General features: G+C 46.5%; 1 protein-coding gene across 3 annotated transcripts; it reads right to left on the bottom strand.

The window, feature by feature from the left end:
• Positions 1 to 12,331: 12,331 nt before the first annotated feature.
• Positions 12,332 to 51,566, bottom strand: LOC136580755 (salivary glue protein Sgs-3-like). 3 transcript variants are annotated; one of them, XM_066581582.1, is made up of 8 exons: positions 51,337 to 51,564; positions 29,416 to 29,511; positions 28,389 to 28,433; positions 28,195 to 28,290; positions 27,187 to 27,231; positions 17,080 to 17,112; positions 16,885 to 16,981; positions 12,332 to 13,003 (listed from the first exon to the last, which is right to left on the bottom strand). In XM_066581582.1, the coding sequence occupies exons 1-8, from the start codon at positions 51,395 to 51,397 to the stop codon at positions 12,988 to 12,990; spliced, it is 489 nt and encodes a 162-aa protein (XP_066437679.1). In that variant the 5' UTR covers positions 51,398 to 51,564; the 3' UTR covers positions 12,332 to 12,987. The 3 variants fall into 3 exon arrangements, with proteins under 3 accessions (XP_066437679.1, XP_066437681.1, XP_066437680.1); XM_066581584.1 differs by lacking the exon at positions 16,885 to 16,981 and having other exon boundaries at positions 51,337 to 51,566; XM_066581583.1 differs by lacking the exons at positions 29,416 to 29,511; positions 51,337 to 51,564 and adding an exon at positions 29,610 to 30,223.
• Positions 51,567 to 72,089: the final 20,523 nt, after the last annotated feature.

Genomic DNA, 72,089 nt, shown 5'->3' with positions numbered 1-72,089 from the left:
AACTAGAACTACAACACAAAAAAACAATTACACGTCTTATGGGAAAAGACTAGAGATGAGCGAGCGTACTCGTCCGAGCTTGATACTCGTTCGAGTATTAGGGTGTTCGAGATGCTCGTTACTCGAGACGAGCGCCACGCGGTGCTCGACTCCATTACATTTTCTTCCCTGAGAAATTTGTGCGCTTTTCTGGCCAATAGAAAGCCAGGGAAGGCATTACAACTTCCTCCTGTGACATTCCAGCCCTATCCCACCCCCCTGCAGTGAGTGGCTGGGGAGATCAGATGACACCTGAGTATTTAAATTTGCCCCGCCCGCGGCTCGCCACAGATGCACACTGAGAGAGATCAGGGAAAGTGCTGTCTTGCTGTAGCTGCTATAGGGAGAGTGTTAGGTGTTATTTTAGTCTTCAAGGACCCCAAGGGTCCTTCTTAGGGCCACATCTGACCATGTGCAGTACTGTTGAGGCTGCTTTTAGCAGTGTTGCACAATTTATTTTTTTTTGTATATCGGGCGTGCAGACCATAGCGTCCTCAGTCTGCAGTCATTTTACAGAGTATAGGGGCAGTACTGGTGAGACAGGGACAGTGGTACAGGGAAAGAGGTATACTGGCTATATAGGCAGTGGGCTTTTTCCCAAAAAGTGCAAAAAAATACTATATTTGGCCTGCCTGTGACCATCTTCAGTTTACTGCGTGTCTGCTGGGGGTAGTAGTCGCTGATTAATACCCAGCCTTGCGCATAATTGTTTCCTGGCTGCACTGGGCTTTCAGTAACCACAGTCATCCTCCAACAGGGAAATCCAAATACAGGGTATATCAGAGGCAGTGGGCTTTTTCCCAAAAAGTGGAAAAAATACTATATTTAGCCTGCCTGTGACCGTCTTCAATTTACGGCGTGTGTGCTGGGGGTAGTAGTCGCTGATTAATACCCAGCCTTGCTTATAATTGTTTCCTGGCTGCACTGGGCTTTCAGTAACCACAGTCATCCTCCAACAGGGAAATCCAAATACAGGGTATATCAGAGGCAGTGGGCTTTTTCCCAAAAAGTGGAAAAAAATACTATATTTGGCCTGCCTGTGACCGTCTTCAGTTTACTGCGTGTCTGCTGGGGATAGTAGTCGCTGATTAATACCCAGCCTTGCACATAATTGTTTCCTGGCTCTGCTGTGTCTGTTAAATGATCGCCGTCATCCCGCCAGAGGGAAAGAGTATACATATATACGCTGCATACGGTGTCTGTCTGGTTTTTCACCTCACCATTTTAAAAAATTGAAGCAAAATACTTAAGGCCTACCACTGGCCTTTGGCCACTTGACTGGTTGTGCCCTGTGAATTCCAGTAGCTCAGTCATACGCACCTAGGTCTGACTAAAGGCTTGCGCATAATTGTTTCCTGGCTCTGCTGTGCGTTCCATAAGCGAAGTCAGCCTCCAACCACAGGCCAATAAGCGGCACATTTAATTATAGCATTCTGTTTCTGCTCTACTCATAATACACCATGCTGAGGGGAAGGGGTAGGCCTAGAGGACGTGGACGGGGGCGACGCGGAGGCCCAAGTCAGGGTGTGGGCACAGGCCGAGCTCCTGGTCCAGGTATATCGCAGCTGACTGCTGCGGGATTAGGAAAGAGGCAAGTTTCTGGGGTCCCCAGATTCATCTCACAATTAAGGGGTCCACGCGGTAGACCTTTATTAAAAACTGAGCAGTGTGAGCAGGTCCTGTCGTGGATGGCAGAAAGTGCATCCAGCAATCTATCGACCACCCAGTCTTCTACGCCGTCCACAGCTGCAACTCTGAATCTTCTGGCTGCTGCTCCCCCTTCCTCCCAGCCTCCTCACTCCATGAAAATGACACATTCTGAGGAGCAGGCAGACTCCCAGGAACTGTTCTCGGGCCCCTGCCGAGATTGGGCAGCAATGGTTCCTCTCCCACCGTAGGAGTTTGTCGTGACCAATGGCCAACCTTTGGAAAGTTCCCGGGGTCCGGGGGATGAGGCTGGGGACTTCCGGCAACTGTCTCAAGAGCTTTCAGTGGGTGAGGAGGACGATGACGATGAGACACAGTTGTCTATCAGTGAGGTAGTAGTAATTTCAGTAAGTCCGAGGGAGGAGCGCACAGAGAATTCGGAGGAAGAGCAGCTGGACGATGAGGTGACTGACCCCACCTGGTTTGCTAAGCCTACTGAGGACAGGTCTTCAGAGGGGGAGGCAAGTGCAGCAGCAGGGCAGGTTGGAAGAGGCAGCGCGGTGGCCAGGGGTAGAGGCAGGGCCAGACCGAATAATCCACCAACTGTTTCCCAAAGCGCCCCCTCGCGCCATGCCACCCTGCAGAGGCCGAGGTGCTCAAACGTCTGGCAGTTTTTCACTGAGAGTGCAGACGACCGACGAACTGTGGTGTGCAAGGTTTGTCGCACCAAGATCAGCCGGGGAGCCACCACCACCAGCATGCGCAGGCATATGATGGCCAAGCACCCCACAAGGTGGGACGAAGGCCGTTCACCGCCTCCGGGTTTGCACCACTGCCTCTCCCCCTGTGCCCCAACCTGCCACTGAGATCTAACCCCCCTCTCAGGACACAGGCACGACCGTCTCCTGGCCTGCACCCACACGCTCACCTCCGCTGTCCTCGGCCCCATCCAGCAATGTCTCTCAGCGCAGCGTCCAGCCGTCGCTAGCGCAACTGTGTGAGCGCAAGTACGCCGCCACGCACATGCACGTTCAAGCGTTAAACGTGCACAGAGCCAAATTGATCAGCCTGGAGATGCTGCCGTATAGGCTTGTGGAAACGGAGGCTTTCAAAAACATGATGGCGGCAGCCGCGCTACTCGGTTCCCAGTCGCCACTACTTTTCCCGATGTGCCGTCCCAGCCCTGCACGACCACGTCTCCCGCAACATTGTACGCGCCCTGACCAACGCGGTTACTGCCAAGGTCCACTTAACAACGGACACGTGGACAAGCACAGGCGGGCAGGGCCACTATATCTCCCTGATGGCACATTGGGTGAATTTAGTGGAGCCTGGGACTGCTCACGTCCTACCCACCCCCAGAATTGCGGGCCCCAGCTCGGTGCTGGTATCTGCGGCGGTGTATGCTTCCTACACTAAACCACCCTCCTCCTCCTCCTACGCAACCTCTGTCTCGCAATCAAGATGTGTCAGCAGCAGCACGTCGCCAGCAGTCGGTGTCGCGCGGCGTGGCAGCACAGCGGTGGCCAAGTGTCAGCAGGCCGTGCTGAAACTACTCAGCTTAGGAGAGAAGAGGCACATGGCCCACGAACTGCTGCAGGGTCTGACAGAGCAGACCGACCGCTGGCTTTTGCCGCTGAGCCTACAACCGGGCATGGTCGTGTGTGACAACGGCCGTAACCTGGTGGCGGCTCTGCAGCTCGGCAGCCTCACACACGTGCCATGCCTGGCCCACGTCTTTGGTGGTTCAGCGGTTTCTGAAAAGCTACCCATGCTTGTCAGACCTGCTCGGAAAGGTGTGCTGGCTCAGCGCACATTTCCGCAAGTCCAACACGGACGCTGCCACCCTGCGGACCCTGCAACATTGGTTTAATCTGCCAGTGCACCGACTGCTGTGCGACGTGCCCACACGGTGGAACTCTACGCTCCACATGTTGGCCAGGCTCTATGAGCAGCGTAAAGCTACAGTGGAATACCAACTCCAACATGGGCGGCGTAGTGGGAGTCAGCCTCCTCAATTCTTTACAGAAGAGTGGGCCTGGTTGGCAGACATCTGCCAGGTCCTTGGAAACTTTGAGGAGTCTACCCAGATGGTGAGCGGCGATGCTGCAATCATTAGTGTCACTATTCTTCTTCTATGCCTCTTGAGAAATTCCCTGCAAAGCATAAAGGCAGACGCTTTGCGCTCGGAAATGGAGGCGGGGGAAGACAGTATGTCGCTGGATAGTCAGATCAACCGTATGTCTATATCTCAGCGCGTACAGGAGGAGGAGGAGGAGGGGGAGGAGCATGAGGAGGAGGGGGAAGAAACAGCTGGGCCCACTGCTGAGGGTACCCATGCTGCTTGCCTGTCATCCTTTCAGCATGTATGGCCTGAGGAGGAGGAGGAGGATCATGGCAGTGATCTTTCTAGTGAGGACAGCCATGTGTTGCGTACAGGTACCCTGGCACACATGGCGGACTTCATGTTAGGATGCCTTTCTTGTGACCCTCGCGTTACATGCATTCTGGCCACTACGGATTACTGGGTGTACACACTGCTCGACTCACGGTATAATGAGAACCTTTCCACTCTCATACCCGAAGAGGAAAGGGGTTCGAGAGTGATGCTATACCACAGGACCCTGGCGGACAAACTGATGGTAAAATTCCCATCCGACAGCGCTAGTGGCCAAAGGCGCAGTTCCGAGGGCCAGGTAGCAGGGGAGGCGCGGAGATCAGGCAGCATGTACAGCCCAGGCAGGGGAACACTCTCTAAGGCCCTTGACAGCTTTATGGCTCCCCAGCAAGACTGTGTCACCGCTCCCCAGTCAAGGCTGAGTCGGCGGGAGCACTGTAAAAGGATGGTGAGGGAGTACGTAGCCCATCGCACGACCGTCCTCCGTGACGCCTCTGCCCCCTACAACTACTGGGTGTCGAAGCTGGACACGTGGCCTGAACTCGCGCTGTATGCCCTGGAGGTGCTTGCTTGTCCTGCAGCTAGCGTCTTGTCAGAGAGGGTGTTTAGTGAGGCTGGGGGAATCATCACAGATAAGCGTACCCGCCTGTCAACCGACAGTGCCGACAGGCTTATACTCATCAAGATGAACAAAGCCTGGATTTCCCCAGACTTCTCTTCTCCACCAGCGGACAGCAGCGATACCTAAGCAATACGTAGGCTGCACCCGCGGATTGAAGCATGGTTCTCTATCCCCATCAAAAACGGGGACCTTTTTGCTTCATCAATCTGTGTATAATATTCCTCCTCCTCCTCCTGCTCCTCCTCCTGAAACCTCACATAATCACGCCGAACGGACAATTTTTCTTAGGCCCACAAGGCTCAGTCATATAATTTTTCTAAACAATTTTTATACGTTTCAATGCTCATTAAAGCGTTGAAACTTTCACCTCAACCAATTTTTATTTTAACTGGGCTGCCTCCAGGCCTAGTTACCAATTAAGCCACATTAACCAAAGCGATTAATGGGTTTCACCTGCCCTCTTGGTTGGGCATGGGCAATTTTTTTGACGGACATTAGTACTGTTGGTACACCAATTTTTGGGGGCCCTCGCCTACAGTGTAATCCAATTAATTTTTAGCCCACCAGCATTACAGCTGACGTTACATCAGCTGTGTTGGGCACTACAATGGGATATATTTATGTACCGCCGGTGGGTTCCAGGGAGCCACCCATGCTGTGGGTCCACAGGGAGTTGTAACTGCATGTGTCCACTTCTAAAGAACCACAGTCTGACTGCGGCATGCAGTGTGGGCCGAAGCCCACCTGCATTAAACATGACATTACCTGAGCTGTGATGGGCAATGCAATGGGATATATTTATGTACCGCCGGTGGCTTCCTGGCACCCACCCATGCTGTGGGTCCACAGGGAGTTGTAACTGCATGTGTCCACTTCTAAAGAACCCCAGTCTGAGTGGGGCATGCAGTGTGGGCCGAAGCCCACCTGCATTAAACATGACATTACCTCAGCTGTGATGGGCAATGCAATGGGATATATTTATGTACCGCCGGTGGCTTCCTGGCACCCACCCATGCTGTGGGTCCACAGGGAGTTGTAACTGCATGTGTCCACTTCTAAAGAACCCCAGTCTGAGTGGGGCATGCAGTGTGGGCCGAAGCCCACCTGCATTAAACATGACATTACCTCAGCTGTGATGGGCAATGCAATGGGATATATTTATGTACCGCCGGTGGCTTCCTGGCACCCACCCATGCTGTGGGTCCACAGGGAGTTGTAACTGCATGTGTCCACTTCTAAAGAACCCCAGTCTGAGTGGGGCATGCAGTGTGGGCCGAAGCCCACCTGCATTAAACATGACATTACCTCAGCTGTGATGGGCAATGCAATGGGATATATTTATGTACCGCCAGTGGCTTCCTGGCACCCACCCATGCTGTCGGTCCACAGGGACTTCACAATAGGGAGTTGCACCTGCCTGTGTCTATGAATTAAAAAGCCTGGTCAGGTTGGGGCATGCAGTTTGGGCCGAAGCCCACCTGCATTTAATCTGACGTTAGCTCTGCTGTCCAGGGCACTGCAATGGGATACATTTATGTACAGCCGGTGGGTTCCAGGGAGCCACCCATGCTGTGGGTGCACACGGAATTCCCATTGCGGAGTTGTACCTGCCTGTGACTATTTATAAAAAAACGCGGTCTGACTGGGGCATGCAGACACCTTGACAGAATGAATAGTGTGTGGCACATAGGTTCCCCATTGCTATGCCCACGTGTGCAGCTCCAGATGGAGGCGGCACAGGATTGGATTTCTCATTGCTTCTGTACAGCATTGTGGACTATCGCCCCGCCCCTTTTATGGGGGGGTCGCTGCCTAGCCATGCCAACCCTCTGCAGTGTGTGCCTGCAGTTCCTCCTCATGGCAGACGCACTTATAAATAGACATGAGGGTGGCGTGGCATGAGGGCAGCTGAAGGCTGCGCAGGGACAGTTTGGTGTGCGCTGTGGACACTGGGTCGTGGGGGGAGGGGGGTTGGGCAGCATGTAACCCAGGAGAAGTGGTAGCGGAGTGTCATGCAGGCAGTGATTGTGCTTTGTTGGAGGTAGTGTGGTGCTTAGCTAAGGTATGCATTGCTAATGAGGGCTTTTCAGAAGTAAAAGTTGTTGGGAGGGGGGGCACTCTTGCCGCTATTGTGGCTTAATAGTGGGACCTGGGAACTTGAGATGCAGCCCAACATGTAGCCCCTCGCCTGCCCTATCTGTTGCTGTGTCGTTCCCATCACTTTCTTGAATTGCCCAGATTTTCACAAACGAAAACCTTAGCGAGCATCGGCGATATACAAAAATGCTCGGGTCGCCCATTGACTTCAATGGGGTTCGTTATTCGAAACGAACCCTCGAGCATCGCGAAAAGTTCATCTCGAGTAACGAGCACCCGAGCATTTTGGTGCTCGCTCATCTCTATTATCTATTTCATATCTATCTATCTATCTATCTATCTATCTATCTATCTATCTATCTATCTATCTATCTATACACTATCTATCTATATACCATCAATCTATCTATATACTATATCTTTACACTATCTAGCTATACATTATCTATCTCATATCTATCTATACACTATCTATCTCATATTTATCTATATACTATCTATCTATCTGCTATCTATATGCCATCTATCTATCCACCCATCTATCTATACACTATTTATCTATCTATATACTATCTATCTCATATGAGATAGATAGTATATAGATAGCAAGATAGATAGTATATAAATAGATAGACGAATAGATAGACAGTATATAGATAGATATGGGATAGATAGTAGATAGATAGTACATAGATATGGGATAGATAGATAGATAGATAGCAGATAGATAGATAGTAGGTAGATAGATAGTATATAGATAGCAGATAGATAGATAGTATATAGATAGCTAGATAGATAGTATATAGATAGCAGATGGATAGTATATAGATAGCAGATAGATAGATAGTATATAGATAGATAGATAGTATATAGATAGGTAGCAGATAGATAGATAGGTAGTAGATAGATAGCAGATAGATAGTATATAGATAGATAGCAGATAGATAGAGAGATAGTATATAGATAGATAGTATATAGATAAAGGAGGGAGACAGACAGTCAGACACACACATATGCACTTACCCCAGGGCGCGGTCCACTTCTCCTTCATATGACAGCAGCAGCAAGTCAGCAACTCAGAAGCTTCCCGTTCAGCAGGAAGCAGGGGGTAGCACATGATCACTGTGCTCTGCCGCCCCATGTGACTTCTTCCCTCCTCCCCTGCCATCCCATGTGACTTCCTCCATCCTCCCCTGCCGGCCCATGTGAGTTGCTACCTCCTCCTCCCTGCTCTGCCGAGCATTCCTCTGACGCTGGCCGTTCCGGCTGCCGCATGATGAGAATTTTGCTGCAGTCAGAATGGCCAGCGATTAATGTACTAAATGTGCATGTTGGTATTGCAGAGGGCGGCCTCGGGGCCGGGTCGCAATGGCGACCCCAGCACCCCCTGACGCTACGCCTATGGCCACAGCAGTACCCCTGCCCAGTATGAAGTACCAGTACAGAGACCCCCAGGCCAGACAGTGTCCTTGATTACAATAGGTACATGGGAGGGGTCGACCTGTCTGATAAAGTACTGGGGCCGTACAATGCCATGAGGAAAACAAAGGTGTGGTATAAATAGCTGGCCGTGCACATCGTACAGGTGTCACTGTAGAATGCCTACCTGTTATATTGATGTGCTGGCCAGAAGGACATCTTTCTTGAATTCCAGGAGGAGGTCATCAAGGCCCTAATATTTGGGGACCAGAAACTGGGGGTGGGGTGGGGGTGCAGTACTTCTGGAAGTAAAGGCCACACGTATTGTACCAGGGCAACACTTTTCTAGTTAAATTCGCTCCACTGGAAAGGAGGGAGGAACACAAAAAAGATGCTGAGTCTGTTACAAACAAGGGAGAAAGAGGGATACAATGCAACAATGTGAAACGTGCCCCACACAACCCGCCCATGTATAAAGGATTGCTTCAAAATATATCACACGTTCCTGGAATTTTAATGTTATTATTGCGCTGAGGCACTGTTTTATGTTTTGCGCTGATGTACTCTGCACAACTTACATAAAGCCACATGCCAAGTCCTTCCCTTCTGAGCCCTGCCCTTTGTCCTAACAGCAGTTTACATCCACATATGGATCCGTACTTAGGAGAGATTGGGTAACACATCGAGGGGTCCTTTTTTTCATTTGCTAAATAGAGGAGCTTACCATCTGTTAGGCCTCATGTCCACTAGGAAATTTGGGCCCGCGCGGATTCTCCATGCAGAATCCCTCCTTTCCCGCGGACATGAAGCCTGAAAATTGATTTAACTCACCTGTCCAGACTCTGCGGGTTCCCGTCCATCGCGGCCGGATCTTCTTTCCTTCTTCCCGGCAGATGTGTTCGGCACGCTGGCAGCGTGCTGTGCACTCTTTTTTTTTTAAAGTCCTGCTCTCCCGCTGCAGAGCAGAAATTCACCTGCGGGCGTACCGCGGAAATGGACGGCTTCCATGGGCTTCAATGGAAGCCTGCGGGAGCCATCCGTGTGAAGCATGTTGCGGGAAAAATGACATCCGCAGGTATTTACTTACCTGCGGGTGTCCAATGCATCCCTATGGGCGCGAATCACACATGTGGGACACCCGCGAGGATTTACTAACTAGAATTGTCAAGTGGACATGAGGCCTTAGTAATGCCATGTCTCAGTTCAGTGGGCTGCCCCGCACCCCATAGGTAAGTTCAACTGTTATTATTCACATTAACTAGCAAATTTCAAAAGCTGATTTTATTAAGGAGCATTTTCGGTTCTGACATGGATTTTCAGAAAACCCCACTTTAAAAGTTGCACCCACCCTCAAAGTATTCAAAATGGCCATTAGAACATTTATTAACCCTTTAGATGTTTTACAGGAATTAAAGAGAAGTGCATTAGTAATAAGAACAGTTCCATTCTGTTTTGGTGATTTTAAATTTAAAACCATTTTTTCTGTAAAACAGCAATAGTTAGCAAAGAAATGAAACTCTGAATTTGTTACCCGGATTACAAATTTTCAGTACATTAAAAAAAAAATAAAGACACTTCATTGATGAAAAATTACTACTAACATAACCTACAATATGTCACAAAAAAACAATCTCAAAATCTCAAGTAAAAGTATTCAAAAGTTATTGCCACATAAAGTGACAGATGTTAGATTTGAAAAATAAGGCTTGGTCCCTAAGGACAGTTTCACACGGCTGAGATTCTCACACGAGCATGAACCCCAGGTCCATAGGTACATGCTAGTGAGATGTTTCCCATTGAAAACAATGGGAAACACTTCGCGATTCTCTGCAGTGGTGGAGGATCTCTACCACCCCAAGGTGATGCAAGGTAGTTTTGATACAAAAGCGCCTTGCATCCATAGCAAAATCGCATGGTGGCGAGTGTGATATTGGGCTGAGGATTACGACCCGGTATTGTACTCATCCGTGTGAAATTAGCCCAAGGCCAAAATAGGCCAAGTCCTTAAGGAGTTAATAATCTGGACTTTTACAGTTGCAGTGATACCAAATTTTTATTTTTACACTTTTTTAGTCCCTATAGGAGACTTGAACTTGCTGCAGTTTGATTGCTCATAGTGTATAATGCAATACCATAGTACTGCATTCTTCTGTTTTCTGACAGGTAGTCTATTGAGACATGCCACAGGCCAGTCTTGATTAATCATGGCAGCCCTGGGCATTTTCAGAAGGTCCCAGGCTGCCATAACAACTGAACGGCATCCCCTGATTGCACTGCAGGAGGGCAGTACGGGACTCCCAAATGCCAATTGAAGCATTAAAATGCTGCTGTCAAAAGGAAGTTGTCCAAATCCACCTTAACCTAATTGCTTCCTTTATCCACTTACTTATAATTTATATCCCAAGATTTGGAGCCTCACGAGTTCGTGAAAACCCACTCTACTTGGGCTTTTGCCAGGGGTGCTCCTAGGCTTTCTGCTTCACTGACGACAAAGTAAAAAAATGGATATACAATATTCCTTTAAAATCCAATAAAAAATTAAAATACTCCAAATATGTAGCATTGTAGTCATTAATACTATGTCAGTCCCTGCTATTTAAGTTTGTATTTCCTAATACGGCCTGAACAGTGATAAAGTATGATGGGAGTTGTCAGTTCACAAACAGGAATGCTACTATCCATCACCATTTTACACACCATACAGTGACTATAGGACTAATTAGAGGTAGTCAGTGGTAGAATAAACAAAGACATTGTGACTCACACATCATGTCATCTATAATTAGCATTGTTGTTTTCTTCTCCATCCAGTCCATACGGACATGACAACTTCTCCTTGAAACAACTTGCTTCTTCAGAGGTTGCCACACAGATGTCTTTGGTTGTTTGCTTTCTCATATCTGTAATCCTTATATTAAGATACTTTTAATAGTGCCACACATGGCTTCCCCTAAACACTGTGTAACAGTGCAAGCCACACTTTCCCCCTGTCATAATAATCCATACAGCTCCCCTGTAGTAATAAATAATCATAATGTTACCATATAGTAATTTATAGCCAGACTGTTCCCCTGTAGGAATAATAGTCACAATGTTCCCTGTCTTCATAATTAGCCATACTGTCCCTGTGTAGTAATATAGCCACAATATCCCCTGGTAGTAATAAATAGCTGCACTATTCCACTATAGTAATAACAGGCATAATGCCCCCGTGTCATAATAATAACCACTATGTTCTCCTGTAGTAATAAATAGCAGTACTGTGCCCCTATAGCAGTAATAGCCACAATGTCCCCCTGCAGTAGTAATTACATAGCCACAATGTCCCCATGTAGTAGTAATAGTAGCTATAATGTCCCACATAGTTAAAAAAATAAAGTCACTCACCTCTTCCATGGTACATTCCTTTCACCACTGGGCCTCTTATCCTGTGACATAATGCGAATGATGTGATGATATCATCACATAGAAGACACCAGGCACATCTATCCACTAGTATTTGGTTCAATTGGGATTATACATAAAGTGTAATAATGTCAGGGCTCAAACCTGCAACCTCTTGCATGTTAGTCCATAGCTCTCTCTGCTAGGCTATCATGACCTGGACAGTTCCCTTGCTGAAACCTAGCCTTGTTCTGTATTTTCCCAGTTATCTAGTTCCTGCCTCCTGGTCCCATCACCTTTGTCCCTGATTGCACTTCCTTTATATGCCTAGCCCTGCCACTTCTTCAGTGCGTGATTATTCAGCTCCCAGCCTGTAATCAGCTCCACTGCTACCTCATCCTCTGTACTGCAACTGAGACCACCTGATAACGACCCGGTTTCCACTTGACTACGATTCCTGCCTCATCCTCTGTACTGCAACTGAGACCACCTGATAATGACCCGGCTTCCACTTGACTACGATTCCTGCCTCATCCTCTGTACTGCAACTCAGACCACCTGATAACGACCCGGCTTCCACTTGACTACTCTCCAGTCTGTCTTGGCTATTACACCTGGGCTCTAATCCAGCATCGGTAAGACCTTACAGTAGCCTTATCTATCAGGTATGTCTATCTGTACAGTCCCCAGGAGAAGAATTTGGACACAACACATAAGTAGTTGAGTTGCAGCTCAGAGCTCTTCTGAGCTAAAGCTTCACTGTTTATTTTTAAAGGTAAATGAGCAATAACAATAACCAATCAGTATCTAACAACACCCGACCGCTATCTTACCACTGATTGACAATATGTATAACATTTCTGTCAGCGAATCATCATAAAGGATAATATATGATGCTTTGTTTTTGTTAATCTCATGAGCAGGCGAATATCCATAACCATATATAGTAATGCCTTTAACTCTGAAGATTTTTTTGCTCAGCAACTGGCCTTTAGGTAGGTCAAATATAGTTGTGTCTAGAGGCTGTCCCTCTTTTTTCAACTGATTTCACAAGTCTAAGCAAAATTGCAATAACCCAGAGAAATAATCTATAAAATAATTTAGATAGATTACTCTTACATTTTACCTTTTGTTTAAATACATTATTAATGAACCAGGTATATCTTTTAGGCTAATCCCAAGAGGAGTTTTTTTTTTCTTTACCACTCAGAGCTATTCCCAATGTGGACTTGTCTTCCCTCTACACCGAGAATTGTCCATCTCAGACTCTGGAGCCAAAACATTTTTACAATGGCAGGCATGTATCCAGGTTCCTTGCAATTTGACTGAAGTGGCAGCTAGATTTGGTATGGACCATCAAATCTTGGTGCCGAACTCTTTCTCAGCTCAGTCTGGATCTGAAATCAATGAAAACACAAGTTTATGAGCAGCAATCAATTTTTGGTGTAAAGCACTCATATAGGAGGTGAGGTTGCTATGCTGGGCCTGGAGCTATTGGGAAAAATATAGGCCTATTACAGGGGCCATACCAACCAAAACGTCATACAGGGATAGCTTGGCCTTCCTAGGTATGGTTATTACTGAATAGAGAGCTGAAGAAAGCTACAGCAGAAGATATGGATGAACTATTTCTACATCAGAAATCCAAGCTCTCAGAAAAGCATGACATAGTGATCATGGGAGATTTTAACTATCCAGACATTTGTTGGGAATCTCTCTCAGATAAAAGTAGATAAAAAGGGAAAAAAAACCTCAGCGCTCACACCATAGAATATGGAAAGTGTACATTTGAAAATTTAGCTTATGTCACTTACTTCAAGGAGGCGCCTTTGGCATAGGCGCCTCCTGATCCAAGTTGGCGTATCAGGGATGGCACAAACCAACAATGATGAACAGGTTCCACGGTTTAATGTATAAAATACTATGCAATACACAACGCGTTTCGGCCGCACGGCCTTTTTCAAGTGTATACAATACAGACACATCGGACGCTGGGCAGATGTGACACCTGCATACACCTTGTCAACTCCATCTGCTACAGATTAACAATTATAAGGTATTTTTTACTATAAATGTTTGACTGCATGTCTGTATTGTATACACTTGAAAAAGGCCGTGCGGCCGAAACGCGTTGTGTATTGCATAGTATTTTAGTAGTTTATACATTAAACCGTGGAACCTGTTCATCATTGTTGGTTTGTGCCATCCCTGATACGCCAACTTGGATCAGGAGGCGCCTATGCCAAAGGCGCCTCCTTGAAGTAAGTGACATAACCTAAATTTTCAAATGTACACTTTCCATATTCTATGGTGTGAGCGCTGAGGTTTTTTTCCCTTTTTATCTATTTTCTCCTCCTTCATGTTATGATCGGAGTATTCCTCTAGCCGCTCTCTCATATTCATATGAGATTGCTCACAGCACCTACGAACTCCCGTCTCCCTTCAGAAATTGGGATCATCTATCAACTATATTTCCCAGTAGCCTTCTAGTGAGCGCTTTTTCCTCATTTTTCTCAGATAAAAGTAATGGATCCAACAAATTCTTATCCGTTCTTGCTGATAACTTTATCTTCCAAAAGGTAGAAGAGAAAACAAGGGGACCTCATATCTTGGACTGTATTCTTACCAACAGGGAGGGAATGGTTGAGGAAGGGTGGCCAGGACCTTAGGATGCAGTGATCATGCTATCCTTGAATTTTGGATAGCAAGGGGATGAAGACCAGAGAAGACTCAGACCTCAAGGTTGTTTTTCAGAAAGGCAGATTTTCATGGACTCAGAAAGAGGGTAGGAAGAATCCAATGGCTGGATGTTTTTAAGGACAGAAATGTCCAATGGGGTTGGGAAATCTTGCGAAAAGAGATTCTCAAAGCAAAATCGTTAACAATCCCTAAAAGAAGGAAGACTGGGAAGCATTTATAGAAACCAGGATGGATGAACACGGAACTTACATACATGCTAAAAAGGAAGAAAAATATGTTTATCAAATGGAAAGAGGGGGCATATCAAAAGAAGAAACTGTAGGGCAAGTGTCAGAAAAGCTAATAATGAATTGAGGCTTGCAACTGAGGCCAAAAGCAATAAAAAAGGATTTTGGGGGTATGTCAAAAGTAGAGATGAGCGAGCACGTTCGGTTAAGGCAGTTACTCGAGCAAGCATCCCTGATGCACCCCCGCAGTTGCAGCGGGAGGCCAGCTATGACTGACAGCTGGCTCCCGCCGCGGGATAGCGCAAGATCATAAGTGATCTCGCGCTATCCCCAGGACGTAAGTTTACATCCTGTTGCGGGAAGTACCCCACTGCCAGGACGTAAACTTACGCCCTGGAGCGGGAAGGGGTTTAATAGCTATTGTAGGTTGTTGTAAGAGTCTACTTATAGTATTTCCGATAGATTTGAGAAGTCAAATCGACGAAAAAACGTGACCATGATAAGCATTGGTTTTCAATGGGTTCAGATGAACGATTTTCTTGCTGAGTGAAATACTCCAGTCGGGAAATCTAGCAAATACGCAATTGTTTTCAGTTGCCAGTTTTATACGCCACGTGAAAAGATACTGTAGGTCTTGCCCTATCTTTTGCCAAAATACACAGCAAGCTCCCATAGACTTCAATGGAAGCTGAAAAAGGGGAGTGGGAGGGAGTTACCCTGTGTATAACGCCGGGAAAAGAATACAGCTTGCCCTAATTAAGCATTATTAGTCATTCCGAGGATTTCTGCCGATCGCTGCTTTACAAAGCTTCAGTGTAATTTTTTGCCTATACGCAGCAACTCCCCGTGTGAATGCCATGAAATACACACATAAAGATTGGGACTCGGCAAATCTTCATTCATGTGATTATACGGCCCGCACGGGCTAATATGAAAACATATACGGATGTGGCCTTAGGATTCATTCACACGGGTGTATTGTCACCGTGTATTACGTACATGTATTTCCCATGAGTAACACATTAGGTAAATGGAGGCAATGAAAGGCAATGGACTTTCATTCTTCTATTCACAGCTGCGTTTCAACTGCAAGTGGACACTGCGTATGATACGTCAGAGAAATAAAACACAGTATGCTCTATTTCTCCGCATATAATATGCAACCCTTAAAGGGCTGCATATGAAACGCTGTCCATTCGCAGGCATTGCAAAGAGGCAGCGTTTCAATGCGTAGCCTCGCTCTGCACAGAGTAGGGAATTTGAACATAAAGTCACACTGTGTATGTCCGTGATGTCAGAATCCTGGATTGCACAGTGCCAATTGCAACCCGTACTTGATCTCTACCGGCAGAGCGAATGGGCTGCAATGCGTACAATGCTGCGTTGTAACATACACCCATGTGAATGAGCCCTTATAGTGTTGCTATTGGTAATGTTGGTCTTGGTATAGTGGGTTCTGTTCAGGGACAGGATGGAAGTAATACGGGCCATGATGATTGCAGTGATACTGTGTATGGGGTTTATTTTTCTGCAATTCTATGCAATAAAATACTTTCTTTTCTAACTGTGTAAAAAAAAAAAACTTTATTAACATTTATTCTGATATTTATTTAGACCCGCAATGTGATCTTTGGAATACTCTATATAGCAAATGATTATTCTATGTGTATCTAAACTGAGCATTTGTACTTGCAATTTCCACGTGCGTTTATAGTCAGTGCAAAAAATTGTGAGGGCTTACAATACTTTCAATAGTAAAAATCGTATAGCAGTCGCATGCCAATCTTATGGCATATGAGTTAGAGATGAGCGAGCATACTCGCTAAGGCTAACTACTTGAGTGAGTAGTGCCTTATTCGAGTACCTGCCCACTCGTCTCTAAAGATTCGGCTGCCAATGCGGGTGAGAGGTGAGTTGCGGCGGTGAGCATGGAGGAGCGGGGGGAAAAAGAGGGAGAGAGAGATCTCCCCTCCGTTGCTCCCCGCTCTCCCCCGCCGGCAGCCGAATCTTTAGAGACAAGCGGGCAGGTACTCGCATAAGGCACTACTCGCTTGAGTAGTTAGCCTTAGCGAGTATGCTCGCTCATCTCTAATATGAGTGCAACAAGATTTTTTTAAAGGATCTCATAGGAAGTTATGGGCCATTCCTTGCGAGGAATCACCCAAAAACAGGTTATGCGGAAATTTTTAAATCTTGCAACATTGTTGTGAGCAAAAAACACTCCTGTGAATAAACACATTAAAATCCATGTGTTATTTCATGTTCGAGTTCTGCCCATATCGCTATCGGACGAAACTCTTGCGAGAAACAAGATGCGTAGTTCTGTGTTGTATTAACTGGCCTTTACTTACAGGGGACAGGGGCATGGTCGGGAACCAAGAATACTGCAGAGGTTTAGAAACATAAGAGATTGGGGGCATTCTTCAGTACACAGGCACGGGGCGCCTTCTGTTTAATGGAGAGATTTTTAATTAGAAAATATTAATCAGATTCTTATAAAACAAAACTTAGAATCTCATTTTTAGTACATAGTAAAAGTAACTTACGTGTGGTCCGGCGTGTCGGAGATGTTGTAGTAGCTGCACAAAAAACAATTAGGCACAGTTATTTTTCAAGATATTAATAAGAGATAATAAATAGAAATGAGCGAGCACCAAAATGCTCGGGTGCTCGTTGCTCGAGTCGAACTTTCCGCGATGCTCGAGGGTTCGTTTCGAGTAACGAACCCCATTGAAGTCAATGGGCGACTCGAGCATTTTTGTATATCGCCGATGCTCGCTAAGGTTTTCATTTGTGAAAATCTGGGAAATTCAAGAAAGTGATGGGAACGACACAGAAACGGATAGGGCAGGCGAGGGGCAACATGCTGGGCTGCATCTCAAGTTCCCAGGTCCCACTATTAAGCCACAATAGCAGCAAAAGTGCCCCCTCCCCCAACAATTTTTACTTCTGAAAAGCCCTCATTAGCAATGCATACCTTAGCTAAGCACCACACTACCTCCAACAAAGCACAATCACTGCCTGCATGACACTCCGCTGCCACTTCTCCTGGGTTACATGCTGCCCAACCCCCCCACACGACCCAGTGTCCACAGCGCTCACCAAAGTGTCCCTGCGCAGCCTTCAGCTGCCCTCATGCCACACGCTGGCCTCATAGCCACACCACCCTCATGTCTATTTATAAGTGCGTCTGCCATGAGGAGGAACCGTAGGCACACACTGCAGAGGGTTGGCGCGGCCAGGCAGCGACCCTCTTTAAAAGGGGCGGGGCGATAGCCCATAATGCTGTACAGAAGCAATGAGAAATCCAATCCTGTGCCACCTCCATCAGGAGATGCACACGTGGGCATAGCAATGGGGAACCCATGTGCCACACACTATTCATTCTGTCAAGGTGTCTGCATGCCCCAGTCAGACCGGGGTTTTTTATAAATAGTCACAGGCAGGTACAACTCCGCAATGCGAATTCCGTGTGCACCCACAGCATGGGTGGCTCCCTGGAACCCACCCGCGGTACATAAACAAATCCCATTGCAGTGCCCTGGACAGCAGAGCTAACGTCAGATTAAATACAGGTGGGCTTCGGCCTTCACTGCATGCCCTAGTCAGACTGGGGTTCTTTATAATAAGACACAGGCAGGTACAACTCTGTGTGGACCGACAGCATGGGTGGGTCCCAGGAAGCCACCGGCGTTCCATAAATAAATCCCATTGCATTGCACAGCACAGCTGAGGTAACGTCAGATTAAATGCAGGTGGGCTTCAGCCCACACTGCATGCCCCAGTCTGACCGGGGTTTTTAATACATAGACACTGGCAGGTACAAATCACTAATGTGAAGTCCCTGTGGACCCACAGCATGGGTGGCTCCCTGGAACCCATTGGCGGTACATAAATGTATCCCATTGCAGTTCCCTGCTCAGCAGAGCTAACGTCACATACAATACAGGTGGGCTTCGGCCCACAGTGCATGCCCCAGTCAGACTGGTAATATGTACCTTAACAGTAACCGCGTTGGTGGGAAATGGCCTCGCCACCATCATGTCTTTGGGAAGCCTCCATTTCCACACCACAGTGACATAGCATTAGCAGCGGTATAGTCAGAGTCCAGAATTAGTAACATTTCAGCGGTAGCATTAGGGACAGGCCCCAGTAACATATCACTAGCAGCAGTACAGGGGGAGCACAGTCTTAGTTCCATTTCAGTTGTAGTAGCAGTCAAGACAGGCCACAGTAACATTCCCGTTGCAGCAGTTTAGGGAGATAACAGTCTCTTTCACATTTCAGTAGTTGCAGTATAGACAAGGCCCCAGTTACACTTATGTAGCAAAAGTGTAGGCCAACCCCACACAACTTGCTGTACCATGAGTGCAGGCGAAGCCCATAAAAATTACTAGGATTACACTGTAGGCGAGGGCCCCAAAAAATTGGTGTACCAACAGTACTAATGTACCTCAGAAAAATTGCCCATGCCCAACCAAGAGGGCAGGTGAAACCCATTAATCGCTTTGGTTACTGTGGCTTAATTTGTAACTAGGCCTGGAGGCAGCCCAGTTAAAATAAAAATTGGTTCAGGTGCAAGTTTCAACGCTTTAATGAGAATTGAAACGTATAAACATTGTTTACAAAAGTCATATGACTGAGCCTTGTGGGCCTAAGAAAAATTGCCCGTTCGGCGTGATTACGTGAGGTTTCAGGAGGAGGAGCAGGAGGAGGAGGATGAATATAATACACAGATTGATGAAGCTAAAAAGGTCCCCGTTTTTTATGGTGATAGAGAACGATGCTTCCATCCGCGGGTGCAGCCTACGTATTGTTTAGGTACCGCTGCTGTCCGCTGGTGGAGAAGAGAAGTCTGGGGAAATCCAGGCTTTGTTCATCTTGATGAGTGTAAGCCTGTCGGCACTGTCGGTTGACAATCGGCTACGCTTATCCGTGATGATTCCCCCAGCCACACTAAACACCCTCTCTGACAAGACTCTAGCCGCAGGGCAAGCAAGCACCTCCAGGGCATACAGCGCGAGTTCAGGCCACGTGTCCAGCTTCGACACCCAGTAGTTGTAGTGAGCAGAGGCGTCACGGAGGATGGTTGTGCGATCAGCTACGTATTCCCTCACCATCCTTTTACAGTGCTCTCGCCGATTCAGCCTTGACTGGGGAGCGGTGACACAGACTTGCTGGGGAGCCATGAAGCTATCAAAGGCCTTGGAGAGTGTTCCCCTGCCTGCGCTGTACATGCTGCCTGATCTCCACGCCTCCCCTGCTACCTGGCTCTCGGAACTGCGCCTTCTGCCACTAGCGCTGTCGGATGGGAATTTTACCATCAGTTTGTCCACCAGGGTCCTGTGGTATAGCATCACTTTCGAACCCCTTTCCTCTTCGGGTATGAGAGTGGAAAGGTTCTCCTTATACCATGGGTTGAGCAGTGTGTACACCCAGTAATCCGTAGTGGCCAGAATGCGTGTAACGCGAGGGTCACGAGAAAGGCATCCTAACATGAAGTCCGCCATGTGTGCCAGGGTACCTGTACGCAACACATGGCTGTCCTCACTAGGAAGATCACTTTCAGGATCCTCCTCCTCCTCCTCAGGCCATACACGCTGAAAGGATGACAGGCAAGCAGCATGGGTACCCTCAGCAGTGGGCCAAGCTCTCTTCCCCCTCCTCCTCCTCAACGTGCTAGACATGAGGGTGCTCTGACTATCCAGCGACATACTGTCTTTCCCCGCCTCCGTTTCCGAGCGCAAAGCATCTGCCTTTATGCTTTGCAGGGAACTTCTCAAGAGGCATAGCAGAGGAATGGTGACGCTAATGATTGCAGCATCGCCGCTCACCATCTGGGTAGACTCCTCAAAGTTTCCAAGGACCTGGCAGATGTCTGCCAACCAGGCCCACTCTTCTGTAAAGAATTGAGGAGGCTGACTCCCACTATGCCGCCCATGTTGGAGTTGGTATTCCACTATAGCTCTACGCTGCTCATAGAGCCTAGCCAACATGTGGAGCGCAGAGTTCCACCGTGTGGGCACGTCGCACAGCAGTCGGTGCACTGGCAGATTAAACCGATGTTGCAGGGTCCACAGGGTGGCAGCGTTCGTGTTAGACTTGCGGAAATGTGCGCTGACCCGGCGCACCTTTCCGAGCAAGTCTGACAAGCGTGGCTAGCTTTTCAGAAACCGCTGAACCACCAAATTAAAGACATGGGCCAGGCATGGCACGTGCGTGAGGCTGCAGAGCTGCAGAGCCACCACCAGGTTACGGCTATTGTCACACGGTCGTTGTGCTCTGTCAGACCCTGCAGCAGTTCGTGGGCCATGTGCCTCTTCTCTCCTAAGCTGAGTAGTTTCAGCACGGCCTGCTGACGCTTGCCCACCGCTGTGCTGCCACGCTGCGCGACACCGACTGGTGGCGACGTGCTGCTGCTGACACATCTTGATTGCGAGACAGAGGTTGCGTTGGAGGAGGAGGGTGGTTTAGTGGAGGAAGCATACACCGCCGCAAATACTAGCACCGAGCTGGGGCCCGCAATTCTGGGGGTGGGTAGGACGTTAGTGGTCCCAGGCTCTGACTCGGTCCCAGCCTCCACTAAATTCACCCAATGTGGCCTTGCCCGGCTGTGCTTGTCCACGTGTCCGTTGTTAAGTGGACCTTGGCAGTAACCGCGTTGGTGAGGGTGCGTACAATGTTGCGGGAGACGTGGTCGTGCAGGGCTGGGACGGCACATCGGGAAAAGTAGTGGCGACTGGGAACCGAGTAGCGAGGGGCCGCCGCCGCCATCGTGTTTTTGAAAGCCTCCGTTTCCACAAGCCTATACGGCAGCATCTCCAGGCTGATCAATTTGGCTATGTGCACGTTTAACGCTTGAGCGTGCGGGTGCGTGGCGGCGTACTTGCGCTTGCGCTCAAACAGTTGCGCTAGCGATGGCTGGACGCTGCGCTGAGAGACTTTGGTGGATGGGACCGAGGACAGCGGAGGTGAGCGTGTGTGCCGGCCGGGAGACGGTCGTGCCTGTGTCCTGAGAGGGGGGTTGGATCTCAGTGGCAGGTTGGGGCACAGGGGGAAAGGCAGTGGTGCAAACCGGAGGCGGTGAGCGGCCTTCGTCCCACCTTGTGGGGTGCTTGGCCATCATATGCCTGCGCATGCTGGTGGTGGTGAGGCTGGTGGTGGTGGCTCCCCGGCTGATCTTGGTGCGACAAACCTTGCACACCACAGTTCGTCGGTCGTCTGCACTCTCAGTGAAAAACTGCCAGACCTTTGAGCACCTCGGCCTCTGCAGGGTGGCATGGCGCGAGGGGGCGCTTTGGGAAACAGTTGGTGGGTTATTCGGTCTGGCCCTGCCTCTACCCCTGGCCAACGCACTGCCTCTTCCAACCTGCCCTGCTGCTGCACTTGCCTCCCCCTCTGAAGACCTGTCCTCAGTAGGCTTAGCAAACCAGGTGGGGTCAGTCACCTCATCGTCCAGCTGCTCTTCCTCCGAATCCTCTGTGCGCTCCTCCCTCGGACTTACTGAAATTACTACTACCTCACTGATAGACAACTGTGTTTCATCGTCATCGTCCTCCTCACCCACTGACAGTTGCTGGAAGTCCCCAGTCTCATCCCCCGGACCCCGGGAACTTTCCAAAGGTTGGGCATTGGTCACGACAAACTCCTCCGGTGGGAGAGGAACCATTGCTGCCCAATCTCGGCAGGGGTCCGAGAACAGTTCCTGGGAGTCTGCCTGCTCCTCAGAATGTGTCATTTTCATGGAGTGAGGAGGCTGGGAGGAAGGGGGAGCAGCAGCCAGAGGATTCAGAGTTGCAGCTGTGGACGGCGTAGAAGACTGGGTGGTCGATAGATTGCTGGATGCACTTTCTGCCATCCACGACAGGACCTGCTCACACTGCTCAGTTTCTAATAAAGGTCTCCCGCGTGGACCCATTAATTGTGCGATGAATTTAGGGACCCCAGAAACTTGCCTCTCTCCTAATCCCGCAGCAGTCAGCTGCGATACACCTGGACCAGGAGCTCGGCCTGTGCCCACACCCTCACTTGGGCCTCCGCGTCCTCGCCTGCGTCCACGTCCACGTCCTCTAGGCCTACCCCTACCCCTCAGCATGGTGTACTACGAGTAGAGCAGAAACAGAACGCTGTAATTAAATGTGCCGCTTATTGGCCTGTGGTTGGAGGCTGACTTCGCTTACGAAACGCACAGCAGAGCCAGGAAACAATTATGCGCAAGCCTGTAGTGAGACCTAGGTGCGTATGACTGAGCTGCTACAATGCACAGCGCAGAACCAGTGAAGTGGACAAAGCCCAGTGGTAGGCCTTAAGTATTTTGCCTCAATTTCTTTAAATGGTGAGGTGAAAAACCAGAGACACCGCATGCAGCGGATATAATGTGTACTGTTTCCCTGTGGCGGGATAGACGGCGGTCATGTAACGGGCGCAGCAGAGCCAGGAAACAATTATGCGCAAGCCTGCTGTAACGCTTAGTTGGTTATTAATTAGCGACAACTACCCCCAGCAGACACGCAGTAAACTAAAGACAGTCACAGGCAGCCCAAATATAGTATTTTTCCCCAATTTTTTTGAAAAAGCCCACTGCCTATATAGCCAGTATACCTCTTTTCCTGTACCACTGTCCCTGCCTCACCAGTACTGCCCCTATACTGAGTAAAATGACTGCAGACTGAGGACACTATGGTCTGCACGCCCGATATACAAAAAAAAAAGTGCAACACTGCTAAAAGCAGCCTCAACAGTAGTGCACACGGTCAGATGTGGCCCTAAGAAGGACCGTTGGGGTTCTTGAAGATGAATATAACACCTAACACTCTCCCTATAGCAGCTACAGCAAGACAGCACTTTCCCTGATCTCTGTCACCATGCATCTGTGGCGAGCCGTGGGCGGGGCAGATTTAAATACTCGGGTGTCATCTGATCTCCCCAGCCACTCACTGCAGGGGGGGTGGGATAGGGCTGGAACGTCACAGGAGGAAGTTGTAATGCCTTCCCTGTGCTTCTATTGGCCAGAAAAGCGCGTTAATTTCTCAGGGAATAAATGTAATGGAGTCGAGCACCGCGTGGTGCTCGTCTCGAGTAACGAGCATCTCGAACACCCTAATACTCGAAGGAGTATCAAGCTCGGATGAGTACGCTCGCTCATCTCTAATAATAAACATTACTAGATGTCCCATTTTTACAGTTATCCATCCTCAACAGTAATGTGCAATTTGTCACTTTAGATAGTACTGCCTGTCTCTTCCTGTAAATAATGTAGGTACAGAGAGTGCTGCCCCCCCTGTCTCTCCCTGTAAATGATTTAGTTTTCAATAGTACTGCCTCCCCTTCTCTCCCCGTAAATGACATAGGTATGGATAGTTCTTCCTCTCTGTCTCTCCCTGTAAATGATGAAGGTACTGACCACTGGCATACTGCTAGGGTTTGCAGGAGTTGCAATTGCGACCCAACCACTTAACTAGGAGGCCATATACTGTTGTAGTGCCAGCTATGGAAAACATTCAGAGAGAGGAGGACTGTTACTTGGAGGAGCCGAAATCCAATTCCACGCTGCAGACTCTCCCCGAGGGTTGGTGCTCCCCCCTACCACTACAAGACGGCAACTGCAGTCTATTGGTGCACTGCCGGCTGTGTGTTTGGTCCAACCAGCTGTGGCTGATATTGAAAGAGGGGAGATGACTATCTGGTGTAACCAAGGTATTTTCTCGATATCAATATATATATAAAGGTGGAAGCCCTCACTCACTGATTGACTGACTTGCCACAAATTCTCTAACTTCCAGATGTCATACAAACATGCAATTTGGCAGGAGCATTCTTTAGGTCCTAAATAGGAAAAGTAAAGGGATCACAACTCGAAAATTGTATGCTAAGCACAATATTATTGGCACCCCTGTGTAATGTACAAAATCTGATTCTCTAACTTCCCGATGTCGTACAAAAATGAAATTTGGCACAACCATTCTTTAGGTCCTAAATAGGAAAAATAAAGGGGTCACAGCTTAAATATTCAATGCTAAGTACAAATGTATTGGAACCCCTATGTAATGTAACTTCCCGGTGTCATACAAAAATGAAATTTGGCACAACCATTCTTTAGTTCCTAAAAAGGAAAGAAAAGGGGTCACAACTTGAATATTCAATGCTAAGTACAAACGTATTGGAACCCCTATGTAATGTAACTTCCCGGTGTTGTACAAAAATGAAATTTGGCACAACCATTCTTTAGTTCCCAAAAAGGAAAGAAAAGGGGTCACAACTAGAGATGAGCGAACGTACTCGGATAAGCACTACTCGTCCGAGTAATGTGCCTTATCCGAGTACCGCTGTACTCGTGCTGAAAGATTCGGGGCGCTCCGCTGCTGACAGGTGAGTCGCAGCGGGGAGCGGGGCAGAGCGGGCGGGAGAGAAGGAGAGAAAGATCTCCCCTCCGTTCCTCCCCGCTCTCCCCTGCAGCTCCCCGCTCCGCAGCGCGTCCCGAATCTTTCAGCACGAGTACAGCGGTACTCGGATAAGGCACATTACTCGGACGAGTAGTGCTTATCCGAGTACGTTCGCTCATCTCTAGTCACAACTTGATTATTCAATGCTAAATGCAAAAGTATTGGCACCCCTATGTAATGTAACTTCCCGGTGTCGTACAAACATGAAATGGGGCACAACCATTCTTTAGGTCCTAAATAGGAGAAGTAAAGAGGTTACAACTTGAAAATTAAATGCTAAGAGCAAAAGTATTGGCACCCCTGTGTAATGTACCTAATTTAATTCTTTAACTTCCCGGTGCCGTGCAAACATGAAATTTGGCACAACCATTCTTTAGGTGCTAATGAGGAAAAGTGAAGGGAAACTGATGTCGTAATTGGATTTTTACTGATGTCATAATTGGAGCACCGATAACATAAACAGTAAGATGTCAGCAGCACATTATTCATCCAAGCAGGGCTGGACAGGTATCATGCAAAGCCAGCAAAAGGTCTGGATCCAAAGCAGACCAAAATAACAGCAGATCCAAAAATGGTAAAGATGGCAGCAGTATAGGTGTAGATAAATAGCCTTTATTCCTCCCAGCGCAAAAAGTGACGTTTCGACTCTATGGAGTCTTTGGCGATTGGAGCGCCCGTAATAGCCCACAGCGTTCATTAAGATGGAGATATATAAGTGAGCACTATGTAAGATATTATTAGGCTTTATAAATGGGTAGTGTGGCCCGAAACGCGTTGTCCTGATTGTATTTTATTATGTTTGAATAAACAAAATAAAACGAAATACTACCATTGATTGCATTCTTTGAAGGCACACTTGGATGGGGGTGGGGGGGGGGGGGAGTGGGGGGGATGGCTGTTTCCAGATTACCCAGTGAAGTGATACTATTTCTGACCTTTTGCACTCCTCTATAGGTGTATGTGTAGTGCTAAGGAACTAAGATACCTTTTTCTACTTCATTGTAAAGGATATTGGAACAGATTGTACTGCTTTCACAGTTGGAAGGGACCTCCCAGGGTCATCAGGTCCAGCCCCCTGCTCAGTGCAGATTCACTAAATCATCCCAGACAGATATATGTCCAGCCTTTGTTTGAACACTTCCATTGAAGGAGAACTCGTCACCTCCCGTGGTAACCTGTTCTACTCATTGATCACCCATTCATGTCTTTCCTTGTAAGTGATGTAGGCACAGAAAGCACTATACAGTTCGTACATAAAGTAGGTACAAATAGAATTGTCTTTTTTTCTCTTCCTGTATATAACATAGGTATAGACAGTTCTGCCTCCCTGTCTCTTCCCGTATTTGATGTAGGTACACATAGTACTGACTATCTATCTATTCCTGTATATGATGTAGGTACAGATAGTACTACCTCCCTGTCTCTCTGTATATGATGTACGTACAGATAGTACTACCTCCCTGTCTCTCTTTATAGATGATGTAGGTACAGATTGTACTGCCTCCCTTTCTCTCTCTATATAATGTAGGTACAGATAGCACTGTCTCTCCATCTCTCTCAGTATATGATGTAGGTACAGATATGACTGTCGGATTTCCTAATGCTACAAGATTTGCATGTTGTGGAAACATAATTTTTTACAAGCCAAGCTGGAGGGAAAGTTTCTTTGACTCTTTGAAGTCTATGGACATTTATATGTGTAATAATTTTGTCGTCACTCTCAGCATCACAACCGGCTTCTCTTTTAGACGTGTAATAAGATGCGTAGTCCTGTGTTGTATTAACTGTAAATAATGTGGGTACAGATAGTACTGCCTCTCTGTCTCTCTGTATATGATGTAGGTTCAGATAGTACTGCCTCCCTGTCTCTCTGTATATGATGTAGGTTCAGATAGTACTCCCTCTCTATCTCTCCATGTATATGATGTAGATACAGAAATTACTGTCGGATGTCCTAATGCTACAAGACAAGCTGGAGGGAAAGTTTCTTTGACTTTTTGAATTTTTCGGACATTTATAAGTTTAGTAATTTTGTGGTCCCTCTGAGCATCACAACCGGCTTTTCTTTTAGACGTGTAATAAGATGCGTAGTTCTGTGCTGTATTAACTTGGCTTTACTTATGGAGAGATTTTTCATTAGAAAATATTAATCAGATTCTTATAAAACAAAATTTAGAATCTCATTTTTAGTACATAGTAAAAGTAACTTACGTGTGGTCCGGCGTGTACTAGTTGTGGTCGGAGGTGTTGTACTAGCTGCACAAAAAACAATTAGGCACAGTTATTTATTGAGCTATAACCAATAGAAAATAAACACTACTAGACATAGCCCAGATCTAAAAGGCTCTTTTACAATTTTTACAGTTGCACATCCTCCAGAGTAATGTGGAATTTGGCACTAAGCACTGCCTTTCGCTTAATGTAAATTATATACATACAGATAGTACTGCCTCCCTGTCTCTTTCTATAAATGATGCAGTTTTAGATAGAACTGCCTTGCCTTCTCACCTTGTAAATGATATACATACAGATAGTACTGCCTCCCTGTCTCTCCCTGTAAGTGATGTAGTTAGAAACCTTAATGGTTTCACCCTCCACTACTGTAAATGATACAGAAACAAATAGTACTGCTTCCCGGTTCCCCCTCAAAGTAATGTAGGCACAGATATCACTGCCTCCCTGTCCCTGCTTGTAAATAATATAGTGCAGATAGTGCTGCTTCCCTGTATCTCTATATATGATGTAGCTTCAGATAGTATTGCCTCCCTGACCCTCTCTGTATATGATGTAGGTACAGATAGTTATCCCTCTCTATCTCTTCCTGTATATGATGTAGGTAAAGATAGTACTGTCTCCCTGTCTCTCTCTATATGTGATGTAGGTACATATAGCGTCTCCCTGTCTCTTTCTGTATATGATGTAGGTTCAGACAGTACTGCCTCCCTGTATATGATGTAGGTACAAATAGTACTGCTTCCCTGTCTCTCTCTGTATATGATGCAGGTACAGATATGACTGTTGGATGTCCTAATGCTACAAGATTTGCCTGTTATAGAAACGTAATGTTTTACAAGCCAAGCTGGAGGGAAAGTTTCTTTGAAGTCTACGGACATTTATAAGTATGGTAATTGTGGTCAATCTCAGCATCACAACCGGCCTCTCTGTTAGATGTGTAATAAGGTGCGTAGTTTTGTGCTGTATTAACTGGACGTTACTTACGGGGACAGGGGCATGATCGGGAACCAAGAATACTGCAGAGGCCTAGAAACTGTAGAGATTGGGGGCATTCTTCAGTACACGGGCACGGGGCGCCTTCTGTTTAATGGAGAGATTTTTCATTAGAAAATATTAATCAGATTCTTAAAAAACAAAACTTAGAATCTCATTTTTAGTACATAGTAAAAGTAACTCACGTGTGGTCCGGCGTGTAGTAGTTGTGGTCGGAGGTGTTGTAGTAGCTGCACAAAAAACAATTAGGCACAGTTATTTATTGATATATAACCAATAGATAATAGACACTACGAGATATAACCCAGATCCAAAAGGCTCTTTTACCATTTTTTACATTAGCTGCCTCTAGAGATGAGCGAGCGTACTCGGATAAGCACTACTCGCTCGAGTAATTGGCTTTATCCGAGTATCGCTGTGCTCGGGGCTAAAGATTCGGGTGCCGGCACGGAGCGGGGAGCTGCAGGGGAGAGCGGGGAGGAACGGAGGTAAGATCTTTCTCTCCTTCTCTCCCGCCCGCTCTCCCCTGCTCCCCGCTGCGACTCACCTGTCAGCCGCAGCGGCACCCGAATCTTCAGACCCGAGCACAGCGATACTGGGATAAAGCCAATTACTCGAGCGAGTAGTGCTTATCCGAGTACGCTCGCTCATCTCTAGCTGCCTCCCTGTCTCTTCCTATAAATGATATAGTTTTACATAGAACTGCCTTGCCTTCTCACCTTGTAAGTGATATACATTCAGATAGTACTGCCTCCCTGTCTTTCCCTATAAGTGATGTAGGTAGATACCATAATGGTACCAACAAGGTACAGTGCTTCCATGTTTTCCCCTGTAAATGATGTAGACACAGATAGTACTGCCTCCCTGTCTCTGCTTGTAAATAATGTGGGTACAGATAGTGCTGACTCCCTGTCTCTCTGTATATGATGTAGGTTCAGATAGTACTGCCTCCCTGTCTCTCTGTATATGATGTAGGTTCAGATAGTACTCCCTCTCTATCTCTCCATGTATATGATTTAGGTACAGAAATTACTGGCGGATGTCCTAATGCTACAAGCCAAGCTGGAGGGAAAGTTTCTTTGACTTTTTGAATTTTACAGACATTTATAATTGTAGTAATTTTGAGGTCGCTCTGAGCATCACAACCGGCTTTTCTTTTAGACATGTAATAAGGTGCGTAGTTCTGTGCTGTATTAACTGGACGTTACTTACGGGGACAGGGGCATGATGGGGAACCAGGACTAATGCAGAGGCCTAGAAACAGTAGATGTTGGGGGCATTCTTCAGTACACGGGCACGGGGCGCCTTCTGTTTAATGGAGAGATTTTTCATTAGAAAATACTAATCAGATTCTTATAAAACAAAATGTATAATCTCATTCTTAGTACATAGTAAAAGTAACTCACGTGTGGTCTGGCGTGTAGTAGTTGTGGTCGGAGGTGTTGTAGTAGCTGCACCAAAAACAATTAGGCCCGTGGCCATGGTGAGAGAAAATATATTTTCTTACCCTCTCTGACCGCTGCGGAGCTCTCCTCTCTGCAGGCCGGATCTTCCTTCTTCTGGCAGGCGGATGTGCTCCGCAAGCCAGTAGTGTGCCGCGTGAATGCGCTGTGCAGACCTTTTTTTCTTTTAAATCTCCTGCTTTCCTGCGTATCCACAACACAGCACAAAAACAGCTGTGTCTGTGACACGGGATCTGGACAGCTTCCATTGGTTTCAGTGAAAGCCACGGGAGCCGCCCATGCAGCACATCCGCAGGAAAATGGAGCATGCTGCGATTGCTTCCCGTGCGTGCGACCCACACACCAAAATCCCATCTGCATGCTTTTAGCTGCCCTACTGATGCTAATGCATCCCTATGGGCAGCAAGACGCACGGATCTCCCGTGCGGGGACCACGCACAGATTTTATGAATAAAACCCGCACGTGGACATTGGGCCGTAGGCATAATTATTTATTGAGCTATAAGCAATAGATAATAAACACTAGTAGAAGTAACCCAGATCCAAAAGAGTCTTTTAACATCTTTACAGTAGCCCTTCCTCCACAGCAATGTGGAATTAGGCGGTTTAGATAGTGCTGCCTGTCTCTTCATGTGAATTATGTTGGAACAGACAGCACTGCTTCAATGTCTCTCAGTATATGATGTAGGTACAGATAGTGCTGTTGCTCTGTCTCTCAATGTATATTATGTAGGCACAGATAGTACTGCCTGTGTGTCCCTCCCTGAAAATTATGTACCTACAGAAAGTGCTGCCCCCCTATTCCTCCCTGTCTATGATGTAGGTACATATAATACTGCCTCTGTCTCTGTAAATGATTCAGTTACCGATAGTACTACATCCCTGCTCTACCCTGTAAATGATATAGGTATAGCTAGTACTTCCTCTCCTTATTACTCTGTAAATGATGTAGGAACAGATAGTACCGTCTGCCTGCCCCCCTGTAAATGATGTAGTTACAGATAATGCTGCCTCTGTCTCTCCCAGTAGATGATGTTGTTGTTTATTCATTCAGTTGCTTCCGACTCTTCTTGATCTCATGGACCAGCCCATGCCATAGCTTCTTGTCGGCTGTCACCACCCCCATCTCCACCAAGGTCCAGTCCGCCACCTGAAGGTTATCATCCATCCATCTTGCCCTTTGTTCGGCCCCTCTTCTTTTAGTCTTCCACTTTCCTCAATATCAGCATCTTCTCCAAGGTATCCTGTCTTCTCATTTTGTGGCCAAAGTACTTCAGTTTTGCCTTTAATATCATTCCCTCGAGTGAGCAGTCTGGCTTTTTTTTTCTGGAGTATGGACTGGTTTCATCTTCTTCGGTCCAAGGCACTTTCAGCATTTTCCTCCAACACAGCACAGTTATGGTCCAGCACTCACATCCATGGTTTACTATGGGGAAAACCATTGCTTTAACTATGCGGACCTTCGTTGTCAGTGTGATGTCTTTGAGCCTAGAAATATGAGCCTGTCACTGCCTTCACGTTTTCTTCCTCTTCTTGCGATTTGTCAATCAATCTGGTTGCCATCATCTTGGTTTTTTTGATGTTTAACTGCAACCCAGCTTTTGCACTTTCTTCTTTCACCTTGGTAATAAGGCTCCTCAGTTCCTCCTCGCTTTCAGCCATCAAAGTTGTATCATCTGCATATCTAAGATTGTTAATGATTCTTCCAGTGATTTTTAACTCCAGCCTTGGAATCATCAAGTCCGGCTCGTCACATGATGTGTTCTGCATACAAGTTGAATAGGTAGGGTGAGAGTATACACCCCTGCTGTGCTCCTTTCCCAATCTTAAACCAATCTGTTGTTCCATCGTCTGTTCTTACTGTTGCTACTTGGACGTTATACAGATTCCTCAGGAGGCATACAAGGTGACTTACTATCCCCATACCACCAAGAGCTTGCCACAATTTATTATGATCCACACAGTCAAAGGCTTTAGAATAATCAATAAAATAGAAATAGATTTTCAAAGAGAAAAAAGTTTTCTTTCCGCGCTCCTGCTGTGGATCTTCTTGTTTGGAACAAAAACAAACTGTCGTGGCAGACAGTTTTTTTTAGTAATAATAAATTTATTCCAAAACAAATGAAAAAGATTGCATGCAAGAAAAATCCTTGCTGCGGTAATTGTACAACGCGTTTCAGCGTTCTTAGACGCCTTTCTCAAGTATAACAATAGATTGAAAATACATCTTTTAAATAGTGTGTCCTACCTTATGGAGGTGGCAGTTACAGGTGCTCGGCGCGCGCCTTCGTATCATGTCGCTCTGGCGCGGTGTTTGGGCGTCATAGCTCTGTATCGGAGAGGGTGTTCCAGCACAAATGTGCGCTTATCCCGAACGTAAGCTCCGTAGTGTAGAGGAGAGGAATGCTAAATACGTAGCTCCCGGTATAGCGCTTTACTGAGAATAACTCCGACCTCCAGAGGAATCCATACAATATTGTTTCTTCAAATTATTTATACAAAATAACAATCTCAATCGATTAATTAAAATTATGAACTATGCTAGTAAAAAGACTATAAACCTCCTAATGGGATTCTATTACTCGTGTCTAAAAAATAAATACATGCATGTTAAATATATTGTAGGTACTGTGAGGGATATGTGGATATAAACCAAATATAAATATGCATAATGAAAAATACATCTTAAATCGACCCAATATATTATATTGAACCTATGTTGGTTAACCCTTATGTTTAAAGTATTCGTGGTGCGTCCTATGTATAGGACGCACCACGACTACTTTAAACATAAGGGTTAACCAACATAGGTGTCACAGAGAGCAGAAAGTCCACAAGAGATTTAGAATAAAGCCCTTCACAGTTGGGACTAAAATTAAAACTTCCAATTTTTATTAGAAATGACTTAAAAACACATAGCGTGGGGGCACAAACAAATAACACAGTAATCCCTAATGAATAGGGCACTGAAAAGACAGACAATAATATCTGGAGGTATCAAATAGACATCTAATCCAGGTAAGTACAAGGCTATGGATACTCAGCCCTTGATAGTAAGATAACTATTAGGGTGCCTACCCACTTGCGTTGCTGATTTTCGAGCGTGAAAAGCGCGGCGTTTTCGTGCGTTTTTTGCGCGTTTTCCGCGGTGCTTTTTGCGCGTTTTTTGCAGCCCTCCATTGACAATCATGGGTGCATTAAGAGAAAAATAAGGAGACATATGCAACTGACAGTTCCTATGTGAAAAAACCCCACGAAACGGAAAAAAAAACCAGATGGACAAGAACACATTCTATACTAATTGCTCTTGAGAAAAAACGCAAAACATCACAGGAAAAAAAATCGCAAGTGGGTAGGCACCCTTATAGTGCATAGATGTACTGCTGAACTGTTTGTATATATCGACAAACAGACTGTCCAGAGTTTAATTCATAGATGTAACTACTATACTTTTACTGGGCAGTAGAAAAATGACGTGCTCGTATTGGTTATGGAGAACCAGGAGGTATTTGCTGTCAATACTGTCCAAGCAACATGATTATTTTACATATCTTAATATAAAAAATGCACTATAATAATAAAAAAAATTTCTCTGAAGTTACAATCAAATTAGATGTCAATGAATTGAAACAATGGCCTGGAAGATCTTATATGATTGGTTGTATGAAATGTTTCCATTCATATTACACACTTCCTTTATTTGTTATTTCTGAACTATTCATATTCCCCATGTCATTTATTTGTTACTCGACGCGTTTCTCCGCTGATGCATAGCGGTTCATCAGGAGTATATAGGGTTTACAACGTATTTATTAGACAGTAGGTATGGTCATGTTCCATGAGGTTGGGCCAGATGTTGTGAACATTGTATGTGTGTCCAGGGCAGACGAAAAAAGTTTAGCTATTGATAGTAGATGAACTCGTAAACTTTACAGGTCAATGGCAAGAAAAAACAATAAGCGAGGGGCTGATGATGACCGCTCTATTATATCATAATATCAGTAATGGTTGCCATTGTAACCTGAAAGTGCATGTTATTATGTCATTAATACACTTAATCGGTGCTCAGTGATAGGTGTTAGCAAATACACTGAGTAATTTTCAATGACATAATTGCCGTGATGAGGCAATAGTTGTAGTATAAATTAATAGAAAAAAAGGCGTGCTTAAAGGGGTTGTCTCGCGAAAGCAAGTGGGGTTAAGCACTTCTGTATGGCCATATTAATGCACTTTGTAATGTACATCGTGCATTAAATATCAGCCATACAGAAGTTATTCACTTACCTGCTCCGTTGCTGGCGTCCCCGTTGCCATGGCTCCGTCTAACTTCGGTGTCTTCTTGCTTTTTTAGATGAGCTTGCGCAGATCTATCTTCTCCATTCGGCTCGGCTCGGCATCACCGGCATTTGGCTCCGCCCCCTTGTACGCATCATCGCGAAGCTCCGCCCCCATCACATGTGCCGATTCCAGCCTCTGATTTTAAAGCCCCGCCGGCTGAATAGTGCCGAGAAGCAGTTCAGGAGAACTGACAGCGGCCGCGGCTGGACTACGGCTGCAGCGGAAAGGTGAGTATACAATTTTTTTTTATTTTAACACATTTTAGCATGAATTGCAGGGAAGGGTTTATATATTTAACCCCTTCCCGACAATTCACCCCGCGCACGCCGGCAGCCCATTGCTTTCAATGGAGCGGCTGTATTGATGCTCCATTGAATTCAATGGGCAAACATCGTTCTTCTCTGCCACAGCTGTTACAGCTGTGGCAGAGAAGAATGATTTGTCTTCTATATGTTCTCAATGGGGTCGGCGCTGCTGCCGCCGGCCCCATTGAGCGCATATACAGAAGCGAACAGGAATCGCAGATCGCTGCGATCTGCGATTTTTTGTCCTATAATTTTTCGGACGAGCGCATAAAAAGCGCTCATGTGTCCGATACCATTGCAAAGCAATGGTTTTATAAATTCGCCGGACACATGCGCATGCGCAAATCGCGGCAAAAAACGCCCGTCTGACTAAGCCCTAATAGTTATCTTACTATCAAGGGCTGAGTATCCATAGCCTTGTACTTACCTGGATTAGGTGTCTATTTGATACCTCCAGATATTATTGTCTGTCTTTTCAGTGCCCTATTCATTAGGGATTACTGTGTTATTTGTTTGTGCCCCCACGCAATGTGTTTTTAAGTAATTTCTAATAAAAATTGGAAGTTTTAATTTTAGTTCCAACTGTGAAGGGCTTTAACCAACATAGGTTCAATATAACAACAGGCTATTCTAAACATAGTGTTTCACGCCATTTTTTGGAGAAACACAATAAAAATCCAAAAGATTTGAAAATAACTCCATTACAACAAATTCATACTCTCTCTTTTGCAAAATTAAGAACACGAGAGATGCTTTGGATTTTTAGAATGAATACTTTAACTCCATTTGGTCTTAATGAGGTTTTAGAAAAATTTTGATACTAATTTTAAAATAATATTATTTATTGAATATGTAGTTTATAGTTTTAAATTGAGAATATATTACCCTTTTATATATTAATTCTTGTATTCATTTATATTGGGTCGATTTAAGGTGTATTTTTCATTATGCATATTTATATTTGGTTTATATCCACATATCCCTCACAGTACCTACAATATATTTAACATGCATGTATTTATTTTTTAGACACGAGTAATAGAATCCCATTAGGAGGTTTCTAGTCTTTTTACTAGCATAGTTCATAATTTTAATTAATCGATTGAGATTGTTATTTTGTATAAATAATTTGAAGAAACAATATTGTATGGATTCCTCTGGAGGTCGGAGTTATTCTCAGTAAAGCGCTATACCGGGAGCTACGTATTTAGCGTTCCTCCCCTTCACATTACGGAACTCATGTGCACTGGAACACCTTCTCCGTAGTGTTCCTCTCCTCTACACTATGGAGTTTACGTTCGGGATAAGCGCACATTTGTGCTGGAACACCCTCTCCGTTACAGAGCTATGACGCCCAAACACCGCGCCAGAGCGACATGATACGAAGGCGCGCACCGAGCACCTGTAACTCCCACCTCCATAAGGTAGGACACACTATTTAAAAGATGTATTTTCAATCTATTGTTATACTTGAGAAAGGCGTCTAAGAACGCCGAAACGCGTTGTATAATTACCGCAGCAAGAACCTTTCTTGCATGCAATCTTTTTCATTTGTTTTGGAATAAATTTATTATTACTAAAAAAAACTGTCTGCCACGACAGTTTGTTTTTGTTCCAAACAAGAAAATCTACAGCAGGAGCGCGGAAAGAAAACTTTTTTCTCTTTGAAAATTTGTTCATTTAACCCATTGAAGGAAGTTTCTTTCTCTGGGATTTTTCTTTCCGGCGGCTCTCCTTCTCCATTGAAGAATATCTGGAGTTTCTTCATATACATACTACAAGCACACTTGGACCACAGGTGCAGGCGGGGTGTCCCTAACGCTTCACGGGAACCCCGCTGTGCACCAGGTGAGTTATTTCCATTATTTGTTACATGGTGGCGCGGATCGTTACTTTAATCTAAAATAGAAATAGATGATTTTCTGAAATTCCCTGCCTGCCCCAATTTTCCATCAGATATTGGCAATTTGGTCTCTAGTTCCTCTGCCTTTTCTGAACGTGGCTTGTACATGTGGCAACTCTCGCTCCATGAATTGCTGGAGTCTACCTTGACGGGTTTTGAGCACTACTTTACTGGCATGTGAGATAAGGGCCACTGTGCGATAGTTGGAGCAATCTTTAGTGTTTACCTCTTTTGGTATGGGGATATAAGTTGATTTTTTTCTAATCTGATGGCCATTCTGGTGTTTTCCATATTTGCTGGCATATGGCATGCATTACCCTGACAGCATCATCCTTCAAGATTTTAAACTGTTCAGCTGAGATACAGTTGTCTCCTGCTGCCTTGGTATTAGTAATGCTTCTTAAGGCCTATTCATCCTCACTCCTCAGGAAGTCTGGTTCTAATTCACTCACCACATCTTCATAGCTATCCTTGATATTATTATCCTTCCTATACAGATCTTCCGTATATTCTCGCCACCTTCTCTTGATCTCTTCCCCTTCTGTTAGATTCTTGCCATCTTTGTTTTTGATCATGCCCATTTTTGCCTCAAATTTACCTCCTATGTTTCTAATTTTCTGGAAGAGGTCTTTTGTCCTTCCTATTCTATTGTTTTCTTCCACTTCCATGCATTGCTTGTTTAGAAATACTTCCTTATTAGAGATGAGCGAGCACCAAAATGCTCGGGTGCTCGTTACTCGGGACGAAATTATTGCGATGCTCGAGGGTTCGTTTCGAGTAACGAACCCCATTGAAGTCAATGGGCGACCCGAGCATTTTTGTATATCGCCGATGCTCGCTAAGGTTTTCATTTGTGAAAACCGGGGCAATTCAAGAAAGTGATGGGAACGACACAGGAACGGATAGGGCAGGCGAGGGGCTACATGTTGGGCTGCATCTCAAGTTCACAGGTCCCACTATTAAGCCACAATAGCGGCAAGAGTGGGCCCCCCCCCCCGCACTGTCAGCATAAAGATCGTTCTCCTCTGCCACAGCTGTAGCAGCTGTGGAAGAGAAGAATGATGTTAGCTCATTCAATTCAATGGAGCTGGCAATACAGCAGGTTCCACTGAAAGCAATGGGCTGCCGGCGTGCGCGGGATGAATTGTCGGGATGGGCTTAAATATAGAAGCCCTTCCCTGCAATTCATCCAGAAATGTGTTAAAATAAAAATATACATATATATATATATATACTATTACTTACCTTGTCCCGGCAGACGGAGGTCAGCCGCGGCGGCCGGCAGTGGGTGTGAAGGGGGTGTGAGTCAGACTCAGCGCTGAGCCAATCAGGGGGCAGGTCTGACTCACACCCCCTTCACACCCACTGTAGGCCGGCCGCGCTGAACTCCGTCTGCCGGGACAAGGTAAGTATATACCGTATATACTGGCATATAAGATGACTTTTGAACCCCGAAAAATCTGCTCTGAAGTCGGGGGTCATCTTATACGCCGGTAATACAAAAAAAAAAGAAAGTGTCAAAAAAAAAATTCAATGGGCAAACATCGTTCTTCTCTGCCACAGCTGTTACAGCTGTTACAGCTGTGGCAGAGAAGAATGATTTGTCTTCTATATGTTCTCAATGGGGTCGGCGCTGCTGCCGCCAGCCCCATTGAGCGCATATAGAGAAGAGAACAGGAATCGCAGATTGCAGATAAGTGCGATCTGTGATTTCTATGGCCTAAGAAGGACCGTTGGGGTTCTTGAAGTCTAAAATCACTCCTAACGCTCTCCCTATAGCAGCTCCGGCACCAACAGCACTTTCCCTGAACTATGTCAGAATGCATCTGTGGCGAGCCGCGGGCGGGCAGATTTTAATACTCGGGTGACACCTGATCTCGCCAGCCACTCACTGCAGGGGGGTGGTATAGGGCTTGAACGTCGCAGGGGGAAGTTGTAATGCCTTCCCTGTCTTTCTATTGGCCAGAAAAGCGCGCTAACGTCTCAGAGATGAAAGTGAAAGTAACTCGAACATCGCATGGTACTCGTCTCGAGTAACGAGCATCTCGAACACCCTAATACTCGAACGAGTATCAAGCTCATCTCTATTCCTTATCCCTTCTGGCTAACCTAAGGTATTGTGCATTTAATTGGGCATATCTCCGCCTATCACTGTTTCCTTTTGCTTTCCTTCTTTCTTGGGTTACTTCCAGTGCCTCAGCAGACAACCATCTTGCCTTATTAGGCTTTTTCTTTGGGACGTTCTTTGTTGCCACCTCCTGAACAATGTTGCAAACTTCAGTCCAAAGTTCTTCTGGGACCCTATCTGTTAAATCTAGTCCCCTAAATCTATGCCTCACCTCCACTGCATATTTATTAGGAATATTAGTGAGATCATATCTAACTGATCTGTGAGTCTTCCTTATTCTCTTCAGTCTGATTCTAAACTGTGCAACAAGAAGTTCGTGATCTCAACTACAGTCAGCTCCAGGTCTTGTTTTCAAGATGTCCACCACCTTTGGCTGCAAAGGATGTAGTCAATCTGATTTTGATGTTGACCATCTGGTGAAGTCCATTTATAAAGCTGCCTTTTAGGTTGTTGAAAGACAGTGTTTGTTATGCACAGTGAGTTGTCCTGGCAAAATTCAGCCTATGTCCCACTTCATTTTGTTGTCCCAGACCATGCTTGCCTGTGATCCCAGGTGTCATGTGACTACCCATCTTAGCATTCCAATCTCCTGTAATTAAAATAATGCCTCTTCTTGGTGTATTATCCAGTAGGTGCTGCAGATCTGCATAGAACTGATCTACTTCTGCTTCTTCAGCAGCTGTGGTCGGGGCTTATATTTGGATCACAGTGATGTTAAATGGCTTACCCTGAACTCGAATTGAGATCATTCTATCATTTTTTGGATTGTATCTAAGCACTGCTTCAGCCACATTATTATTAATCATGAAGGCTAATCCATTTCTTCTGTGGTCCTCTTGTCCACAGTAGTAGATCTGGTGGCCATCTGTTGTGAAGTGGCCCATCCTAGTCCACTTCAGTTCACTGACACCCAGAATGTCTATATTTAATCTACATGAGGTAAATACAGATAATACAGCCTCCTTATCTCTCTGTGTAAATATTGTAGATGCAGATCATACTGTTTTTTCCCACCACTGCTGTAAATGATAGAGGCACAGATAGTACTACCTCTGTGTCTCTGTAAATGATTCAGTTACCGATAACACTGCCTCCCTGTTTTACCATGTAAATGACATAGGTACAGCTAGTACTTCCTGTTCTTCTTTGTAAATGATGTAGGAACAGATAGTACTGTCTGCCTGCCCCCTCTGTAAGGCTGCCTGTCCACTGGGGAGGAGGGGGAGCACTAAGGCCTCATGTCCACGGGGAAAATCAGATCCGCTGCAGATTCTACATGTAGAATCTGCAGCGGGTCCCTCCTGCCCCGCGGACATGAGCGCCGAAAATAAGAATTTAAAAGTATTTACCATCCGGCGCGGGCGGAGAAGATCAGCTGTTCCTCACGGCCGGATCTTCATTTTCGGCCGGCGGATGAATTCCTGACGCCGGCAGCACGTCGCCGGCACGTCGCCGACGTGCCGCGCGCATGCGCCGGGCACATCCGCCGAGCCGAAGCAAGGAAGATGCGGCCGTGAGGAACAGCTGACCTTCCCCGCCCGCGCCGGATGGTAAATACTTTAAATTCCTATTTTAGGTCTCCCGCGGATCCGGACGGCTTCCATAGGCTTCAATAGCAGCCCGCGGGAGCCGTCCCCGCGGGAGACCCGCACGAAAATGGAGCATGGTCCGGATTTTTCCATGCTCCATTTTTTTTTAAATCCCTTTTATTGACGATCCGCGGGTATTTATCTACCCGCGGGTGGTCAATGCATCCCTATGGGATGCGGATCCGCATGCGGGAGATCCGCTGCGGATCTTAAATCATATTTTGCCCGTGGACATGAGCCCTAAAGGTCTCCGTGATGAGCCTATATTAATGATAGGCTCACTGCGGAGAATCGAGGCATGCCGCGTTTTGAATCACGCAAGTAGAAAATCGCTAGGATTTTCTGCTTGTGTGCAGTAGGCTGCGCTTTCCATAGTTATCCTATGGAAAGCGTGTCATGCGAGCTCTGCGTTGAACACACTGGTTCAATATAGTCAAATACTGTAGTGTCTCCTAGGAAGCCAGTAGCTCTCAAAAAAATCAATCAATAACAAAGAACATATTGATAAATTTTCAGGAAAAATATTCACAACTCATCTAATAGTGGTGTTAAACTGTTAAGATTCCAAAGAATCCCACACACACAATCCACAGACAACCCTGAGGATGAGGACTGGGGAAGAAATAGCTCCCTTATCAACAACAGCCTTCCCATTTTATAATCATTTATCCAAAAACTACTGTATAAAGCTTGGGGACCAATAACAAAACACCTCCAGGATATCAAACATGACATCCAGCAGATTGGCTTTTGAGAGGAAATGTTAGAAGAAGCTCAAAGCTCCACATCTTTCAGCACAGCACTTTCTACATTTCCAAAAGCATTTCAACAACATGTTCATCTACTTGAAGACTAGGATTAGAGGGGACACAGGAACAGCCTCCACATCAAGGATGTCCTGGAACTGGCCCCTCCAATCTGTTCCAGACACTTTGAAATGTCTGTTTATGGAAATAGTGGAATGAATACTACCCAGAACAGAGTATAATCAACAAGGCTCAAGGAGCGGCCGGGACCAAACTCAAACTACCCAGAGACATGATCTCCTTGGTTCAGAGTGAAAGATTCAATCCTCAATAAAGCCAGAGAGCTTGGCTCATTCAATTTTCTAAACCTGAAGCATCACTATTTTTTTAAGACCTGCTTCCAACTACCTTAAAGCAACCCTCCAATTTTGAGACAAATTCTGTCATGGGAAAGGAGAGAGAGAGAGGGATATATTACCAACAGTTGTTCTTCTCTGCCGCCCCTCCAATCTGTCAGTGTCAGGCCCTATTTTCAGCCATCTTCGATAGCTGCACCAGTTTACTATCTACCTAATGCACACTATGGACTGCTCTCTGATTGGCCAGTGCTGATCACTAGAGATGAGCGAACGTACTCGTCCGAGCTTGATACTCGTTCGAGTATTAGCGTGTTCGAGATGCTCATTACTCGTGACGAGTACCACGCGATGTTCGAGTTACTTTCACTTTAATCTCTGAGACGTTAGCGCGCTTTTCTGGCCAATAGAAAGACAGGGAAGGCATTACAACTTCCCCCTGCGACGTTCAAGCCCTATACCACCCCCCTGCAGTGAGTGGCTGGCGAGATCAGGTGTCACCCGAGTATATAAATCGGCCCCTCCCGCGGCTCGCCACAGATGCATTCTGACAGAGATCAGGGAAAGTGCTGCTGATGCCGGAGCTGCTATAGGGTGAGCGTTAGGAGTTATTTTAGGCTTCAAGAACCCCAACGGTCCTTCTTAGGGCAACATCTAACCGTGTGCAGTAGTGTGGAGGCTGCTTTTTGTAGTGTTGCACTTTTTTTTTTTGTATATCGGCCGTGCAGAGCATTGCGCCCTGCAGTAATTATACATAGTCCAGGGCCAGTAGTGGTGAGGCAGGGACAGAAGACATATTTATTGAATATAGGCAGTGGGCCTTTCCAAAAACATTAGGGAAAAAAATCTATTTGGGCTGCCTGTGACTGTCCTCAGTGTACTGGGTCTGTGCTGGGGGTAGTTGTCCTCCTAATTCATACGCAGCCAGCTAAGTGTTACAGCAGGCCTGCGCAAAATTATTTTTTGGCTTTGCTGTGCGTTCCGTAAGCGAAATCAGCCTCCAACCACAGGCCAATAAGTGGCACATTTAATTACAGAGTTCTGTTTCTGCACTACTGGTAATACAGCATGCTGAGGGGTAGGGGTAGGCCTAGAGGACGTGGACGCGGGCGAGGACGCGGAGGCCCAAGTCAGGGTGTGGGCACAGGCCGAGCCAGTGCGGTGGCCAGGGGTAGAGGCAGGGCTAGACCGAATAATCCACCAACTGTTTCCCAAAGCGCCCCCTCGCGCCATGCCACCCTGCAGAGGTCAAGGTGCTCTACAGTGTGGCAGTTTTTCACAGAGACGCCAGATGACTGACGAACAGTGGTGTGCAACCTTTGTCGCGCCAAGATCAGCTGGGGAGCCACCACCACCAGCATGCGCAGGCATATGATGGCCAAGCACCCCACAAGGTGGGACGAAGGCCGTTCACCGCCTCCGGTTTGCACCACTGCCTCTCCCCCTGTGCCCCAACCTGCCACTGAGATCCAACCCCCCTCTGAGGACACAGGCACTACCGTCTCCTGGCCTGCACCCACACCCTCACCTCCGCTGTCCTCGGCCCCATCCAGCAATGTCTCTCAGCGCAGCGTCCAGACGTCGCTAGCGCCACTGTTTGAGCGCAAGCGCAAGTACGCCGCCACGCACCCGCACGCTCAAGCGTTAAACGTGCACATAGCCAAATTGATCAGCCTGGAGATGCTGCCGTATAGGCTTGTGGAAACGGAGGCTTTCAAAAACATGATGGCGGCGGCGGCCCCGCGCTACTCGGTTCCCAGTCGCCACTACTTTTCCCGATGTGCCGTCCCAGCCCTGCACGACCACGTCTCCCGCAACATTGTACGCGCCCTCACCAACGCGGTTACTGCGAAGGTCCACTTAACAATGGACACGTGGACAAGCACAGGCGGGCAGGGCCACTATATCTCCCTGATGGCACATTGGGTGAATTTAGTGGAGGCTGGGACAGAGTCAGAGTCTGGGACCGCTCACGTCCTACCCACCCCCAGAATTGCGGGCCCCAGCTCGGTGCTGGTATCTGCGGCGGTGTATGCTTCCTCCACTAAACCACCCTCCTCCTCCTCCTCCTCCTCCTCCAACGCAACCTCTGTCTCGCAATCAAGATGTGTCAGCAGCAGCAGCACGTCGCCAGCAGTCGGGGTCGAGCCGCGTGGCAGCACAGCGGTGGGCAAGCATCAGCAGGCCGTGTTGAAACTACTCAGCTTAGGAGAGAAGAGGCACACGGCCCACGAACTGCTGCAGGGTCTGACAGAGCAGACAGACCGCTGGCTTGCGCCATTGAGCCTCCAACCGGGCATGGTCGTGTGTGACAACGGCCGTAACCTGGTGGCGGCTCTGCAGCTCGGCAGCCTCACGCACGTGCCATGCCTGGCCCACGTCTTTAATTTGGTGGTTCAGCGCTTTCTGAAAAGCTACCCACACTTGTCATACCTGCTCGGAAAGGTGCGCCGGGTCAGCGCACATTTCTGCAACTCCAAGACGGACGCTGCCACCCTGCGCACCCTGCAACATCGATTTAATCTGCCAGTGCACCGACTGCTGTGCGACGTGCCCACACGGTGGAACTCTACGCTGCACATGTTGGCTAGGCTCTATGAGCAGCGTAGAGCTATAGTGGAATACCAACTCCAACATGGGCGGCGTAGTGGGAGTCAGCTTCCTCAATTCTTTACAGAAGAGTGGGCCTGGTTGGCAGCCATCTGCCAGGTCCTTGGAAATTTTGAGGAGTCTACCCAGATGGTGAGCGAGGATGCTGCAATCATTAGCGTCACCATTCCTCTGCTGTGCCTCTTGAGAAGTTCCCTGCAAAGCATAAAGGCAGACGCTTTGCACTCGGAAACGGAGGCGGGGGAAGACAGTATGTCGCTGGATAGTCAGAGCACCCTCATGTCTTTATCTCAGCGCATTGAGGAGGAGGAGGAGGGGGAGGAGCATGAGGAGGAGGGGGAAGAGACAGCTTGGCCCACTGCTGAGGGTACCCATGCTGCTTGCCTGTCATCCTTTCAGCGTGTATGGCCGGAGGAGGAGGAGGATCCTGAAAGTGATCTTCCTAGTGAGGACAGCCATGTGTTGCGTACAGGTACCCTGGCACACATGGCTGACTTCATGTTAGGATGCCTTTCCGTGACCCTCACGTTACACGCATTCTGGCCACTACGGATTACTGGGTGTACACACTGCTCGACCCACAGTACAAGGAGAACCTGCCCACTCTGATTCCCGAAGAGGAAAGGGGTTCGAGAATGATGCTATACCACAGGACCCTGGTGGACAAACTGATGGTAAACTTCCCATCCGACAGCGCTAGTGGCAGAAGGCGCAGTTCCGAGGGCCAGGTAGCAGGGGAGGCGCAGAGATCAGGCAGCATGTACAGTGCAGGCAGGGGAACATTCTCCAAGCCTTTGCCAGCTTTATGGCTCCCCAGCAAGACTGTGTCACCGCTCCCCAGTCAAGGCTGAGTTGGCGGGAGCACTGTAAAAGGATGGTGAGGGAGTACGTAGCCGATCGCACGACCGTCCTCGGTGATGCCTCTGCCCCCTACAACTACTGGGTGTCGAAGCTGGACACGTGGCCTGAACTCGCGCTGTATGCTCTGGAGGTGCTTGCTTGTCCTGCGGCTAGCGTCTTGTCAGAGAGGGTGTTTAGTGCGGCTGGGGGAATCATCACGGATAAGCGTACCCGCCTGTCAACCGACAGTGCCGACAGGCTAACACTCATCAAGATGAACAAAGCCTGGATTTCCCCAGACTTCTCTTCTTCACCAGCGGACAGCAGCGATACCTAAGCAATACGTAGGCTGCACCCGCGGATGGAAGAATCGTTCTCTATCACCATCAAAAACGGGGACATTTTTGCTTCATCAATCTGTGTATAATATTCCTCCTCCTGCTCCTCCTCCTGAAACCTCACGTAATCACGCCGAACGGGCAATTTTTCTTAGGCCCACAAGGCTCAGTCATATAATTTTTCTAAACAATTTTTATACGTTTCAATGCTCATTAAAGCGTTGAAACTTGCACCTGAACCAATTTTTATTTTAACTGGGCTGCCTCCAGGCCTAGTTACCAATTAAGCCACATTAACCAAAGCGATTAATGGGTTTCACCTGCCCTCTTGGTTGGGCATGGGCAATTTTTCTGAGGTATATTAGTACTGTTGGTACACCAATTTTTTGGGGCCCTCGCCTACAGTGTAATCCAATTAATTTTTTGCCCACCTGCATTACAGCTGACGTTACATCAGCTGTGCTGGGCACTGCAATGGGATATATTTATGTACTGCCGGTGGGTTCCAGGGAGCCACCCATGTGGGCAGTCTATACGGAGTTGTAACTGCATGTGTCCACTTTTAAAGAACCCCAGTCTGACTGGGGCATGCAGTGTGGGCCGAAGCCCACCTGCATTAAACATGACATTACCTCAGCTGTGATGGGCAATGCTATGGGATATATTTATGTGCCGCCGGTGGCTTCCTGGCACCCACCCATGCTGTCGGTCCACAGGGACTTCACAATAGGGAGTTGTACCTGCCTGTGTCTATGAATTAAACAGCCCGGTCAGGTTGGGGTATGCAGTGTGGGCCGAAGCCCACCTGCATTTAATCTGACGTTAGCTCTGCTGTCCGGGCACTGCAATGGGATACATTTATGTACAGCCGGTGGGTTCCAGGGAGCCACCCATGCTGTGGGTGCACACGGAATTCCCATTGCGGAGTTGGGGATTCCCAGTTGTACCTGCCTGTGACTATTTATAAAAAAACGCGGTCTGACTGGGGCATGCAGACACCTTGACAGAATGAATAGTGTGTGGCACATAGGTTCCCCATTGCTATGCCCACGTGTGCAGCTCCTGATGGTGGTGGCACAGGATTATATTTCTCATTGCTTCTGTACAGCATTGTGGCTATCTCCCTGCCCCTTTTAAAGAGGGTCGCTGCCTAGCCGTGCCAACCCTCTGCAGTGTGTGCCTGCGGTTCCTCCTCATGGCAGACTCACTTCTAAATAGACATGAGTATGGCGTGGCATGAGGGCAGCTGAAGGCTGTGCAGGGACAATTTGGTGTGCGCTGTGGACACTGGGTCGTGCGGGGGGGGGGGGGGGGTGGGCAGCATGTATCCCAGGAGAAGTGGCAGCGGAGTGTCATGCAGGCAGTGATTGTGCTTTGTTGGAGGTAGTGTGGTGCTTAGCTAAGGTATGCATTGCTAATGAGGGCTTTTCAGAAGTAAAAATTGTTGGGAGGGGGGGGCCCACTCTTGCCGCTATTGTGGCTTAATAGTGGGACCTGGGAACTTGAGATGCAGCCCACCATGTAGCCCCTCGCCTGCCCTATCCGTTGCTGTGTCGTTCCCATCACTTTCTTGAATTGCCCAGATTTTCACAAATGGAAACCTTAGCAAGCATCGGCGATATACAAAAATGCTCGGGTCGCCCATTGACTTCAATGGGGTTTGTTACTCGAAACGAACCCTCGAGCATCGCGAAAATTTCGTCCCGAGTAACGAGCACCCAAGCATTTTGGTGAAATATAAAGCGATGGCAGCATACACGGTGATTTCAAAATGGTTTTTCCTTTTATTTCCTTCACAGATGGTGATACAACGTTTCGACTTCGTCTTTTTCAAGTACGCTTTATATTTCACCTTGGAACTTTTGGATCTGATCGGGTCAGGATCTGTAAGGTGGCTCTTGCATTTGTGTGTCCATCCCTTGCGGGTGTTTAAAAGTGTGCTGCTGACATCCATTTACATACCCAAGCATTTTGGTGCTCGCTCATCTCTATTGATCACATGAGTATGACCAATCAGAGAGCAGATATAGTGGATTAGTAGCCTAACATTACCAATGCACTATGGGTAGGTAGTCTGAAGATTGTGTTAGCCATCTTGGTTGGCTGAAAGAGGACTAGGAACTAGGAGACTGGAGGAACGGTCGAGAAGTACAACTGCAAATCATATTACCCCCTGCGACATCTGGTACAGAATTTTTCCCCAAAAGTGGAGGGTTGCTCTAAACAAGTGAAGAATCCTTAATATGCTAATCAACCTTCTACTCAAAAAATATCTTTATTGCTGGCTTTATCTTTTTTGCCTTGGTCTACATGGCAGAAGATTGACAGTCGGAGACCATGATTATTTCAACATTTTCTTGAAGGCCCTTGACACTCAACATCTCCTGATCCAAGATTAGGCCCCTGTGCAGGATCCAATAGACATTCCAACCATACTTCCACCTGTCCCTTGGATGCAAGGGCCCTGAAAAATCTGAAAAAGCTAGGAAGCACAAGAGAAGATCCATGAAACGTACCCCATAGCAAATAATAATACTTCTGACTTCTTCTTACTTGTGCTGAATAGACACTTGATATCCTTTTTTAAGTTGTTTGCTTAGGCAATTACTTAGCTTCCAGTAATGTTTGTGTTGGGGTGGAGAATGGCCACATACCTGGCAACATTTACACTTATCTAAGTGATTTTGCTTCCTGGCTATGCCCAGCCTGTTCTAAGAGAACTATAGGCTCTTCCGATCACCTTGCAGGATGATTTTTTGTTGTCATTCAGGTTTATTTCATCCATCTATCAATGTTTGTCAATTTCTGCTCAATACCCATTGATACACTATGTGGTGGATCTTATACCATCTGAAGTGACTCTCCTGCATGCAGTCCTAATAATATACTCCCACACCTGTATGCTCTGTAACAATAGAATCTAATAGCTATGTCAAATGTGGAAAGAAGCAAAATCCACAAGTGATAAATTCAGTTGATTAGACATAAAAGACCTCCTTGTCTATATAAGATCTCACAGCTCACGATGCATATCAGAGCCAAAACCAAGCCATGAGGAGAAAAGAACTGCCTGCGAAGCTACTTTTACTGCCACCAATGGAACTTCATTTTTAGGTTAAACACAAAGCTTCCAAATATGCCAATCATCTGGAGGTATCAAAAAGTTGTTATACAGAAGCTACCTTACTCCATCTCTTCTTGCCAAAATCCAACTGAACATATTTAATGCTTGCTGCAAATGTAAAGTGGTGGATGCTCACTTATGGTGCCACTATATTAATATTTGCCCCTTTTAAGACCACATTGAACAACTAATCTTAAAGATTATAGGATATAAGATGGTGTGGTCTCAGGCTACGGCCCTGCTCTCTCTGGGTTTGGACAGTTTCCATATTACAGACAGCTACCTAATGTCCCAGGTCCTAACTATAGCAAGATCTTTAATAACAAGTAACTGGAAAGATAGGAAGGTTCACCTGTATTTCTGATATCATTATTGCCGTACAATATAACTGCATTGTGGAACAATAGGTGGCTAGTAGATTTGACATCACGGTAAAATTCCACCAAGACTGGCCTAAATGGATGGACTCTGGAATCCACAACATAAAATCACTTCCATAAATCACCCCCATGTCTGGTTATGAGTTACAGAGCAAGCACAACCACAAAACTCCTGTTCAACAAGTTCTTATCTGAATGTTCAGCTGCAGGTGGAGTTAAGCTGTATGTATTTTCTGCAGTGCTGTTCCCTCCACCCTCTTTACTATCCGTCACTTATGTAATTCTGGGTTCACGGCTTTAATTTCCATACGGGTAAGCGCCAGGGACTTAGGGCAATTTCATCATTCCCCAGAAAAGAATCCAAAAACGTATGTGGCTTCTTTATATGGTTTTCAGCATGTTTGCTTGTGCTTGTCTTACGGCCTATTCATTTGAATGTAATAGCAAACCCAGCCTGTGGGCAAGTGGTGCTGTTCCCTGAAAATCTTATGAGTCCTACTAGAATAGAATCCTAGAATGGTAGAGTTGGAAAGGACCTCCAGGGTCATCTGGTCCAACCCCCTGCTTAATAAATATGTTAAGGTTGACATGGGTCTACTAAATCCACATCTTAGTCAGGTAGCCTCATGTTTTGCAAAAGTGAGGGTAATATATATATATGACCATGAATACCGTTCCCATCTATGAACCCTTTTCTACTATTGCAGGCCTGCGAGTCTCAATAACAGGTATCTCAAGCAATCTGGCACCTTCCTGTATCCAGAACTTTCTTGAGCCCTCTAGCTCACTTCTGAGAGGGGAAGCGGAACCTCCCTCTTCACACGCCAGCACTGCCAGTGGGCCTCTGGGAAGTGATGTGCTAGCCAGGTCACCGCCCGCATCATAGTGGGGATAGAGTCCCTCCCAGCAGCTCCACATTGAGCTTCACTAACATGGCACCTAAAGTGCCTCTATTAACCCCACCCCTGCTCTCCTGGCTCCTCCTTCTGGAGCTGATGAGGGGGGCTTAATGTCCGGCACTTGGCCCACTCACGCCCTTTACCTAAGCTGCAATTGCAGTGAGAAATGCAGGAAGCCTCCAGGATAACCTTAAAGGGGCCGGCTACTTTTAAGGGAGTGACAAGAAAAAATGTGGTGGGTTTGTGCTCAAGCCATGTCCTCCCCCCTCCCTAAGCTTGACTAGCTTCCTGTCCCATCCATATAGCTCGATCATCCATGGCAGCCTATGGAGGGGTATCTGACCAATACTTCATTGTTCTATCTCCATTGAGATACAATGCGCTTGTTCCCGATATCCAGTAGCTGCTCATGTGCAGATGGGGTGTTTATGCTAGACCTGACACTTTGTCATAAAGTGGGTGGAGTCTAGCTTTAGTTTGGTGGCCACAGACAGCCAGTCGGATTCGCTATGCGGTATATCAGAAACTGGCATACATTAGAGAAGACACCTGCTCCAATTTGCAGCTGATGTAGATTTCCATATGGCACTTAGAGGTGCCGCTAGATAAGAAAAATGCAGTAAGAGCCTCGCAGCTCTGCATACATTTGTCACTGTGACCCGGCATATTATTTACAGCAGTGTATGAGACACTGGTCTGGTCTATGTAATTATGTCCCACTGTATTTCAATGGAGGCATCAGAATGGCGCATTGGCCACTAAAAGTGGATGCCTTCAAAATAACATGAACCTACTGAAGCTACAGATGCCTCTTCATTGCTCAGTAGTACAAGAAGCCGAGGAGGAATACATGACTTCAAGATGAGACTGGAAACACCCAAGTGTGCGAAGGAGCGGTATACAGAAAACAATAGACTATTCTTAGTCACAACTGTATGCAAAGTCATGCGTTGGGGTGAGCTGGGTACAGTTGTGAAGGATCAGCAAACTCTTGCATTGGTTACAGTGATGGGAGATGCAGTCAAGAAGCAACATCTGATCTGCAGAGTAAAATCTGTAGTAACCTGCAGAGCAACATGGAGATAATAAAAGCAAATCTCTGGCAGACATCTCACATGGCCCAATCTGTGGATATCTAGATAGTTGCCAACAGATCCTTCCTGATCGTATCTTCTAGTAACCTCCAAGATAGACCACATAATGCACAGATCAGGGTGTGATCCAGCAGATAGCGAGTCACTTCTTCTTCCCACATTGTTTGGACTCCGCAGAGGTAAGTGCAATGGGTCTTATCCTCACTCATCTACTGGATAGCCCCCCATTCTTGTACTTTCCCCCTCATGCACTTTTCTCCTCACCTTCTCTCTTTTTCTACCCCTCTCATCTACCTTACCTTCTATCTTCTGCCGAGTTCTTCCTTCTTCCAGTGTTTTCCCCCTAAGGGAGATTTAAGCTTCCAGAAATGTAAAATATGTGGTTAATTTTCTTGTTCTGTACAGCTCTCTACACGCTCCAACCCTCCGAATCTCGTTTCCTCTCACCTTTGGCACTTGTCTTTACACATTTCTTCATTTTAGCATAGAATTTTTTTTAAGTATCTTTTATTCTTCGCCCTTCCATAAGAAATGGTGGGGATTTTTGTATTCCCGTACACAGAATTAGCAGTCAATTCTTCTCAAACACAGATTAATTTTAGCACGTTTTACCGTCTTCATGTTTCACTTATTACTTCTATGTATGAGTTAAATCTTTCTTGGGTCAGTGCCAGTGGAAGAACGTTTCTGGAGGGTTTTATAGGCATTTGACTCTCTTTAGATATGACTCTTTGATCTTCTGTTATCTGTGCTACCAGTGAGTGTTTGCTCCGTTCCTTTTCTGATTCTCTTCTGCAGACACAAGCCATTGCTTTGTAGCTCCGATACACATGGTGCCAAAACTGAATGCACACTTGAAGACTAACAAAAGCCTGATCAGTAATTGAGGTTTGACCTCCATCTCCACATAATGTGACTGCATAAGATGGAAATGTTCCCATTACTCTCTTTAGTTTTTGATAAAACAATACATCCATGTAATACAAGGTTCCAATAAAAGTATAACCAGAATGCTCTTACCGGCTCTAAGAAGCATCATCGCTATCATGAGTATCAATGACATCTTTAGGGCCAAAGCCATGCTAAAACCATTGATAATCCTCCTGGGTGCCGAGGAGTTGGAGAAAATAGTAGCAATGAGGGCAGGAGGCTGCCCATTGCGACTTCAAGGACTTGGACAGAGGTGTTGTCACCATTCCAGGGAGGAGGGAGGGACCACAAATCAGGTATTGTTTGCCCTCTGCCATTCTCAGTGACCAATGTCAGGAGAATGCAGGGCCTGGTGAAAGTTAAGTGCCTTCTGGAATCCACACATAATTTCAGAGAATATATTGGGTGTAGCTGGATAAATTATACTGGATCTTCAACCAGTGCTTATAGCAGCTTTAGCCAAAGAAAGTTATCTTAGGGTTCGAAAGAAAATCTTTAACTTGTTGTGTTACTACAGGATTATATGTACTCGAGCAATAATACCTGCTGTGACAAGAAACCAAGGGTAGCAGCAGTAATACTATTTGCCAAGAAAAGAAGAGGAGGTATGGACGTGCCAAAATTTTTAGCGTACTGTAATGCCATTCTAAGTAAACAAGCCAAATACTGGAACTCACACCCAAAAGATATTAGCTGGCCAGTGCTGGAACAGCTTGCAGGAGGAATACCATTACAGGCATTACATACGCTTGGAACCTGCCAGATAGCCCGACAATAAGAGCCTCAATTTTGGCATAGCTCCAAATCTTACAATTGACTAAGGAATCTTCCCCGAAATTTTCAAGTCTTGAAATGGCCATCAATGACTTAAAAATAGAAATCTGGAAAAAGAGAGGGATCAGATATATTGAGGATTTGCTGTCAGTAAATAAGCTTAGGAGCTTTGAAGAACTAAGAGAGGAGCTTAACATCCTAAGCTCAGAAATATTCCATTATTTAAGAATAAAAAACTTTATAAACAATCACATCTCTTTTGTGGCCTCAATACCAAATGCATTCATTTTTAATCCTATACATATCAACACACCACTAAAAATGATCTATGCTTTGAAGGGCACAAGGAAGAAGAGCAGAAATATAAAAAGGCTCATATACTAAATTGGGAAAGAGACATTAAACGTAAATTTACCCCGACTCAGTGGACAAAAGCCTTCTTAGGGGCCCAAAAAGGCCTTGTCTTTCGCCAATCTTCTGTAAGCATACTTTAAAGTGATAACAAGGTGGTATTACTCCCCCAATAGACCAGACTAATCCCGGGAACTAAAGAGACATGCTGGAGGGGCTGTGATTTAATGGGCTCCCTAATCCATATTTTCTGGAAATGTAAAGAAATTACACCTATATGGAAGGCAACGTTTAAACTAATACATAAATTGACAGGGACCTACTTGGCCCCGAATCCCCAATTAGCAATATAACTACTGGGTATAGAGTCAATCCCAAGGAAAGCTAGATATCTCATAGCTCACATTCTACTCACAGTGAAATTAATGATCGCTAGAAGCTAGACATCACTCAACGTACCCTCACTACATCAAGTCACTGAAGTAGTTAGCGAACACTGTTCCTTCGAGAGAGCTTTGGCAATAAGACAAAATAGACTACCTGCCATTAAGGCCTCATGTCCATGGGGAAATTCAGGCCCGCTACGGATTTCCCATGGAGAATCCGTAGCGGGTCCCTCCTGCCCTGCCGACATGAGGGCTGAAAATAAGAATAAACTCACCTGCTGCGGGCTGTGCGTGTCTTCCCTTCTTCGCGGCCGGATCTTCTTTCTTCGGCCCGGCGGATGTGCTCGGCACGCCGGCTGCGTGCCGCGCTCATGCGCCGGGCACATCCGCCGGGCCGAAGAAAGAAGTTTCTGGCTGCGAAGGAAGGAAGACCTGCATCGCCCGGAGCAGGTGAGTTTAATTCAGGCGCGGGTCTTCTGCGGATCCGGACGGCTTCCATAGGCTGCAATAGAAGCCTGCGGGAGCTGTCCTCGTGGGAGACCCGCACCGAAATGGAGCATGTCCGGATTTTTTCCTGCACGCGGGACCTGCGCCTGACGGGAAAAATGACATCCGCAGGTATTTAACTACCTGCAGGTGTCTAATGCATCCCTATGGGGCGCGGATCAGCGTGTAGAAAAAACGCTGCGGATTTAAATTGTTAATTTGCCCGTGGACATGAGGCCTAAGGCTGCATGGGAGAGTTGGTTTAAATATATAGATAACTAGCTTACCCGTCGCGCGTTGCTGCGAAGACAGACATACATACATATATTCGTTTTTATATATCTAGATAACAACCAATCACAGCGCAACTTTCAAGTTACCTCAGTGGTATAATATATAACAACCAATCACAGCACAGCAGCTTTCATGTTACCTCAGCAGTATAATATATAGCAACCAATCACAGCACAGCTTTCATGTTACCTCAGTAGTATAAGAAGTAGCAACCAATCACAGCACAGGTTTCATGTTGCCTCAGCAGTATAATATATAGCAACCAATCACAGCACAGCTTTCATGTTACCTCAGCAGTATAAGAAATAGCAAGCAATCACAGCACAGCTTTCATTTTACCTCAGCAGTATGAGAAATTGCAACCAATCACAGCACAGCTTTCATTTTACCTCAGCATTCTCAATATCCAGCAATTGTCTTGCAAAACGTTTGGCGGATGCATCATTTTGTAGTTGAACACGCATCCCGTTGCTCGTAATGCCTTTTGCTTTTGTGCTTGAGATGGAAATCAAATGATCTTTGTCTGGGGGGCATAACTGTCGACGATGCTCGCACGCGTGCCACCTATCGTAGGATAGATGTACTATGCCAGTAATCTTCCCAGGAGTGTACTCAACAACTTCCCAAAGTTTCATGGCGATTAGATGAATGGTGTAGTAGCGCAAAAAGGACAGACAGACAGACATACATTCCTTTTTATATATATAGATGACATCAGGAAGTGAGAGAATTAGATTCTGTACTACGTACAATTTGGACGCTAATTCTTTAGTGCTTAGAATTAAATAATCAAGTTGGGACCCATTAACTTTTCCTATTTATGACGTAATCAATGCTAATGCCAAATTTCATGTTTCTATGACATCGGGATGTGAGAAAATTAGATTCCGTACGTAAAATTTGGACGCTAATTCTTTGGCGCTTAGAATTGAATAATCGACTTGGGACCCATTAACTTTTCCTATTTATGACATAATCAATGCTCGTGCCAAATTTCAAGTTTCTATGACATTGGGAAGTGATGGAATAAGATTCCGTACGTAAAATTTGGATGCTAATTCTTTGGCGCTTAGAATTGAATAATCGAGTTGGGACCCATTAACTTTTCCTATTTATGACATAATCAATGCTCGTGCCAAATTTCAAGTTTCTATGACATTGGGAAGTGATGGAATTAGATTCCGTACGTAAAATTTGGACACAAATTCTTTTGCGCTTAGAATTAAATAATCGAGTTGGGACCTATTAACTTTTCCTATTTATGACATAATCAATGCTCATGCCAAATTTCATGTTTCTATGACATCATGAAGTGAGAAAATTAGATTCCGCACGTAAAATTTGGACGCTAATTCTTTGGCGCTTAGAATTGAATAATCGAGTTGGGACCCATTAGCTTTTCCTAATTATGACATAATCAATGCTCGTGCCAAATTTCAAGTTTCTATGACATTGGGAAGTGAGAGAATTAGTGGCAATGATGGAAATCGAACGATCTACGTGGGGGGGGGGGCGTAACTGTCGACGACGCTTGCAAGCGCGCCATTTATCGTAGGATAGTTTTACTATGCCTATAATCTTCCCAGGAGTGTACTTAACAACTTCCCAAAGTTTCATAGCGATCGGATGAATGGTGTAGTAGCGCATAAAGGACAAACAGATAGACAGACACACAGACAGACAGACAGACACGCATACATTCAATTTTATATATATAGATTAAGTTACATAATTAATAGAGATGAGCGAGCACCAAAATGCTCGGGTGCTCGGTACTCGGGACGAAATTTTCGCGATGCTCGGGTGTTCGTTTCGAATAACGAACCCCATTGAAGTCAATGGGCGACCCGAGCATTTTTGTATTTTGCCGATGCTCGCAAAGGTTTCCATCTGTGAAAATCTGGGCAATTCAAGAAAGTGATGGGAACGACACAGCAACGGATAGGGCAGGCGAGGGGCTACATGTTGGGCTGCATCTCAAGTTCACAGGTCCCACTATTAAGCCACAATAGCGGCAAGAGTGGGGCCCCCCCCTCCCAACAACTTTTACTTCTGAAAAGCCCTCATTAGCATGGCATACCTTAGCTAAGCACCACACTACCTACAACAAAGCACAATCACTGCCTGCATGACACTCTGCTGCCACTTCTCCTGGGTTACATGCTGCCCAACCCCCCTCCCCCCTGCACGACACAGTGTCCACAGCGCACACCAAACTGTCCCTGCGCAGCCTTCAGCTGCCCTCATGCCACACCACCCTCATGTCTATTTATAAGTGCGTCTGCCATGAGGAGGAACTGCAGGCACACACTGCAGGGGGTTGGCACGGCTAGGCAGCGACCCTCTTTAAAAGTGGTGGGGCGATAGCCCACAATGCTGTACAGAAGCAATGAGAAATCCAATCCTGTGCCACCTCCACCAGGAGCTGCACACGTGGGCATAGCAATGGGGAACCTATGTGCCACACACTATTCATTCTGCCAAGGTGTCTGTATGCCCCAGTCAGACTGTTAATATGTACCTTAACAGTAACCGCGTTGGTGGTAATGTGGTGGTGACTGCGGACCTAGTAGCGCGGTTGTATTTTGTTGGTTTTCGGAATGTGGCCAGGATTAAGTGGGCCGTGGCGGGGGATGTTTTTGAGGCACTACGTGTCCTCTCCACGTGTCCGTGGTTATATGCACCTTAACAGTAACCGCGTTGGTGGTAATGTGGTGGTGACTGCGGACCTAGTAGCGCGGTTTTATTTTGTTGGTTTTCGAAATGTGGCCAGGATTAAGTGGGCCGTGGCGGGGGGATGGTGGGGGGGCTCTCTTGTTGTGTCGGTAAAGGTGAAATTCTTGGACTGCCACCAGACGAACCAATCCAAAGGCATTTGCCAAGAATGTTTTCATTGTTGGGGGAGGAGGGGGATGTTTTTGAGGCACTACGTGTCCTCTCCACGTGCCCGTGGTTATATGCACCTTAACAGTAACCGCGTTGGTGGTAATGTGGTGGTGACTGCGGACCTAGTAGCGCGGTTTTATTTTGTTGATTTTCGGAATGTGGCCAGGATTAAGTGGGCCGTGGCGGGGGGATGGTGGGGGGGCTCTCTTCTTGTGTTGGTAAAGGTGAAATTCTTGGACTGCCACCAGACGAACCAATGCAAAGGCATTTGCCAAGAATGTTTTCATTGTTGGAGGAGGAGGGGGATGTTTTTGAGGCACTACGTGTCCACTCCACGTGTCCGTGGTTATATGCACCTTAACAGTAACCGCGTTGGTGGGAAATGGCCTCGCCGCCATCATGTCTTTGGGAAGCCTCTGTTTCCACACCCCAGAGACATACCATTAGCAGCGGTATAGGCAGAGCCCATAATTCGTAACATTTCAGCCGTAGCATTAGGACAGGCCCCACTAACATATCACTAGCAGCATTATAGGGGGAGCACAGTATTAGTTCCATTTCAGTAATAGTAGCACTCAAGACAGGCCCCAGTAACAATTCCGAAGCAGCAGTATAGTGGGAGCGCAGTCTTCGTTCCATTTCAGTAATAGTAGCACTCAAGACAGGCCCCAGTAACAATTCCGAAGCAGCAGTATAGGAGGAGCATAGTCTAAGTTCCATTTAAGTAATAGTAGCAGCCTACACAGGCCCCAGGAACAATTCCGAAGCAGCAGTATAGTGGGAGCGCAGTCTTAGTTCCATTCCAGTAGCTGCAGTATAGCCAAGGCCCAAGTTACATTTATGTAGCTAAAGTGTAGGCCAACCCCACACACCTTTCTGTACCATGAGTGCAGGCGAAGAACATAGAAATTGCTATGATTACACTGTAGGTGAGGGCCCCAAAAAATTGGTGTACCAACAGTACTAATGTACCTCAGTAAAAATTGGCCATGCCCAACCAAGATGGCAGGTGAAACCCATTAATCGCTTTGGTTAATGTGGCTTAAGTGGTAACTAGGCCTGGAGGCAGCCCAGTTTAACGAAAAATTGGTTCAAGTTAAAGTTCCAACGCTTTTAAGAGCATTGAAACGTATAAAAAATTTTTAGAAAAATTATATGAGTGAGCCTTGTGGCCCTAAGAAAAATTGCCCGTTCAGCGTGATTACGTGAGGTTTCAGGAGGAGGAGCAGGAGGAGGAGGAAGAATATTATACACAGATTGATGAAGCAGAAATGTCCCCGTTTTGGATGGTGAGAGAGAACGATGCTTCCATCCGCGGGTGCAGCCTACGTATTGCTTAGGTATCGCTGCTGTCCGCTGGTGGAGAAGAGAAGTCTGGGGAAATCCAGGCTTTGTTCATCTTGATGAGTGTTAGCCTGTCGGCACTGTCGGTTGACAGGCGGGTACGCTTATCTGTGATGATTCCCCCAGCTTACCTAAACACCCTCTCCGACAAGACGCTAGCCGCAGGACAAGCAAGCACCTCCAGGGCATACAGCGCTAGTTCAGGCCACGTGTCCAGCTTCGACACCCAGTAGTTGTAGGTGGCAGAGGCATCACGGAGGACGGTCGTGCGATCGGCTACGTACTCCCTCACCATCCTTTTACAGTGCTCCCGCCGACTCAGCCTTGACTGGGGAGCGGTGACACAGTCTTGGTGGGGAGCCATAAAGCTGTCCAGGCCCTTAAAGACTGTTGCACTGCCTGGGCTGTACATGCTGCTCGATCTCCGCACCTCCCCTGCTACCTGGCCCTCAGAACTGCGCCTTCTGCCACTAGCGCTGTCGGATGGGAATTTTACCATCAGCTTGTCCGCCAGGGTCCTGTGGTATAGCAACACTCTCGAACCCCTTTCCTCTTCGGGAATGAGAGTGGGAAGGTTCTCCTTATAGCGTGGGTCGAGCAGTGTGTACACCCAGTAATCCGTAGTGGCCAGAATGCGCGTAACGCGAAGGTCACGAGAAAGGCATCCTAACATGAAGTCAGCCATGTGTGCCAGGGTACCTGTACGCAACACATGGCTGTCTTCACTAGGAAGATCACTTTCAGGATCCTCCTCCTCCTCCTCCTCCTCCGCCTCCTCCTCCTCAGGCCATACACGCTGAAAGGATGACAGGCAAGCAGCATGGGTACCGTCAGCAGTGGGCCAAGCTGTCTCTTCTCCCTCCTCCTCATCCTCCTCATGCTCCTCCTCCTCCTCCTGAACGCGCTGAGATATAGACAGGAGGGTGCTCTGACTATCCAGCGACATACTGTCTTCCCCCGCCTCTGTTTCCGAGCGCAAAGCATCTGCCTTTATGCTTTGCAGGGAACTTCTCAAGATGCAGAGCAGAGAAATGGTGACGCTAATGATTGCAGCATCGCCGCTCACCACCTGGGTCGACTGCTTAAAGTTTCCAAGGACCTTGCAGATGTCTGCCAACCAGGGCCACTCTTCTGAAAAGAATTGAGGAGGCTGACTCCCACTGCGCCGCCCATGTTGGAGTTGGTATTCCACTATAGCTCTACGCTGCTCATATTGCCTAGCCAACATGTGGAGCGTAGAGTTCCACCGTGTGGGCAAGTCGCACAGCAGTTGGTGCACTGGCAGATTAAAGCGATGTTGCAGGGTGCGCAGGGTGGCAGCGTCCGTGTGGGACTTGCGGAAATGTGCGCAGAGCCGGCGCACCTTTACGAGCAGGTCTGACAAGCGTGGGTAGCTTTTCAGAAAGCGCTGAACCACCAAATTAAAGACGTGGGCCAGGCATGGCACGTGCGTGAGGCTGCCGAGCTGCAGAGCCGCCACCAAGTTACGGCCGTTGTCACACACGACCATGCCCGGTTGGAGGCTCAGCGGCGCAAGCCAACGGTCAGTCTGCTCTGTCAGACCCTGCAGCAGTTCGTGGGCCGTGTGCCTCCTATCTCCTAAGCTGAGTAGTTTCAGCACGGCCTGCTGACGCTTGCCCACCGCTGTGCTGCCACGCCGCGCGACACCGACTGCTGGCGACGTCCTTCTGCTGCTGACACATCTAGATTGCGAGACAGAGGTTGAGGAGGAGGGTGCTTTAGTGGAGGAAGCATACACCGCCGAACATACCACCACCGAGCTGGGGCCCGCAATTCTGGGGGTGGGTAGGATGTGAGCGGTCCCAGGCTCTGACTCTGTCCCAGCCTCCACTAAATTCACCCAATGTGCCGTCAGGGAGATGTAGTGGCCCTGCCCGCCTGTGCTTGTCCACGTGTCCGTAGTTAAGTGGACCTTGCCACTAACCGCATTGGTGAGGGCGCGTACAATGTTGCGGGAGACGTGGTCGTGCAGGGCTGGGACGGCACATCGGGAAAAGTAGTGGCGACTGGGAACTGAGTAGCGCGCGGCCGCCGCCATCATAGCTTTGAAAGACTCCGTTTCCACAACCCTATACGGCAGCATCTCAAGGCTGATAAATTTGGCTATGTGGACGGTTAACGATTGAGCGTGCGGGTGCGCGGCGGCGTACTTGCGCTTGCGCTCCAACACTTGCGCTAGCAACGGCTGGACTGTGCGGTGCGAGACATTGGTGGATGGGGCCGAGGACAGCGGAGGTGAGGGTGTGGGTGCAGGCCAGGAGACGGTAGTGCCTGTGTCCTGAGAGGGGGGTTGGATCTCAGTGGCAGGTTGGGGCACAGGGGGAGAGGCAGCGGTGCAAACCGGAGGCGGTGAACGGTCTTCGTCCCACCTTGTGGGGTGCTTGGCCATCATATGTCTGCGCATGCTGGTGGTGGTGAGGCTGTTGGTGGTGGCTCCCCGGCTGATCTTGGCGCGACAAAGGTTGCACACCACTGTTCGTCGGTCGTCAGGCGTCTCTGTGAAAAACTGCCAGACCTTAGAGCACCTCGGCCTCTGCAGTGTGGCATGGCGCGAGGGTGCGCTTTGGGAAATAGTTGGTGGATTATTCGGTCTGGCCCTGCCTCCACCCCTGGCCACCGCACTGCCTCTTGCAACCTGCCCTGCTGCTGCCCTTGCCTCCCCCTCTGAAGACCTGTCCTGAGTAGGCGTTGCACACCAGGTGGGGTCAGTCACCTCATCGTCCTGCTGCTCTTCCTCCGAATCCTCTGTGCGCTCCTCCCTCGGACTTACTGCCCTTACTACTTCCTCACTGCAAGACAACTGTGTCTCATCGTCATCGTCCTCCTCACCCACTGAAAGGTCTTGAGACAGTTGCCGGAAGTCCCCAGCCTCATCCCCCGGACCTCGGGAACTGTCCAATCGTTGGGCATCAGTGACGATAAACTCCTCTGGTGGGAGAGGAACCACTGCTGCCCAATCTGAGCACGGGCCCGAGAACAGTTCCTGGGAGTCTTCCCGCTCCTGAGCATGTGTCATTGTAGTGGAGTGAGGAGGCTGGGAGGAAGGAGGAGCAGCAGACAGAGGATTCGGATTTGCAGCACTGGACGGCGCAGAACTCTGGGTGGATGATAGCTTGCTCGAAGCACTTTCTGCCATCCACGACAGGACCTGCTCACACTGCTCATTTTCTAATAAAGGTCTCCCGCGTGGACCCATTAATTGGGCGATGAATGTGGGGACGCCAGAAACGTGCCTCTCTCCTAATCGCGCAGCAGTCGGCTGCGACACACCTGGATCAGGAGCTCGGCCTGTGCCCACACCCTCACTTGGGCCTACGCGTCCTCGGCCGCATCCACGTCCTCTAGGCCTACCCCTACCCCTACCCCTCAGCATGCTGTATTACCAGTGATTTCCAAGCCAGGAAAGAAATTGGCGCAAGCCTGCAGCCGAAATAGAATTTTTTCCCTTGTTTTTCAAAGAACGAGCCACACTGCGTGTATTCAATGAATACTACTAAGTTTAATAACTGTGTTGTGGCCCTGCAAATGTGTCAGAGAACTGCAGTGATGCAAAGTTATTCGCTACAGCAGATCAGGGATTTCCCATGCAGGAAAAAAATTGGCGCAAGCCTGCAACCAAAATACAATTTTTTCCCTTGTTTTTCAAAGGACAAGCCACACTGCGTGTATTCAATGAATACTACTAAGTTTAATAACTGTGTTGTGGCCCTGCAAATGTGTCAGAGAACTGCAGTGATGCAAAGTTATTCGCTACAGCAGATCAGGGATTTCCCATGCAGGAAACAATTGGCGCAAGCCTGCAGTAAAACGTAGCTGGCTGCGTCTGATTTTTTTTAACGTTCTGCACGCAGCACACACGTACCCAGAGCCCTGAGGACTGTCAGAGGCAGGCCAAATAGATTTTTTTCCCTTGTTTTTCAAAGGAAAAGCCACACTGCGTCTATTCAATGAATAATGTATGTCTTCTGGCCCTGCCTACACAATTCTATCCCTGTAGTATTAATGCCGGGTGCAATGGTCTGCACAGCCGGTTTAGAGAAAAGAAAAAAAAATGCAACACTGCTAACAGCAGCCTGGACAGTACTGCACACGGATAGATGTGGCCCTAGAAAGGACCGTTGGGGTTCTTGAAGTCTACACTCACTGCTAACACTCTCCCTGCCTAACCACCACTTCTGTCCCTATTGCAGGGCGCAATGCTCTGCAGATCCAATTTTGAAAAAAAAAAAAAATACAGTGCTAACACAGTACTGCACACTATTAGATGTGGCCCTGAGAAGGACCGTTGGGGTTCTTGAAGCCTACACTAACTCCTAACGCTCTCCCTACAGCAGCTCCAGCACGATAGCACTTTCCCTCAGCTAAGTCACAAGGCATCTGAGCCGAGCCGCGGGAGGGGCCGATTTTTATACTCGGGTGACATCTGATCTCCCCAGCCACTCACAGCAGGGGGGTGGTATAGGGCTTGAACGTCACAGGGGGAAGTTGTAATGCCTTCCCTGTCTTTCAATTGGCCAGAAAAGCGCGCTAACGTCTCAGAGAGGAAACTGAAAGTAACCAGAACATCGCGTGGTACTCGTTACGAGTACCGAGCATCCCGAACACGCTAATATTCGCCCGAGTATCAAGCTCGGACGAGTACGTTCGCTCATCTCTAATAATTAATAAACTAACAATTAGATCTGAAAGAACAGCAGTACGAGAATAACGTTATGAAAACTCATACAGAGGTCTGTGAAGTAAAAAAAAAAGTGTGGTCCCCTCACCTCACCCTCATATAACCTTGTACCCACCCTCCTTATAGTAACCCTCCCCAAACCTTATCATACACAAAAGACCGTTGCATTTAAGTAAACAGAAAGTTACTAATAGATTTTAAAAATGAAGGTAGATCTTACCGACCAATTTGTAGAGGATTGGAAATGTCTTGATTCTGATTACATATGTTCAATAATGATGTTGTAGGAGAAAGTGTTCTGCTATACGGTTATCTACAAAAGCATTACACTGTATGTTTATGTGTGAAGGGGATGGGTGGTCCCCACTCACTCACTATCAAGTCTGAAATCACCCCTCTGACAGTAAGCAGTGGGGACCACCCACTTGACACTTTCACAGTGCCAAGAGATTAATCTAAAAAGAGCCAGTATGGGAAAAAGGAGGGAGTATGAATAAAAGAAAGGCCATTGGAATCAGCAGAGCTGTGACTACAAAGCTATCCAGGAGGGCCAACTGACGTGAGGACATACCAGCTCCTGTTAAGTGGACTGTTACCCCGTTTTCCGGACCATTTCACGAATGTTGGACTTGTGTCCTCAGATTTTCACATATGCAAGATCAAATAGTCCTCACAGCACAGTAACTCTTGCCTTGGCATATGTGCCCTCTCGTGTGTGGCACGTTACCTCCATGCTCTGCGGCTCATGCTCAGACTGAGTTGCACCACCTCTGGTGTTCCTCTGTATCTGTTCATCTATGATGCCATTTCCCAGTGTTATATTCAGCACAGTGATGGGTGTCACCTCATCCCCTCCCGGGAATGTTAATTGCATCTGATTAATTCTTTTTTAATTGACTCTTACAGTAGTGAAATGATCCCATGAGAAGGCTTGTAGACACACCAAGGTAATACCTGAGTAGTTCAAGTCAGAAGGAAGGAAATCAATGAAGGCGAGGACAAAAAAAGTGATTGGAAGCCTAAAAACCTTTCAAAAATGGTGATGCTGATACTGAGTTCATCAACATGAGAACCCACATTATGTACATAGATTGTATACCTTCATTGTGTGTCTACATTGCTTTTGTACTTTTTAGATGGGACGGCAGTTGTCTAAATGATTGCACAAGCACAGACTTAACCACTAAGGTCGTTGGCGCTCATGCAGAGCATTTAGACATTCAGAGAACACCGCCGGATCGTGGGCTTCTCGCTCACCGCTTCCCATTCTGCGTGATCCAGCAATGTTTTTTTTATGCTGACTTCACTAATAATGAGAAGTGAATAAATAGTAAATGATTTTTTTGCATTTACACGGAACATTTATCGCTCAATTTCTTTTGTTTAAACAAATTTTGAGTGATAATCGTTCTGTGTAAATGGCTCTTCACCTATATTGTGTGCCTTCTTTGTGTACTTACATTGCATACCCACACTGTGTGTCTACATGACCACGGTCACTTTTGCATGTTGCTGTCTTCTCTTTGTGGGCTGAAAAAAGAGGATCTGTGTGTCCCCCTGCAGGTTCTACAGGAGACTGAATGAAAATGGCCACCAAGCTCTGGCCATAATGTACGTGTTACCATGGAGGCCTGATGACATCACAAAAGGGGATTCAACTGCTAAAGCAGCTGAGTTATTACCATACCATACCTAGTATGCAATACTGAAAAAAAAAACATACAGTACAGAATATCTATCCACTTTAGTCTATTAATATTGTTCTGCAACCTTGATCCAGTGGAAGGTAACAAAAACCCTGTAAGGTAGAAGCCAATTTTACTATTTTTTTTTTTTTTTGGAGTGGGGGGCATTCCTTCCCAACCCTAAATATGAGACTATCAGAGATTCCCTGGATCCATCTCAAGAGCACCTGTGAGAGAAACCATAGTGTCTGTTGAGCACAATTTTGTTTCCCTTCCATTTTCTGTAGATATTTTTGTTCAGAAGATTGCAAAATCTGAAGAAGAAGGAATTGATTGACCTTCACTCACATAAATGTAGAGCCAGACAGCTGACTAAATATGAACTTTGTCTTGGAGCAAATAGAATTCTTTATCATGTGTTTTACTTTATTTGATCTTCTATTATATAAAACCTTAAGAATACTTATAGATTACCAATTAATCATCTCAGACAGCGCGTAACCAAGAGACCCAGAGACTGATGTCACTGTAAGGCCTCCCTCACACAGGGCGTTTGCAGAAACGCAGCGTTTTTCAATGCTACGTTACTGCAGATTCCGCCCCGTTTCAGCAGCGCTGGCATACTTTATGCCAGCGTTTTGGCTGCGTTTTCAGCTCGGCCGAAAGCGCAGCCAAGAATGCTGAAAAGAAAAAAAAAAGTAATACTCACCTAGCCGCTGCAGTTCGGGTCGCGGCCGCTGGTCCCTGCCGCTGATCCGGGCTTCCTCGGCACTCCCAAGTCTATTGCCGGAGGCCAGGTTTGAGAACCCCACCTCCGGCAATAGAGTGCTGTGATTGGTTGTTGGTGCTTGCTCGATGCCCAATCACAGCCCTTCATTGACTGTCTCAGCCAATCAGAGCTTGCCGGCGCTGATTGGCTGAGACAGTCAATGAAGGGCTGTGATTGGGCATCGAGCGTGCCGACAACCAATCACAGCACTCTATTGCCGGAGGCGGGGTTCTCAAACCTGGCCTACGGCAATAGACTTGTGAATGCAGGGGAAGCCCGGATCAGCGGCAGAGACCAGCGGCCGCGATCCGGACTGCAGCGGCTAGGTGAGTATTGCTTTTTTATTTTTCTCTACCTAGCAGGGACTGATTTTCGGGGTAGGGCTTCTATTGCAAGCCCTCACCCCGAAAATCGGCGAGCGGTTAACGCTGCCAAAAACGCAGCACCAAGTGTTGCCGGGTTTTCAGCCGTGCTAAAACCGCTGCCCATTCATTTCAATGGGCGACGCAGGGCTGAAAACGTCCCAAAATAGAACATGCATCGCTGTCAAAGTGCAGCGTTGGAAGGCGCTGCGTTTTCAGCCCTGTGTGAGCAGCCCCATTGAAATGAATGGGAGTGTTGTACAGCGTTTAGCGCTGGGCTGAAAATGCAGCGCTAAATGCTGTATAAAACGCCTTGTGTGAGGGCGGCCTAAGTGCTAAAAGGTGTAACAAGTTATACATATGTTAAATCAGGTGACTTTTGGTCACCTAACTTCAATTTTTTTGGTCTTAAAGGACTATAAACTCTTTGGCTGTTTGACAAATAAACAATCATTTGCATTATACACAAATTAGTGTGTGACCTGTGATTCTTTGAGCAGCTCATAGTAACCCTTAATTTGGAACAGCAATAATATACCTGTAGCACTACATTGTGTTAACAAAACTTGGTGTTGAAGCCCAGTGAAAGGCTGAATAACTATTTTATTCACCAGACACTTAAACCATACTCCTGCATTGAGACTGAGAGATAATTGGATCCACAGGTAAGAACCTTATTCTTACACTTATTTCTGTCCGTCCCTATGTCAAGCCAGTGTCTGTAGCCCAGTGGTCAGAAAAGGATACTACTGTGGTGCTTGTGCCTTGTCTAACGAACTAGACAGAACATATGTTGTTGCTGCTATTTGTGTAAATGTAAATTCTGTGATTGTTTGAAGTGAATAGGATTGTCAAATTATGGAATAGAATTACTGTTGTGTTTGCAGTGTGAAAAGGGGAAATAAAATGACTTGTAAATGCAGGATCTGACTGTTAGCTGTGGACATTGGTGATAGCATAGTAATTAAGTCAATTACTATGTATGTAATGTTACCTAGTCATTGAGAGGAAACCACAAGCCCTATCTGCTAACCCTTAATGCTTGTGAGTGCTTGGTTTGGATGATGATAGTTATTGCTCTGACTGAGGCTCCTGAGATCTGAACTACAGATAATTTGGTTGATTGTTCTTGTAAGTTTGTTTGATGCCCTTGTTATAGTAAGTATATATGTATCATATTGCATATAACTTCTCGTGTGTTTCTCATATCAACCTATGTGAGTACGCCCATATATATTGATATGTCTTCCTTCTTATTAAAATGCAGCAGCTGAACGGTTAACTTGTTCAATATTATATACTAGTATGTATTAGATTCTTGCATTTAACTCCTACCTGACTTTCTCACAAGAAAGAGGCCTACATTCTGATAAGAGAAGCTATCCGCACCCACTTTTTCATTTCTGAAGCCAAGCAGTGATATTAATAAGTTTATTCTCAATTTAGTTTTGTTTCTCCTTGCTTCTTAGAAATCACGTGTTTTAGTAGTAACACACACCTTAAGGTGTTAAAATATGTTAATAGTTAGAAACTAGAACCTATCCAGATTTCTTATGACTTTAAGAGTAGGTATCTCTAATGACACATCATTTTGTATATTTAAGGTAACCAATCCGATGTAAAGATGATTACCCTTCTTTACACTCCTTTTTTGTGATGCAATGCTTTGTCTGTCAAAAGCTATGTTGCTTCCTATTAAAGAACAGAAGTACACTGCCTTTGATACACAAACATGTGTCATTGTCAGTTGCCTGTGTGCACACCTTCTCAATAACCAATTTGGAACATACAGTGAAATAGGGAGGAACCATTTCGGGTTCTGATAACATCTGGCATCTGGGACAAGTGGATGTGGAACCACGAATCCAACCACTAGGCACAAGGATTGGCAGATGCACACAAGGGGGACAAAGCTGTAGCAATAAGGTGAAAACATATCCCCCCCCCCCCCCCCCCCATCGTACATACTGTCATCCCAGGTGCCACAACTTGGGTAAATGAGTCCACAAAAAGGGTTCCACTCTTGTAGATTCTTTAGTCTGTTGTAGACAAGAACCTTGTCTGTGATTTCATTGTACTGTGTTGTTATGTGCTGTTGAATTTCTGTTAGACATAAGATAGTTGTTCTCATCATCAGTAGTTTTATCCTGGTTCCAAGTCTCGACGGGGACTTGATGGATATTTGAAAAATAGAAAAGTGTGCTCTCAAGGTAATATTAATTATTCTGAGCATTTGGTTTTGAGTGAGTGCTGAATAATAGGATATTTGAGAAATAGAGACAGTTTGCAGCTAGCATGGTCTCTGTAGGAACGTCTAATCTCAAGGTTGTATTAATTATTCTGAGGATTGATTTTGAGTATGTGTTGAATAATTGTCGGAAAAGCCAGCTCATAGACATTGGTGTTTAGCCATTCAAAATTGTAACACTGGCAGTAAGAATGATGATGAAGATAGAATGTATACAGCAGGAGATTGAAGGCAAAAAGCATGTGCAGAAAATGAAAAGATTGATGGAAATTACACAGTGCTGTCCACCAGCCATTTACGAGCAGCTCTGGAAAGATGTGTTAGATGATAGTAAAGGGACTTTTTCTGATGAAGGACTGCTCAGATCTGCAGAGGCTTGCTGGAGAACATCTAGATAGGGGACAAAGTGAAAGATAGTTGAAATTAAAGATTTCAATTGTTACATCTGTTCTCTGTGTAAGACAAAGATTCCACCGTGGATGCATCACAAACAGCGCCTCCCCTATATATTGCCCCAGCCCTGATGGATGTGTTGGCATTGTAGCCAACAGAACCCTGCTTGCCGTGATACATGTCTAGCATGTGATGCTCCTAGACATCACCCCTCACCAGCATCCAACCAGGCCATGCCCCCTATATCCATTTTAGTGCAGACCACACCCTCACGACCATTTTAGAATCTGCTGTAACAATACCCTCGGCCATCATCCAAGTAGCCATTTTAGCTCCACAGCAGGCAAAGTCTGGTTTCTCGCCTCCCATAGATGTACTTTTACCTGTCATCCTAATGCTTGCACTGGTAGTAGTCTCTGACACAACCCTGCCCCCACCCCTTTTGCAGCCACAAGTAAGCCATGTGGTGACTAGAACACCCATCTCCCGCACTCAATCCATTGCCTTGGATTCTGCACTTTGGCAGACACTAGACCAGACTCCACGACAACCTGACACTGCTGCCACATCTGTACTGCAGGCAGCACAACAACAAATGATGAGTGCCTTCTCTGAATTGAGTAGGAATATTCAGAACCCCTCCATCCCAGCTGCCACTTCCCTGACTATCTGCCCCACAGCCTGTGATAGCACCCACCCCATGCCATTTGCCTAGCATTGTGCCCAAATTGCCCTCACATATAGTTGTTGCTGAAAAGATCTGGAGGACCTTGTCCGCTCCAAAGCGGGAAGGGGGGAATCCTTCTACCCTATCATTCATGCAGCAATGGGTAATGAATGGGTAGAAGAATGTACTCTGGAGTCTGGGGTGGCTTATGCCACTACATTGATGGCATGGGCGCAGGCACGGCTTACTATGCAGTCTGTGTCCCTCATGAAGCAAGTTAATGCAGAAATTGAGGAAAAATTCTCATTAAGAGCTGTCTGCACTCTGTGTCTTGATGATATGTTGTCTTCCTTAATACTGGGATGTTTACTATAAAATAAGGTCAATATAGTGCTGTTGGTTATTAGGTGGAAAATCTGATGAATATATATATAATTTTTTTACCATGCTAGGTATGAACCCTCACTTAGAAAGGACAGGATATCAGATTAAAGATCAGAAATAGCAGACAGCAGTGTAGACATTCAGAGAGAAAGATAAACTGATAATGATAGTCTTAAAGTGCAAGAGAATCACATTGCGTCACCTTGGGTGAAATAGAGGAAAGATGTATAGATAATAGGCATATGTACAGGACAATAGGAAGTATAAAAATCAGTTAGTCCTGATATGATGGCTATGAGTTCACAGGTACCTCAGCCGCCCTAGGTGGGAGGCTGGATGTGTACGATCTGTGGACAGCAAAATCCAGATTGGTGGGACATTTGTCTGGCTTGGGCACTGGACGTCCAAGGCAAAAACCGGACAGAGGTATTTTTGGTGTGGGTTAAATGGCTGTCTGAAAGAGATTTGAGAATAATAAGAAACTTCTATTTTAAGTCCTTGGATAAGCAAGTGAATAAATGAATGAATGAAGGCTACCGTAGCATTGAATAAATCTGAGAGGATATAATAATAATGGTTTAATAAGTACTAAATCTATGTTGTATGGTTGGTTTTCCAAATGGTTGAAAACCTTGTTTACTTTGGAATGTTTGTTTTTTTCAAAAGGTGATAGAGATGTTTCTCCCCCCTCCTCCCTTGCCCCACCCTCAGCTTCAGGGCGCCCACCCACTGGCGTTTTTTTACCTGCGTTTTGCGTTTTTCCTGCACAGGCATAGAGATAACATGTGTTCCTGTCCACTGGCGTTTTTTTTTGCGTTGCGTTTGCGTTTTTAACATAGGAACTGTCAGTTGCATATGTGTCCTTATTTTTCTCCTAATGCACCCATGAATGTCAATGGAAATTAACGGAAAAGCCGCGAAAACGCCGCAAAAAACGCGCGGAAAAATCGCGGGAAACGCGGCGAAAACGCCAGTGGGTGGGCGCCCTTAGAGTTAGAATTTGTTGCTTGTCAGACATTCAGAGATGGGAGGGCGAAGAGTCTGAGTGACATTGTGTTGTACAAGTCTTACTTACTAGGGAGCTGTACACTGCTTGCTTAGACTGAATTGATCCGTGCAACATATTGAGTTAACTGTGGTGATGGAACTATGCAGTGTTTTGAGAAAAAGTACGTTGTATGGGTAAATGTTGAATAGCAGATTGTAATGAAGACAGAAATGAATGAAGCGAATCAAAGCGTCTTCGTAAATGTTTGTGCAAATAGAAAGTTGAGTAGGAAAGATACAAGAATGTGAATGGAAAATCTGCCATGCAGAATGTAATCTGACCATAAGTACTGTGGATCTGTTGGTGTTGTAAATGTTTAAACTCCCATTCCTAATGCAGATATTGACTGGGGTTGAAAATTTCTCTCCCCTACACATAAGACTCTAATGGCCGCTCAGGGTGGGATGTGTATTTCATCCTGCAAACAGGTTCAAGGGAATTTGAGGGTGGTTTTATGAGAGTTTTTTTTCTTTCCCAGATATTATTGTTATGCTCCGTCATATAAAAGCCAAGATCTGCTCCCATCACTTTTTTTTGGTAAGATTTCATTATCACTTCTGCTCCCTGTTATCTACTGTATGCCTTTGCATATGTAAGTTTCAGTCTTCACTGCAGCTCTAGCATTCTATTCGTGAATGCAAAAGCTCAGGATGAGCAGTGATACAGACCGGGCTGCAGTGCATTTACTTTTAGATGATTGCCTACCCAATAAACCTTTCTGCTTGACTGAGTAGGCATTAAAAAAAAATTTCACACCTTGAAAATTGTGGTCCAGTTTTCCTCAGCCCTCGGGATACCAGACTATTTTAAGCCCTTCAGGCTTAACTGTACAGAAATGTGTGGACACACTGCGGCTGTCCTCACGTAGACTCGGGCTGATCAACACCACCTCATGGTATATTACTTAGCACGCCTTGACTCTGTTGCTCGTGGTGCTCCCTCTTGTGTCTTAGTAAAATAGCAGCAGGTCAGGCCATGTTTGACAAAAGTTCTGAGATAGGTTTCAATTTTCCTGTGACAGTATTAGCCCTACATGACTTCACGGCAATGTTCAGCTCAAACATTTGTCCACAGCACTTCACCTTCATCTCTAGTGCGCTCTACTCATACTAGACAACGTGACTGCTCAGCAATGCACTACCCTCAACCCAGCTACTTTGTTGCATCTGGAAAAGGAGAGCAGGGGCGATAATTATCTGATAGTTTTCTTCCCAGATGCTGATACACATGACTATGCACAGCTAATGGCCCAGCATACAGCGAATTCAGTCATGTTGTAGATCAGCCATTAGACAACCCTTTTGAACTCTTTGTGGATGGATTGAGGTATGGCCAAGAAGGCAAGTTCAATACAGGTTATGCTGTGCTCTCCTTACATGGGCCGAGCCCCTTTCACTTCACATGTCAGCTCAAGAAGCTGAATTGCAAGCCTTGGAAGAAGCATGCAACCATGCCTAAGGGAAACCGGCTAATATCTACAGGGGGTCAAGCTATGCCCTTGGCATTGCTCATGATTATGGAACCTTCTAGAGAGCTCTCTGAATGACAGCTGAGAGCTGCCCCTGATTGGTCCCTGTGCTGAGCCAATCAGAGGCAGCACTCACCCATTCATGAATTCATGAATGGGTGTGAGTGAGAGCTGCCTCTGATTGGTGAGGCTGTGACCAATCAGAGGCAGCTCATTCAGCAGGCGGGGATTTTAAATCCCCGGCTGCTGAATACTACTCAGAGCAGTTCAGGAGAACTGCCGGCCAGACGCGGCTGAACTTCGGCTGCAGCGGAAAGGTGAGTATACATTTTTTTTATTTTTACACATTTTAGGATGATTTTCAGGTAAGGGCTTATATTTTTAAGCCCTTCCCGAAAATTCATCCCGCGCTCGCCGGCAGCCCATTGCTTTCAATGGAGTCGGCTGTATTGCCGGCTCCATTGAATTCAATGGTCAGTGCTCATTTAATCGAGATGAGTACCGCGTGGTGCTCGTCTCGAGTAACGAGCATCTCGAGCACCCTAATACTCGAACGAGCAGCAAGCTTGGACGAGTATGCTCGCTCATCTCTAAATACG

The sequence above is a fragment of the Eleutherodactylus coqui genome, chromosome 10 (genome assembly GCF_035609145.1).
Source record: "Eleutherodactylus coqui strain aEleCoq1 chromosome 10, aEleCoq1.hap1, whole genome shotgun sequence".
NCBI classification, from domain to species: domain Eukaryota; kingdom Metazoa; phylum Chordata; class Amphibia; order Anura; family Eleutherodactylidae; genus Eleutherodactylus; species Eleutherodactylus coqui.
The sequence above is the reverse complement of the archived record's forward strand: the minus strand, read 5'-3'. Positions and strand labels throughout refer to the sequence as shown.

Bases quoted from the DNA above. Each gene is read 5' to 3' on its own strand.
- LOC136580755 (XM_066581582.1), bottom strand. From the start codon at position 51,397: ATGGCTTTGGCCCTAAAGATGTCATTGATACTCATGATAGCGATGATG. The intron at 29,512-51,336 runs GTAAGAGCATTC...TCCATTAAACAG, and splicing joins GATGATGCTTCTTAGAGCCG to AAGGCGCCCCGTGCCCGTGT. The intron at 28,291-28,388 runs GTGAGTTACTTT...TCCATTAAACAG, and splicing joins TACTACACGCCGGACCACAC to AAGGCGCCCCGTGCCCGTGT.